A 72089-nucleotide genomic window follows, 5' to 3' on the forward strand; every position below is an offset into this window, starting at 1 on the left:
TTGAGTGCTATCTCCAGTGCAAAAACCTTGCCTCCAAGGTTTTATTAATTTTGGTTAGGGCCCCAGTCCACTTTCATTAAGAACTTGAAAATGTCCACTCCAACCTAGATGTTCTTTTCATGCCTCCAAATACTACATCTGTTATCCAATGTCTCAATCAGGGCATAATAAAAGTACAACACAAGGGAGTTTTTAGCAAAGCTTTCAACACCAACAAGGAAACCACCATGATGGACTACTGGATATCCATTGCTGTACGCACTGTTACTGTGCTGATACAGCCTGGGATAGTATCAAGCAGATTATTATCATTAACTGTTGGAAAAACGCTTAGCCAGACTGCCTGAAAATTTTCAAAGGCTTTGAAGGTGTTACAGAAAATACAAGTGTTAAATACATAATGCATATCACATGGTAAATAAGTAAAAGTCTTCAATGACATGATGGAAGATGTGGAAGAAATTTTGGCAGAGAAGGCAGTAGATCTGGAATAGATGGCAAAACAAGGCACTGACCTTCCTATGGTTTTCTTGGGGCAAGCCAAGGTCAAGAGGTTTATTTACACTGTGCACTGCTCCATCACACATCCTGCAGGTCTATCAAAATTAAGAATTTAGTTAATGTTAATCTATTTATTTTTTTCTAGGATTTTCTTTGCCTAATTATACTGCACAGCATAGTCTATTGCACAGTGTTTACTGTATATGAGTACTGTGTATGTGTTTCTATGTGTGCATGACTGAGTTAAATCAGTACAATAACAATAGAATAACATGGAGTTCCAATTGTGGTTCAGGGGTTAAGAACCTGACTAGTATCCATGAGGATGCAGTCGATCCCTGGCCTTGCTCAGGGGGTTAAGGACCTGATGTTGCCACAAGCTGCTGTGTAGGTCATGGATGCAGCTCAGATCTGGTGTTGCTGTGGCTGTGGTATAGGCAGGCAGCTGCAGTTCTGATTCAACCCCTAGCTCTGGGAACTTCCATATGCTGCAGGTGTGGCCTTAAAAAGAAAAAGAAAAACAAAAAAAAAACAATGGAATAACACACAAAATTGTGTCAAAATATTTTTATTATTCATTTTATTACAATGAAATACTGCATGTAACTTATAAGAAGTGTTTATTAAATAAGGTATCTTTAAACAGAAAAAAAAATTCCATAAAAGATTATGTATTGATTGGCTGATGAAAATGTGAACAGAGGCTCACAGGAACTTTAACCTACACTGTCACTAGGAGCAATGGTTCACTATTCACTACTTCAGTGTTCGTGGTGAATTTATAGAATATAACCACATGAGTAACAAAAATTGACTGCATGTGTATGTGTATGTATTTCACGACTCAGGCCTTGTGCTCAGGGGTAGACATGGCAATGTTTTATAATAAAGACCTTTTAATGTTAGCAGAGCTACCCCAATGGTCCAACTCTCTTTGATTACGGATATATAAAAAATGCATGAGGACTTTTAATCTTTCATTTTCTCTTCATCCCCATGTGTGCACGTGCATGTATGTGCACACATACATGACAAATTGTCATAAGCTTGGCAAGGAACTGGGGAAGCAACCACAGATGCATTTCTCTTTCCTTCTACATCTCTTTGTTCTTTTAAAATACTCTTGAGATGGATTTGTAGTACAAATTCAGGAAGAATTGTTGCTGACATTTCCCCTAAATGCATGATAATCACTGAGTCTCTCTGATGGATGATTCTCAGGTATACTGTAGAGCTGTGGGTTGGCTCAATTTCTAGTAAAACCCTTGCGATGACATGCCACAAAAAACTTTCACAGAGATGACAATTAGGATGTCTCTCTTCAGATACTAAGATATTTCTCTGGCCTAAAAACTTCCCTGATGAGTCATGTTCAAAAGGAAAGGAATTTCACCAGTATGAACTCATTATTATGAATTCACTAAAATTGACTGAAGTGAACACACTTGCAAAAGGCCTTCCTATATCTTTTAAACTCTAGTATGAATCTTGTGATGGTGAGTGAAAGATGAACTATGGCTGAAGGCTTTCCCACATTCACCACATTCAAAGGGTTTCTCTCCAGTGTGAGTTCTCATGTGTTGAGTTAAAGCAAAGTTGTCACAAAAGGCCTTCTCACATTCTTTGCACTCATAGGGCTTTTCCCCAGTGTGGATCCTATTGTGCCGAACAAAATTTGCAGGCTGGGTAAAGGCCTTTCCACATTCTCTGCATACGAAAGGCTTTTCTCCAGTGTGAATCCTCATGTGTCGAGTAAAGGAAGAGCTATAGTAAAAGGCTTTTGCACATTCTTTACATTCCAAGGGTTTTTCTCCACTGTGGGTCCTATTATGTCGGATAAAAACCGAATGGTGTGTAAAAGCCTTTCCACATTCCCTGCACTCGTAGGGCCTCTCACCAGTGTGAATCCTCATATGTTGAATTAAGGAAGAGCTGTCACTAAACGCTTTCCCACATTCTTTGCACTTAAAAGGTTTCTCTCCAGTATGGGTCCTCTTATGACGGATGAAAGTGGAACGGTGAGTAAAGGCCTTTCCACATTCACTGCACTCATAGGGTTTCTCGCCAGTGTGAATCCTCATATGTTGGGTGAAGGATGAGTTGAGGCAAAAAGCTTTTCCACATTCTTTGCACAGAAAGGGTTTTTCTCCTGTATGGGTCATATTATGCTGGATAAAAGTGGAGCGGTGAGTAAAGGCCTTTCCACATTCACTGCACTCATAGAGTTTCTTTCCAGTGTGAATCCTCATGTGTTGAGTGAAGGAAGAGCTGTAGTAAAATGCTTTCCCACATTCTTTGCACAAAAATGGCTTTTCTCTAGTGTGAGTCATATTATGCTGGATAAAAGAGGAACGGTGGGTGAAAGCCTTACCACATTCTTTGCACTCATAGGGCTTATCTCCAGTGTGAACACGCTGGTGCTCTGTGAGGTGAGACCTGCGTTTGAAGGCTTTCCCACACTCAATACACTTGTATGGTTTTTCTCCAGTATGAAACCTCATATGTCGAATGAAGTCTGCCATATAACGACAGGCTTTCCCACATTCACTGCACTTATAAGGCTTCACTCCAGCATGAATCTGCTGATGCCGAACAAGGGCCCAATTCTTGCTAAAACCTTTCCCACATTCCTTGCATTTGTAGAGGTTATTCTTTGTCTCAATAACAGGGTCTTTTCCTGGTTCTTGTGAATCACATTCATGCGGAGCATCTCGTGTAGTGACTCGCTCCTGTAAAATCCTTAAACACAGACTGTCATCTGTCTGCAAATCATCATGTTTACGGCTCAACTTCCTAGAGCATGAATTCTTGTAGGGGTCTGTTCCTGGCCTCAAGTTTCCTTCCTGTATTTCTGGCAGTTTTCCCTGATCCCTCGCTTGCCCCAACCTAGAATGCCTTGAGGGTCCATGTGTCACTCGTTCCTCAAAAGGGGCTTCCTCAGTGAGAGCTGGCTGAGAAGCAGTAAGCTCTGTGGTCTTAGGTTTTGCTTTGTCACCTGAAGGAAATTCAATATAAGAAAGGTTGTCTATTAGTGATGTCAACAAAGAACAAAATAAACTACCTCTTTAGTGGAGGTATGAAGTTGAAAATAAAGCCTCTCTACTGCATAAGGCATTTTCACATCTCTTACTAGGTTCACAATTTCTTTCTCTACCATTCCTTAGACTCTTGACATCTTTAAAAGGTAAAATCAGGGACAGGAGATAAAGAATCTGGAGTGGAGACTCCTCCTCACATTTCAGAATGAGGGAGGGAGGGAAGAGTGGTGGTAATGACTGTTCTCCAAGATCTCATAGGGCTATGACAGCCGAGGGAAGGGGCACCTAACCTGGCTCAGATGGGAGACGAAAGGTCAGTGGAGTTGACCTGGACAACGTGCTATGTGAGCTTATTTCTAACAGGTGAGCAGAAATTCCCTGACAGGAATTAGGAGAAAAATTGTAGCTGGTGACTGAAAGTACAGTATTTTAGGGTCTTGAGAGAATGTTGAATGCTGAGCAAAGAGAAGAGGATGACAAGATGGTGGAGAGGGAGGCGAGGACAGAGGAGAAACAAACTCTCAGGATTCTGGACTATGTAAAAGTGGGGTGGGTGGGTGAGAAACATCTGGGTGGACATACTGAGTCTACAAGATCTGAGTAAAGACAAGGTGAAGAGATCCAAAATAGATAACACCTAGATGAAGTAAACTTGAAAATGTTTCACATTAATAAAATTTATATGAGATTAATAATGCAAAGTTGCCAATGCTCCTCAAATTCATCTATAAATTTAATACAACTTCAGATAAATCCCAATGGGGTTTTTCATGGATATTGACAAGCTGACTGTAGAATTTATATAAAAGAAAAGAGACCAGAATATTTCTGAAGAAAAATAAAGCAAAAGGACTTGCCCTTTGAGGAATTGGGATTATGATGAATTATATACATCAAGGCAGTGTGATATAACATAGATCTAAGATAAGCTGTCAAACTGTCAAAAGAAAAAACAGAATTTGGAGCTCAGAGGTGTGTATGTGGAACTTTGATAATATATGATAAAAGCAGAAGAGAGGCGAGTGGGAAAAGGACTATTCAATAAATAGATGTAAAAAATCATTTGCCACATGGGAGAAAACAATATTGTATTTCTACCTCACACAACAACAAAAAAAATTAATTCCATCCTGATTATGACTTAACTATCAGAAACTAAAAATGAAAAACTTCTAATAGTGAAAATGACTACATTTTAGATCTTGGGAAAAAGGAAGATTTCATAAACAAGATCCAGAAGTATTTATTATACAAGACTAACCTGACTAACCTACCTACAATTTTTTGAAAGGCAAACAAAGATGGCTATATTAATATCAGATAACATAAAGCAAAGAAAATAAGACAAAGAGGGATAAAAAGATCAATTTACAACGAGGATATGGCAATATTAAAAGCTTTATGTACCAAATATCAGAGCCTCAAAATATAGAAACCAAAAACTGAGTTAAAAGGAGAAATAGACAAAATTACAACTGGCAATGTCAACACTCCACACCCAAAATGAAAACAGCATATTGTGAACTGACATTTCACAGAAAATATGTATGGGGCCAATCAACATAGCAAGAGGTGCTCAAATTTCTTGGATGCAGGAAGGGCAAAATTAAGACCACAGTGAGAGACCGTTTTCTATTCACTTTATTGAAAAAAATTTAAGAACCTGACTATATATATATATTGTCTTTTTAGGGCCACATCCACAGCACATGGAGGTTCCCAGGCTAGGGGTCGAATTGGAGCTATAGCTACTGGCCGACACCACAGCCACAGCAACGCCAGATCCAAGCCATGCCTGTGACCTACACCACAGCTCACAGCAGCGCTGGATCCTTAACCCACTGAGCGAGCCCGGGGATCGAACCTGCGTCCTTGTGATTCCTAGTCAAGATTCGTTTCTGCTGAGCCACTGTGGGAACTCCAAGAACCTGACAATATTAAGTGTTGGAGAAGGTATGGATCCATGGAACTGTTTACACAAGGCAGGTGAAGTGTAAATGGGCATAAATAACCATTTTAGTAGGTCATCATCTATTAAAATCCTCCTTTTGCTTACCTAATAATCCAAAAAACTCCAGTCCTAGAAATATTACTGAGAAATTTTCACACACGTGAGAAGATGTGTATGTGAATTTTCATAGCAGTACTGTTTGTGGGTACAAAAAACTGGAGACAATAAAATCTCCATGAAAATGGATGAATACATTGTGTTACATTCACATAAATGACTGCAGAAGAAAAAAATGAGTGAACTACAGCTATATGAACCATGAATCTTAGTAATGTACTGTTGCATAAAAAGTACAAATCCTGGAGTTCCTGTCATGGCTCAGTGGTTAACGAATCCGACTAGGAACCATGAGGTTGCGGGTTCGGTCCCTGCCCTTGCTCAGTGGGTTAACGATCCAGCGTTGCCGTGAGCTGTGGTGTAGGTTGCAGACGCGGCTCGGATCCCGCGTTGCTGTGGCTCTGGCGTAGGCCAGTGGCTACAGCTCTGATTCAACCCCTAGCCTGGGAACCTCCATATGCCGCAGGAGCGGCCCAAGAAATAGCAAAAAAAAGACCAAAAAAAAAAAAAAAAAAAAAAGTACAAATCCTATAAGACAATATAAAATGGATATTTTTCATTATGTTCAAATAAAAAAAGCAAAAAATACACACATAATCACAATGAAACAATCTTTTATTTTTTGGGAATGTCAAGGTTTTTCTGAAGTTCAAAATACTATCTTTATTGCTGATTAAATGTAGAAGTTGGAGTTCCCGTCGTGGCTCAGCGGTTAGTGAACCTGACTAGTATCCATGAGGACACAAGTTCGATCCCTGGTCTTGCTCAGTGGGTTAAGGATCCACCGTTGCTGTGAGCTGTGGTGTAGGTCGCAGATGTGGCTCGGATCCTGTGTTGCTGTGGCTGTGGCTCAGGACAGCAGCTACAGCTCTGACTGGACCCCTAGCCTGGGAGCCTACATATGCCACAGATGTGGCCCTAAAAAGACAAAAGACAAAAAGAAAAAAAAGTAGAAGTTGTAGTTTAAAATTAAGTAAAATGCTACATGAATCTCCCACCCAACAAAGGACATACTGTAACCACAGAGAATACCTCAAAACTGTGAGCAAAGAAAATAGCTGTTTTCAGTTATTACGTTTAAGGTTAATGTATTACACAGCAATAATCAATAAGCATAACTCCTAACAAATGACAAAGGACTCAAGACTGATATAAAGACAGGGGAATGGCAGAAATAAAACAAACTGAATAGAAAAGGAGGAGGAAAAAGATTATTTATCTGTTGTTTTTGGTTTATAAAAACTCAATTCCATAGATTTGAATTCATTTCATATCTGGTTCTAACCTATTTCTTGGATAAATACATTTTTCAAGTCATACACATTATATGAAAACCACTCTTTTTTTTTTTTTTTTTTTTGTCTTTTTGCCATTTTCTTGGGCTGCTCTCACGGCATATGGAGTTCCCAAGCTAGGGGTCCAATCGGAGCTGTAGCCACCGGCCTACACCAGAGCCACAGCAACGTGGGATCCAAGCCACGTCTGCAACCTACACCACAGCTCACGGCAACCCACTGGATTGTTATCCCGCTGGATCGTTAACCCACTGAGCAAGGGCAGGGATCGAACCCGCAACCTAATGGTTCCTAGTCGGATTCGTTAACCACTAAGCCACAACGGGAACTCCTGAAAACCATTCTTGATGGGATAAAGACCAAGAGACTCACTACAAAATCTTCTTGTTATTTTCATATTTTTAAAAATTCCTGTTATTACAAAAACTAAGACTAGGCAGAGATGATTAATAGGGCAAGTACACCATCTAGCTCATTTGTGCAAAGGAGAATCTCAGATGTTCAACTCTTAAATGTTTCCTATATGATTAATTTCCATTACAGTGAAAAACAGTAAAAAGGAATTTCCTTTGTAAACCAATTAAACTTAGAAATTTTTTTTTCACACACACATTCTAAAAAATAACAACATAACCTGTTTTTCTCTCTTCTTCCTATCTATCTATTTATCTAGGCCCATCTTGATGGCCTACCTAGCGAAAGATGTCATCCCTTCTAATTCCATATCACATCAAAGGGAAAGGGCATTTTATATCCTTCCTTTCCCAGCACTCAGATAATAAAAAAAAAAAAATCTTAATTACTTCTTAAATACGTACTGAATTCATTCTCTATCCTTGCTATTATGGTCTTTCTCTAGGCCCTCATTATCTCTCCATGGCTACATCTACTTGCCTCCTCAAAGCTTCCGGTTCTCAACCTAGGCATGGCCATTCTCTGCTACCAATAGAGGGCTCTTCTTTTTTATTTTATTTTTTTATTGCATATAGTTGATTTACAATATTGTGTTAGTTTCAGGTGTATAGCAAAGTGATTTATATATATCTACTCTTTTTCATATTCTTTTCCCTTACAGGTTATTACAAAATATTGAGTACAGTTCCCTGTGGTATATAGTATATGCTTGCTGGTTATCTATTTTATACATAGTAGTGTGTATATGTCAATCTCAAACACCTAGCTTATCCCTCCTACCACCCTTTCCCCTTTGGTAATCATAAATTTGTTTTTTTTTTTTCTTTTTTCTTTTTTGGGTGCACTCATAGCATGCAGAAATTCCCAGGCCAGGGACTGAACCCCCGCCATAGCAGTGACGCATGCAGCTGCAGTGACAACACCAGATCCTTAATATACTGCACCACAAGAGAACTCAACATCCATTATGATAAAAATGTTCCAGAAAGTGGGCACAGAGGGAACATACCTCAACATAATAAAGGCTATATATGACAAACCAACAGCTAACATCATACTAAATGACGAAAAGCTGAAAGCATTTCCTCTAAGATTAGGAAGAAAACAAGGATGTCTACTCTCACCAGTTTCATTTAATAGAGTTTTGGAAATCCCAGCCATAGCAATCAGAGAAGAAAAAGAAATAAAAGGAATCCAAATTGGAAAAGAAGAAGTAAAACTGCCATTGTCTGCAAACATGATACTATACAAAGAAAATCCTAAAGATGCTACCAGAAAACTACTAGAGCTCATGAATGAATTCAGTAATGTTGTAAGATATAAAATTAATACACAGAAGTATGTTGCATTTCTGTACATCAACAACAAAAGATCTAAGGAGAAATTAAGGAGACAATCACATTTACCATTGAATCAAAAAGAATAAAATACCTACCCCAAAGACAAAAGACCTATACTTCAAAAACTATAAGATGCTGATGAAAGGAACTGAAAATGACACAAACAAATGGAAAATTATACCATGTCCTTGGATTGGAGGAATCAATACTGTCAAGATGACTCTATTACCCAAGGCAATCTACTGAATAGACACAATTCCTATCAAATTAGGACACTTTTCAAAGAACTAGAACAAAAAATTTTAAACTTTGTATGGAAATACAGAAGACCTTGAATATCCAAAGCAATATTGAGAAAGAAAAACAGAAGTGGAGGAATCAGGTCACTCTGTCTTCAGGCTACACTACAAAGCTACAGTAATCAAAAACAGTATAGCACTGGCACAAAAACAGACGTACAGATCAATGGAACAGGATAGAAAACCCAGAAATAAACCCATGCACCTATGGTCAATTATTTACCACAAAGTACCCAAGAATATACAGTGAAGAAAAGATCATCTCTTCAGTAAGTGGTACTGGGAAAACTGGACAGTTACATGTGAAAGAATGATAGATCACTCTGTAATACCATACATGAAAATAAACTCGAAATGGATTAGAGACTTAAATATAAAACTGGATACTATAAAGCTCCTAAAGGAAAAACACTGTTTGATATAAATGACTGCAGTATTTTTTTGGATCCAACTCCTAGAATAAGGGAAATAAAAATAAATAAATGGGACCTAATTAAACTTGAAAGCTTTTGCACAGCTAAGAAAACCATAAACAAAATGAAAAGACAACCTACAGAATGGCAGAAAATATCTGCAAATGATGCAACCGATAAGTGATTAATTTCTAAAATATACGAACAGTTCATACAGTTCAACATCAAAAAAACAGACAACCCAATCAAAACATGAACAGGAGATCTAAACAGATATTTCTCCAACAGGCACAAGACAAGATGCTCACATCAATAATTATTAGACAAATGCAAATACAATCTACCATGAGGTATCACCTCAAACTGGTCAGAATGGCCATGATCACAAAATCTACAATTAATAAATGCTGGAGAGGGTATAAGGAAGAAGGAACCTTTTTACATTGTTGGTGGGAATGTAAATTGGTACAGCCATTATAAAGAACAGTATGGAGGTCCCTTAAAAAGGTCAAAATAGAGCTACCATATGATCCTACAATCTCATTCCTGGGCATCTATCTGGGAAAAAACCATAATTTGAAAAGATACATGCACCCCAATGTTCACTACAGCACTATTTACAACAGTCAAGACACAGAAGCAACCTACAAGTCAATCAACAAAGGAATGGATACAGACAATGTGGCATATATACAACGAAAAATTATTCAGCCATAAAAAAGAATGAAATAATGTCATTTGCGGCAACATGGATGGACCTAGAGATTATCATACCAAGAGAATGTCAGTTTCTAATGATATTATAAAAACACTGTGGACACATTTTAAATTTATTTTTTTAGCCTTTTATCGTGGTAAAATATATGTAACAAAATTTACCATTTTGAGATGAAATAGTCTTAAAAAGTAATTGATAGAATAATTAGATGAAGTGGATAAATTCCTTAAAAGACTCACATTACCAAAATTGATACAAGAAAAAAGAATATCTGAATAGCCCTGTATTTATTCAAAAGACAAATCTTGTTATGGACTGAATCTGCTCCCTGAAAATTCATTTGCTGAAGCCCTAACCTTCAATGTGTATTTGGAGATAGGGCCTTCACAGAAGTAATTAAGGTAAGTGAGGTCAGAAGGGTAAGGATCTGTATTTGAGAGGATTAGAGTCCTTAGAAGAGACACCCAAAGAGCTCTCCCCCTTCTGCCCCGACCAAGCACCACATGCCACACCTAAGAAAGGCCACGGTCTGTCTTCTCATAAAAACACTAATTCCACCATGGGGGCTCCATCCTCAAGACCTCATCTAAACCCAATTACCTCCCGAAGGCCCCACATCCTAGTATCATCACACTGGGATTCATTCAGTTCATTTACATTCACACATTCAGTTCATGACAACCTTATATAAACGGAAGCATGTAAATCCATCAGCACGGTGCATGGCGAATGTTCTGTAATTGTAGACCACTACCTCTTATCATTATCACAGTTGTAGCATTTGTCAATGAGAAAGTCAACAGTAAGACGAGTGAGAATATTTTTAGTACTGTGTGCTGAGAAATACCTCAACGGGGCTTCAAAGAGTAAAGGGAAGACACCACCTGCTCACTAGGATGTGAAGCATTGAGGACTCCTACACATGGCTGGTGGGAATGCGAAACAGTGCAGTCACTTTGAAGCTGATTGGTGGTTTCTATTAAAGCTGGTCATAGAACTACACCATGATCCAGTCAGTTCACTCATACGTTTATTTTCAACAGAAATGTGTGCTTATAGCCAACAAAAAAATATGATCAAAAATGTTCATAACAGCATTCTTCATAATATCCTGAAAATGGAGACTAAGCCAAATGTCTATCAACAGGAAAACAAGTATATGTCAGAATTCCTGTTGTGGCTCAGTGGGTTACGAACCCGACCAGTATCCATGAGGATGTGGGTTTGATCCCTGGCCTCATTCAGTGGGTTAAGGATCCCACGTTGCTGTGAGCTGCAGTGTAGGTAGCAGATGCAGCTTGGATCCCATGTTGCTGTGGCTGTGGCTGTAGCATGGGGCAGCACCTGCAGCTCCAACTTGACCCTTAGCCTGGGAATTTCCATATGCCAAAGGTGCGGCCTTAAACAGCAAAATACACACACACAAACAAAAAACGAAAACAGGTATGTTTATTTATTTATTTATTTTTTGACTGCACCAGTGGCATGTGGAAGTTCCTGGACCAGGGACTGAACCCACGCCACAGCAATGATCCCAGTTGTTGCATTGACAATACCAGCTCCTTAACCTGCTGAACCACAAGAGAACTCCTGGTATATGTAATCATTAATTCATTGAGATATTGCAGTGAGAAATTACTCCAAATAGATGCAACCACACGGATGAATTCCAGAGTCATAATGAATCAAGAAGACAGGTATGACAGTATTGTATGCTGTCTGGCGCCATTTATAAGCTTTCACAACTATTCTATAAAGACAGAGTCTAAACCCTGGTTACTTCTGTAAAAGGGGATATTAATAAGAAGGGAACATAAAAAGGTTGGGAGGTGCTGGTAATCCTGTATTTCTTGACCTGTGTGGTGAATCCTCTGATTTATATACATGTAAGATTTCATGATAAACCTCTAACATCTGCGCATTTTATGTGTAAATTACACCTCAGTCAGTACAAAAGAATTAAGTTTGGCTGTTGAAACCTCTTGAAATAGAGTCAATAACATTTAGATATTGTTGGAAAGCCAAGAACATTTGTGTTTGTTTTCCTCAAATGTCAGAAACTTCACCATGTTTTTTATCTTAAGTAGAGAGAAGGTGGAGATATACAAGAGAAATAAACGAAGAAGCATGTTCCCTGATGCAGTGGACACACTCATGTATAGCTTCTCATTAATCCCTGTCTCACGATGTGCATCAAGTTTTATGACTCCCTCTGCCTGAATCCTGGCAGGTGCTTGATTTCCTTCTAAAGAACAGAATACAGCAAAGGTGCTACAACGTAAGAGGCAACAGAGAAAGTATTTATGTAGCATCCTTCCTGCTGGGGTCTCTCACGCCATCACCTGAAGTATGCTGACATGATGTAAGCTGCCTATGACTGCAGCTTTGCAGAGGACCCAGCTAAGTTGTGCCTGGATTTTTGATCCACAGATGAGAGATAATAAACGAGTGATATTTTAATATTAATGATGAGTAATTTTAAACATTGCTATATAGCAATGGATAACTTATTCACCTGGGAACGTAGCTGAAGGTGTGATCTAGACTCTGCTGGGGGAATTAGCCATGGCTGGGGATGAGAACTCTTCCATAGAGGTGAGGAGAAAGCTGCAGGGATAAGTCAGTAAGGATTCAAGAACAGGAAGAACACGTGAATAGCCTTTCTCTTCAAAATGAACTAGGTCACATGCTGAGATCTCAGTGGCTAGGGAGGTGGTGATATTTGGAACAAGGTGTGAGTGGATAGGGAGGTGAGTGTGAGACACAAAGCTGATCAGAGGTACAGAGCAGATGTGGGGGACCAGTGAGGAATCTGTTAGCAACATGCAGGCAAAAGATGATTATAGCTTGGACTAGGGTGATTAGGCTGGAACAGGTGAAGGTGATGGATGCAGGGGAAAGGTACGATGAAATATGATCAAGATTCAGGGATGGCTGGATATTGGGTTATGATGAAGATGGAGCTGTGGAGGGGTTGTCCAAGTTTGGTTTTGGCTTTCTCTGAATGGCAAGGCCATTCATTGAAATGCAGTGATGAGATGAGAGGGCAAAATCATGAGGTCCTTTTCAGGCCTGATGGGTGTGAAGTGCCTTTGAAACATTCAGGTGAAGATGCAGAACCGCAGAAAGGGGTGGAGGTTTGAGACAGACTCTCTGGGGCTGAGAAGAGGCTGGTCAGAGATACTCCCTGGCTGGCTGAGGGGAGAGACCACGAATCTGCACTGGTGCTATGCACACGCCCCATGGGGGCTGACAAGGGCTAACGCCCCCTCAGGTTTTCCAAGGCAGGAGCGCAAGAAGATGACAAGGCTAGGGAAAACTTCCAAATATCTGTTTTACAAATGGAAGGATGGATGCATGCAGGGATGTGTAGAGAAATCAATGACTGGATGAGATGGAAATGGGTGGAGTGCAAAGTATAGCTGGAAGTAGCGCTCTGTAGCTAAAGAAAGGACTGTTTTTTCTGAATCTGAAGGAAGTTTGAGATAGCACTATTTATTATTCAATAGGACTAATAATACAGGAATATCACTAGTCATAACTTTTGGGGTCAGTTAGTGTGCTAATAAGCAGTTTCACGTTATCTAACGACATTCTAATGATGCAGAAACTATTATTTTTTTCTGGTGGAGGATAAGTTTAGCAGACTGACTGTATGTTCATCACAAACTTGGCCTTTCCTCCTTGGGCATAAAGCTAAACCGCATTTCCCAATTTGATACAACGTACAGCCTAATGCCTAGTTCTTGTCACTGGAATGTGAACAGAAGTCACGTATGTGAGCAAGTGGATATGACTACTCCCCTTCTCACCTATTCCTCTTGGCTGCAAAGCAACCTCACAGCCACACACTGACAACAGAAGATACCTGGGTCCCTGAATAGATATGTGGTACAGAGCTCCCTTGCTGACCTGCATTAAACCATAGCACAAATGAGGAAAAAAGTCTTAATCTGTTGACCCATCAAGATTCTGGAGTTTCTCAGAGTTCCCACTGTAGCTCAGTGGTTAACGAATCTGACTAGGGACCATGAGGTTGTGGGTTCCATCCCTGGCTTTGCTCAGTGGGTTAAGGATCCGGCGTTGCCGTGAGCTGTGGTGTAGGTCGCAGATGCGGCTTGGATCCCGCGTTGCTGTGGCTCTGGCGTAGGCTGGCAGCTACAGCTCCGATTAGACCCCTAGCCTGGGAATCTCCATATGCCGCAGGTGCGGCCCTAGAAAAGGCAAAAAAAAAGATTCTGGAATTTCTCATTTATAGCAGGTAGCATTAATTCAGCCTAACTTGTGTATCAAAGGCACCTCGAGATCATGCAACTTGCCCATGGTTATGAGGCTAGGAGTGGCCAAGCCTCTAGAGCCTGTCTCTAGCCCAGTACACCACACTTCAACCCGAGTAAAGGCAAAGAGTGTGATGGGAGTGGGAAGATGGGGGAAACACAGCTCAAAGTGTTCTAGGACTGCCCGAGACCCCAGAAGTCCACAAAAAGAAACCGCCCCTGGAGTTTCAGACACAGAGACTCCCTGGCAGTCTGCCAGCTGCCATGCACCCACCTGCACAGGTGCTTTTGGAGTGGCCTCTTTTCACTGTCCACAGTTCTTGCCCATGTTCCAGCAGGTGAATCAGCTCTGGTTTGGGAACAGGATGCCCTGTGCATGGGGAAATAAATAGAACATGGGTATATAGGTAAAAACAAAATGAGGAATCTCAACTCGACTGAGAGTCAGCTGTCTGAGGTAGGCCATGACCTAAAACTGCTACCCATTCTGAAGAAGAAGCCTTCAACCCAGAATGGGAAGATAGGGCTGAATGTGGGGCCCTGCTGCCCTACTTGCTGCTGCATTGTCCTGTGGTCCCTTCAAGGCTGCTGGCCTGATGGCCTGGACCAAGGACAGAAAGCAGATAGACAGACAGACCTGGGTTGGGAGCTACCAAATCAGGAGCCAGCACCAAACTCAGAGCTTCTCATGAGGTGAAATAATAAACTTTTTTCAGGGGACAACCAACAGGGGGTGATGTTCTGGTACCTGCAAAGGCTCAAGGACAGGAGGACTCTGGAGAGAAGTCAATGACTTAGGCACCAGGACCCACAAGAATCTGACTAGGAAATCCTGTACTGCAAGCCAGAAGGCACCCAGGGTCACTGAGCAAATGTTCGGTGATGTCTGCCATATGCCTGGCACCGAGCTGAGGGATGGGGCAGTGGAAAAGGTGAACCAGATCTTCCTTCCTCTCTGTTAAGGACCTGAGCTCCCTGTCCTCCTCAAGGATTTGGCTTGTGTTGGTCCCTCCACCTGGAATACTGCTGTCCAGGAGTCCCCGTCGTGGTGCAGTGGTTAATGAATCCGACTAGGAACCATGAGGTTGCCGGTTCGATCCCTGGCCTTGCTCAGTGGGTTAAGGATCCGGCGTTGCCGTGAGCGTGGTGTAGGTCGCAGACGCAGCTCAGATCCCATGTTGCTGTGGCTGTGGTGTAGGTCGGCAGCTGTATCTCCGATTCGACTCCTAGCCTGGGAACCTCCATATGCTGCAGGAGCGGCCCAAGAAATGGCAAAAAGAAAAAAAAAAAAAAAAAAAAAAAAAAACCAACAACAAAAAAAAACTGTTGTCCAAATATCTCCTTTAAACAACTGATCACAACTGTCATAAAAGAACACTCTATTTACTTCACTGATGACTGACTTCCTGGGGGAGACTCTGTGGGCACAAGGCTGGGAGAGCCTGTCAGAGGTAACCATTTCTGGGTAAACTGGTCCTTTAAGGTTTAGGTGGGGGACTGCCTGTTATGGTGCAACAAAAACGAATCTGACTAGTATCCATGAGAATGTGGGTTCAGTCCCTGGCCTCACTCAATAGGTTAAGGATCTGGCATTGCTGTCAGCTGTGGTGCAGGTCGCAGATGTGGCTCGGATCCTGTGTTGCTGTGGCTCTGGTGTAGGCCAATAGCTGTAGCTCTGACTCATCCCCTAGCCTGGGAACTTCCATATGCCATGGGTGCGGCCCTAAAAAGCTAAAAAAAAAAAAAAAGTAAAAAAAAAAGGTTTAGGTGGAAGAACATTTGTAATTTTATTTCTTATACATAACAAATACATGGGTGGCACTTACTGTTTTCCCAGTTCTATTCTAAGTTCTTTAAAGATATTAGTTCATTTGGTCTAAGTAAAAGGATAGTATAAAAATATGACAGGAGTTCCCGAGTGGTTCAGTAGGTTAAGGATCTGGCACTGTCACTGCATTGGCTCAGGTCGCTGCTGTGGCGCAGGTTCGATTGCTGGCCCCAGAACTCTAGCATGCTGCAGGCATGGTCAAAAAAGAAACGATAAAATAAAAATAATCACGGTCTGAGCAAGATTATGCTGCCTGCTCAAGTCTGAGAGTCGCGAGGCTGTTCTTTCTGCTGCAGGGGAAATTACCCAACAATCATACGAGCACTGAGGACCCAGCACTAAACCCAGACTCTCTTGACAACAATCAAGAGGCAGCAAAGAGAAGGGAAAAAAAGAAACTGCTTTCTCAGATGCCCATCAATGTCATTTGAAAATGTGTCTGTGTGCTCTCTAAAACTAACTCCCAGTTCTCATTGTGGCTCAGCAGTAATGAACTTGAACCTTAAGGATGTGGGTTTGATCCCTGGCCTGCTCGGTAAGTTAAGTATCCGGCGTTGCCATGAGCTGTGGTGGAGGTTGCAGATGCAGCTCGGATCTGGTGTGGCTGTGGCTGTGGCGTAGGCCGGCAGCTGCAGTTCCAATTTGACCCCCAGCCTGGGAACTTCCATATGTTGCACATATGGCCCTAAAAAGCAAAAAATAAAAATAAAAATAAAATAAAATAAAATGCCACAGCAGCAGAGAAGCAAGGAGATGCCTTAGGAATAAGGGACAACGGTGCAGATACCAGGGGTCAAAGAAGCCTTTAGCTGAGATTGCGTTGCTTAGAAAGATACTGGTGGCACTGAGGACAAATAGTTTCCTGTCCATCTGATTCGCCCCCTTCTTGGAGACTCTCCCATTAACCACAGGTTAATGTTAACTCGGCTGTGAGGACATGTGACCCAACCAAGCTGAATTCCAGATTATGGGTATCAGGAATAAGGATGTCAGACTGAGGTCAGCTTGTGTTGAACACTTGGGCAACAGTGTTGAGAAGAACTATTTGTTAGACAACAATCCTTGATGGAGACACAGAGAAACCAAGTGAGAGGAGGTTAGACCAGAACATGCTGAGGCTGCAAGGAGACAAAAAGGCAGGTTCCTGAGGTCTTCTCAAGCAGCCATGCTTAGGTAGAGAGGGTGGGATGAAAGCGGCTGTGGGTACCAGATGGGAGAGAGATGAGGCCTTACCCAGGGAGACCAGGAGGCCACAAGTCTCTAGCATCACCTCCTGGTATAAGGTCCTCTGGGCCAGGTCCAGATGTCTCCATTCCTCCCCAGTGAAGGTGATGGCCACGTCTTCAAATGATACCAATGCCTGGAAGTCAAACAGAAGTGGTATGGTGGCTGTATGGCTATTACATGAAATTAGAGCCTACTACTTGGTTGTGGCAAGAGTCCAGAGACCCAAGGCCTGAATCACTGAGTATCTCCTGAGAACTTCACTCTGTTTTGGAGGAAGGCAGATGGTGCCTTTGCCACAACACAATCGTGTGGGAGAGAAAAGCCGCCTATATGGGAATCCACTGAGTGACACAAAACAATGATAATCCCATGTGGACTTTGAGGAGCAGAGAAAAAAATAATAATTCAAGTAATGACACTAGCAGCAGTAGTTGAGCCTCACTGGTTTGCACTGTATGTCTGCATCTATAAGGCTTTAGATGCTGTGTTAAAGCAACTAAGTCTCTAGGTCTATAGCTAGGCTTCCTGAGGTTTAAATCCAGCCTTTTGAATCAACACATAATTTCTTTGAGCCTCAATTTCCACACCAATACACTCACAGTTCCAACTTCACCAGGCTGTTGTGGGAATTAAGGTGAGAAAGTTCATAAAGCAAACAGTGCAGCGCCCTGGCTCATGTCAGTGCTCATGACATGTATGCTTATAAATTTCATGAACCCTTACATATCCCGTGAGGTAAACACCATCAGTTTCCCTTTCACAATCAGCAAATGGGGATTCAAAGTCAAGTTGCCCAGAGTCATACTTCTATTGAGAAGGGGCAAGATTTGAACCCAGGACCCTCTGGTCCAACCACGGTGGGGGAAGATGGTTAAATTTAAACTAAGTATGATGGGAACCCTAGAGATAGAATCTTTCATTCATAAACCAATTACTGAACACCTGATATAGGTCCAGCACCGTTCTAAGTCTGGGGATAGAGGAGAAAACAGGAGCTCACATTCCAGAGTTAGGGAGAGATCCTTGACAAGAAACTAAATAAATGAGCAAGATAAAGTCATACGTCCCTAAGTGCTTGGAAAAAAACCCAAAAGACAGTGAGATGCCTACAAAGACTAGGGGAAGGGCAACCAGGCAGCCCTCTCTGAGCAGACACTGGAATAAGGCTGGAATAAAGTTAGGGAGCAAGGCAGGTGAGGAAATGTGGATAAATAAGAGAAGTCCTGAAGGTGATCAGAGCTATGATGAAAGCAAACAGGGTGCCATGCTGAAGAGCAGCTTTGGGCCTCTCCATGTGTTTACATCCCACAAGACACACATTCCCGTGCAGTCATCAATAAATATTGCAGTGGACTGTAACAAATTCACTTTTCAAAGATAAGTAAATGTGTTAGGATAATGGATTCACTGCTGTGGCAAGTCAACTTTACCTGTGCTGCCCAAATGGCAGTGGCAAAGAGAAATCCAGTGACTGCCCTGTCTTCAGGCCTCTCCAGGGAACTTCTATTCTTATTAAAAGAGCAGCAATTTAAAAAACGCTGCTCCCGCCTCACCTCTGCTAGAGGCTCTCTCATCCTTTCTCCCAGCTTTGAGCTGGGTTGAGGCCTGAGGGTCAGACTCTGCCTGGGGTGAGCCTAACATAATAGCAGGACTAGGAGAGTCCCTGTCTGGAAACCACATACAGAATAAGGCTCTCTGGGTCATGCTCAACACTGAAGGGCACATATGTGTCCTCTGCAGTTCCCTCAACCGAGAGAAAAAAATTGTTAATATTCCGATTTTGGCCCCGAGGGAAGAGAAGCCAAAGGCAGTGAATCGACAAGCTCAAGGTTAGAGCCAGAAATGGATGCCCCCCTTATCCCTGGCCTGGATTCAGAACGCTGGGTTGGACGTGATTTGCACAGCCGTGTCCACACCCCGTTCTCACAGGACCTCTAGATTCAAGAATATGAAGAGGGAAAAGCGAAGAATCCCGGGATTCTCTATATCATGGAGAGTGGAATTGTACATAGGCGACCCCTGCGCACGTGAGCCTGCGAGACCTTCCACTCACCAGCGCTGGCGCCGCCATGGGGCCCAGTGGGCAAAGCGGAACGGCGAGAGGCAGCGACAAAAGCCGGTCCACGACCTCTCAGACCAGCCCTGGTCGCGGCGGGGGGGGGGGGGGGACCGGCACCCGAGTCTCCGCGATGTAGAATGCGCGCAAGCCCCAGGGGGCCGCCTCCCAGAGCTGCAGAGACCGAGGGGTGGGGCGAGGCTCGGAGTGCGCACGGCGGACAACCCCGTTCCAGGCGGAGTCACGGCTCATACAAAAGCGTGGTGGTGGGTCTTACTCTCCTCACTGTCCTTTGCTCAGTCTCGGAGACCTTTTTCTGAGAAGCGGCCACTGCCCTGTGCTTCAGCCAGAAACGCCGGTAACAACAGACCTGCCACTTCCAAAAGACGCCCTGAGGCCGGAGACTAGAAGTTCAGCCCAAGCTGCCGCAGGCAACGCCCCCCTCCGTTTGCCGTCATTGGCTCAGCGCCCGCAGCCGACCTTGGAGGCGCTTCTGGGTAATGTAGTTTCAGATTGCATCCTGGTGAGCGGAGGCGCTCACTTCCTGAATTCTGAGAAATGGAGCCCAAAGGTTCTAAAGAGTGGACGTGGCTTCGCTACCTCTTAAAAGGAAGGCGCACAGATTTCCGTGGCCCTTCGGACAATGCTCTTTACTTAAGGGTCCCTAAGACGTGATCCATGCTTTGTCCACTCCCTCCGCCCCGCAAAAAAACCCCCTAAGCTCAAAAGGGAAAAAAATGGTAAATGAGCCTTTATCAATTTTAAAGAAAGTTGTTCTCTGAAAGTGTTTTGAACTGAATGGAAATGAAAACACAATATATCAAAATTTGTGGGAGGCAACTAAAATAGAATTTAAAGGGAAATGTATAACATTAAACAGATATTAAAAAAGGGAAGGTCTCAAATCGTGGATCTCTGTTTCCATATTAAAAAATCAGAAAAAGAAGACAAACAGAGAAATCAGGAAAAGGATTTAATAAAGATCAAAATGGAAACCAGTGTGTGTGTGGGGGAACCTAGAAAAAATCATTAAAACCAAAAGCCTTAAGATCAATAAAATTGAGAAGTTCTTGCGGTGGCTCAGCGGTAAGGAGCCCGAGTAGTATCCATGAGGATGCAGGTTGATCCCTTGTCTCACTGGGTTAAAGATCCGGTACTGCTTGTGAGCTGTAGTGTGGTCATGGACGTGTCTCGGATCCCCCCGTTGCTATGGCTGTGGGGTAGGTCGGCAGCTACAGCTCTGATTCGAGCCCTGCCCTGGGAACTTACAGATGCTGCAGGTATAGCCCTAAAACAAAACAACAAAATCAATAAAATTGATAAACCTCTAGACAAATTTTATCAAGAGAGAATACACAAATTATGAAATCAAGAATCAGGACTAGACGCAACCACAGATTTTATGGATATTAAAGTTAATAAGGGAATATCATGAGCTTTGTTATGGCACTAATTGAAAAACTAAAGTGAAATGAAACAATTTCCTTAAAGATGCAAACAATGAAAGCTCAGTTAAGAAAAAAAGTAGATAATATATTTAGTCCTGTATTTTAGAAATTAAATTTCTATTTAGAAACATTCTCACAAAGCAAATTGCAGGCTTAAATGGTTTCACTGTGAGTTCTACCAAACACTTAAGGAAGAAGTAATAGCAATTCTACACAAACTTTTCCAAAAGGTGGAAGAGTAGGTAGTATTTACCCAATATATTCTGTGGACTTAGCTTTATGTTGATATCTCAACCAGACTAAAGCATTACAAGAAAAATTCAGTCCAACATTCCTTATGAATATACATGCAGGAATTCCAATAATATTTTAGCAAATCAAATACAGGAATATATAAAAGGATCATGCATCATGACAAAGATGGGTTTATTTCAGAAATATAAGGTTTGCTTGATATTTGAAAACCAATTGTCAGGTTCTTAACCCGCTGAGCAGCAAAAGGAACTCTGAACCTAGTCTTGATGTCATGCGGTGCTTCAACTCCTGTTTAGTGATGGTAGACGCCCCCATCCGAGGAGGGAGTGGCCAAGCCAGATGGGATCCATTGGGCTGACTTCAAGACTAAGGACTCTTGGTCCCCTATATGCAGGGCTTCAGGGTGGCAGTTGTCAGGGCTGGTAGAGGAGTGCATTACTTGGAGTAGTGTATACAGCTCAGCCCTAGAACCCATATGCTGGGAAAGTGGGGATGGACTCTGCTCCAGCTGTGGGAATAACAGCTACCTCTGGGGAGAAGGGGATAGGCAGGAATCAGCTCAGGTCCCCAGGGTCCATGAGAAGCCTCCCGCCCAGTGAAGCTCTAAGTACAGTGTTGTCCAGTATCATTTCACAGTTCAGGATTCTCTCGGCCTCATCAAACAGTCCTCAGTTCCCCAGGGAAAATTAAACAGTGATAGCCTCAAAGGTCACACAGTGTGAGGGCAGCTGATTCCATGATCATCAGGGTCCAGTCCATCCTCCCATATGTCCATCCCAAGCTCAACCTCTTCCCCAACTACCCAAGTCAGAGGCAATACAGATACTGGTGCCACTTGTGCTCTCTCAGCTCTTACCTATTGATCACTGTGTTAACCCACAGTGACGACAGACAGGCCTAGGATAGATAGATACCCTTGGTATGCAGGGTATTTTAAGGTATACCCGGGATTTATTTAAATAGGTAAGGTAAGATGACAGACATGGAGAAAACTCTCTATGAAAGAAGAGTTTATTACTTACAATTCCTAAGAAGGAGCGTGGCAAGCCATGCAGGGCCACGTGGGGAGGAAACAGGGTTGGTCAGGAGGCAGGAGGTGTGAGGAGGAAGCAGGGCCAGAGACTATTGTGGTTTTTGTCAGAAAGGAATTGACAAACCAGGGTAGACAAGCTCAGCAGGTTTAGGATTAGAGAGTTTGAATAATTTTGTAAGCTCTGGGCAGTTGACCTGGTCCTGGGATGATTTAGCACAAGGGGATAGTGTTCCAGGCTGCACAACCCTGATAAAATGACATGGTTGGTGGAAAGGACCCTGTTTGGTTGGTTTGCGTATCAAAGAATTGCTCACAGGTACCTTGTTTCCTGCCTCTAGGAATTAGCTTAGCTCTGAGAGGGGCAGTCTCTCTAGGATTAGCAACCCCCCCTAAATGTCAACACATCATAAATATAGAAAATAAAAAGACATGATTAATACACAGGGTCCAACCCCATCTCCTGTTGTCACCAAGATCATAGCTCCCAGATACAAACAGATGTGGGCTCAGCTTTCTTTAAGCCCTAATACCAGGACCCTGGAGCCAACAGTTAACACCTCCTCCCCACATGCACATTACTCTTTAGACTGCACTTTCCTCACAATTCTAGACCCCACCCATGAACCCTCATCACCACTGCTACCCAACCCTGGCCCATACCATAGCTTTCTCCATGGATTCCCCACAAGTCACTCTGCAGATGGCATTCGGAGAGTGTTTTGCAAGTGTAACCAGGATCCCATCCTGCCCAAGGCCTTCTGTATTAGTTTCCTCATTGTGCTGTAACAAAGTACCACACATTGAATAATAGAAATTAATTATCTCACAGTTCTGGAGGCTAGAAGTCTGAAATCAAGGTGTCAGCAGGCCCATGCTCTCTGGTTCTGAGCCAGGCCCTTAACTGGCTTCTGGTGTTTTCTGGCAGTCCTGGGTGTTCCTTGGCTTGTACATGCCTCACTCCAGCCACCTGGTCATCTTCTGTGTCTTCACATCATCTTCCTGCTGTGAATATGTCTCTGTGTCCATTTCCCCCTTTTTCTAAGGATACCAGTCATTGTGGGTTAAGGCCCATTCTAATGACCTCATTTTGGCTTGATTAGCTCTATAACGACTATTTCCAAGTGAGGTCACATCTGGAGGTCCTATGTGGTAGCACTTCAACATGTCTCTTAGGGGAGATGTAACTGAACGCACTGGCAAGGGCAGCACCCAATCCTGCTTTGAAGGCCTCCCTCTAGGCTGGGCCCTGTTTCTGGCTTCAATCTCAGTCATAACTACACCCTCAAGAGTTTTCTCATCTGTATTGTACATTCTGTCCCTTCATCACCAGTAGTACCAGGTCAAAAGCCAGATATGCCCACAGAAGGGTGAATAAGCACCAGTCCAGGCTTTATTGTAATTGTACTTCCATTTCTGCTGAACTTCAGCATACATCTCAAATCCACTCCCCCCAGAATACCTGGCCACCTGCCAGACCCCGATCTTCCCTATATGCACCCCTATGGCCACTATTTCCCTCTCCTGTCCTTGTGAGGCCCACCATTCTCACCTACTTGCCCACACAATATAACCAGTCCTCAGGGCCCACCCTATCCTTTCCTTCCTTGCACTTTAACTGACACCATGACCAAGAGGTTCCTCCTCCTAAATCTAACCCACAATTCCATACTCATCCATACATCAGATGCTACGTTTTGGACTCTTATAACCTGAAAGTCTCCCCAGCACCATAATTGTGTGTCTAGTCCTGCCTATTCATAACCTTCATTCAAGGGTCTCTGGAACATTAGACTCAACGTGGCCAAAACCCAATTTGTATTATTTGGTGCATTTTAAATTTTTTATTCTTAAAAATAGGTCATAAAGAAGAGTTTCATAACTATAGGTAGGTCTACTGCCTAACAGACAAATCCTTACAGGTCATATGATCCAACACTTGAGACATCATGTCTAACTGTCCTCAAGCCAAAGTGGAAGTAATGTCAGTTCTTCCCCTTGTCAACTTCAAGAATTTCCACTTGTCAATTTTAAGAATGTGACAGCAGTTGACAAGCACCAAATGTGTAAGTATAAGGGAAGCTGGGTGTCCAAGAAGAGCAAAAGGGACCACAGAGCACCTAGCCAGTTTCTGGCACAATCTAATTTGGCCACCAGATACCTGCCATATTACTTCTCCCTACACTCAACACTCTCATCCTTTTAATGTGACAATCCTAAAGCCCACTCAGTCATTGCCTCCGCTGATGTTGGGATTTCTCTTCCTAACCTAACCTCAGACCTGGAGGATATGATAACACAGTTGTGGTTCAGGGACACAGTGGAAGGGACCTATACAGACTGCGGAAGAAATGTGTTAATCTAACTTTCTAAACGCATCTATAGTGTCCTTGAAGAAAGAGTATGAAATAAAACTATTTCAAGTCATAAATGAGAAAATTTAATGTAAAATGAACCTGCATAAAACAAAATTCCTATTTAAGGATTTTCTATTCAAAGAGGATGAAAAGTGATCCCAGATGAAAGATCTGCGATGTTGGAAGAAACGAGGATCCAAGAGAGAGATGCATCTGTGGATTTAAAAGATGCTCATTATCTGTGTAAGACATGGATAACATTCTATTACGAAGTTAGAACAATAGCATTGTCACTTACTGTCTCAATAGCACACATACACACACAAATGGGACAAAATGATTAATGTTCTAAGTCCCAATATTGTACAAGAGGAAAGTAAAGTATTTGAAACCTCCCTCTTCTTTCTTTTTCTGGGGGGAGGTGCCGTACCTACGTCATATGGAAGTTCCCAGGCTAGAGGTTGAATCAGAGCTGCAGCTGCTGGCCTATGCCACAGCCATGCCAGATCCAAGCTACGTCTGTGACCTACGATGCAGCCTGCAGTAACGCCGGATCCTTAACCCACTGATTGAGACCAGGGATTGATCCTGCATCCTCATGGATTCTAGTCGGGTTCATAACCTGCTGAGCCACAATGGGAACTCCTGAAACCTTTTGTTCTATCGTGTTAAATAAGTGTAATTTTTAGCTTAAACCATACTAAGAGTCAGTGCATACACTTTCGAACTAGAAGAAAGAAAATCTTGATTGTAAATAAGTAATCGATAGAAACAAAAAAATTACTACCTAGGAAACAGTGAGGCAAAGATGTCTTCAAAATAAAAGGATATTTAAGGCTAAATATATCAACTATTACATTAAGTGCATATGAGAGAAATATGTTCAAATTAGCAGCCAGTGATTTTTATTGGCCCCAAACGCCCTTTATGAGGGATTTAATTTTCATCAGTGAACTTAAATTTTCATTTAAAGCACAATTAATTCCATGTTATCCCCAGCTGCCACCTGTGGAAAAAGACCCAGGGGATGGGCAGGGATGTCCTGGGTTTGGCTGGTGGGATGTCAAGATCTTATGCTGGAGATCATCAGGGTCATGACCAAGGTACTTAAGGCCTAAAGCCAGCTGAAATGTCGTTAGAAAACTGTGGTACATATGGTTTTATCCAGAAAATCCTTAAGTCAGAAGCATTCTCTGGTGAGGGAGATGGGATGTGGGGAAAGGTTAGTACAAAGGAGGAAAACCATATGGGATAATAACTACAAAAGTATCTCCTGTTTATTAAGCATATTCATATATCAAGCATATATACATGTACAGACAATGCCCTTTAATCTACATAGCAGCCTGGAGGGAGGCCGGTTTACAGAGAAGGAAATCAAGCTGCCCAGGATAATGTCTGATAAGTAGCTGGGCGTAGTGCCCCACAGAGCTGCAGTTCTGGCCACCATGCACATGGTCTCCTGACCAGCAGCATCTAACCTGGGCAGGGCCAAGACCCTTCTGAGTCAGAGAAACAAGACCACGGAAAAATGAACCATGCACATAATGCTTACGGAGACGGGGAAGAATCGCACCTTTTCTGTGCTCCAGAAGCCTTTGGCTTCACCCAGTCACTCAACGTGTTCCTGGGTGCTGACTCAGAAATCTAAACATGAGAATAGGACATGCCCTGCAGTCCCGTGCATGTAGTAGGCGTTTAACGACAGAGATGTGAAAACCATTCCCTGGAGTTCACTGCCTTATCCCAACCATCTGTACATCCACACATGCTGTTAGCGCTGCTTTCTAACACGTCCCCAGCCATACTCTTCCCCACAGCTCAACACTGAAGTCCTGGGCCAGTCCACCAGCAACACACTCCTGGATTATACAGCCTGGCCATGTCCCTGGCATCAGTTCTTGGCTCTGCTGAGTACATTCCCCACGCAGTAGTTAGAGGGAGATTTAACACGTCAGATCATGTCTCTAATCTAGTGAAACCCTCCTACAGCCTCCCAGAGCAATTAGGAGAAAATCTAAATTTCTCACAGAGGCCGATAAAAACCTGCACATCTCTGCATCCCCCTCCATATTTCACTGCCTGCCACTCCCCTCAGCTACAATGGCCCAGCTCTTGCCAGCCTCAGAATCTTTGCCCACGCTGTTTTCTTTCGCAGGAATACTATTCCCTACCCTTGAGCAGGGCTTCAGTGCCTACCAAGGAGTCTGCACAAAACCTATTCTTTAGTGTCTGCTCTCCTTACTGCACTCTACAATAAGATTTAATGACCATCTTCCCATTTCTACAGACAAGAATGCTAAAGCCCAGGGAGAAGAGACACATCCAAGTCTGGTGGTGGGAATAGCTCAAAAGTGCTGGAATCCCAGTCTATACTCAGAATCCAATTTCTTAACAACCAGCAACTAGACTACTCTCCCCCTGTGTTGCGAGACATGTTTTTATAATATTTTCTTAGCCTCTTTGCTGAAAACTCCATCTTGTCCTTCCTTACTTTGTCCCATCTTCCTGCTTGAGAAACAGTCTCGGCGAAGGTACAGTGAGCCACTGACTATGCGTCAGGCACTAGCATATGCAGTTTATATTGGTCAGATCCTCAAACAACTCAATGAGATAAAATGAGATAGTATTATTATTATTACCATTTTCTAACTGTAAGCTGAGTATAGCAGACCAAATAGAGGTTTACCAAATCCATTTGCTTTTCTCCTGGAGCACGCAGCTAACCCATTTCCTAGCCCTGGGAATCCATGTGTGGCCAAATGCCCAGGTTTCATCAGTGGGATATCAATGCAGTGGCAATGGCAATGCTATGTGCACAAGAGAGTATGACTTCTTTCATGCCTCTCACTTGCCCTCTGCTCAACAGCCAGTGCCAGGAAAGCCTAAATTAAGTCATTTGTTGACAATAAAAGGTACCTCGTTTCCTAAATAACTGTGGTACAGAGCTTCCCACTGACCTATGCAGATCTTGGCATGGATGAGGAAAAGAAACAAAAACAGAAACAAAACTCCCAGTGCTGAGCTGCTGCTGAGATTACACTTTCTCTATTAGAGTAGCTAGCATTAACTTAGCCTATTTCTAACATTAATGAGACCATTCAACAGCACCACGGTCACAAAACTAAAGAGAGACAAAGCAGAGTTCCCATTGTGGCTCAGTGGTTAATGAACCTGACTGGTATCCATGAGGTTCAATCCCTGGCCTCACTCAGTGGGTTAGGGATCTGGCGATGCCGTGAGCTGTGGTGTAGTTTGAAGTCACAGCTCGGATCCCTCATTGCTATGCCTGTGGTGTATGCTGGTAGCCACAGCTCTGATTCGACCCCCTAGCCTGGAAACTTTCATATGCCGCAGGTGCAGCCCTAAAAAGACAAAAAAAAAAAAAAAAAAAAAAAAAAAAAAAAAAAAAGGACAAAGCCAGGTGTTAAACCCAAAAATATGCAGTATATAGCCTGACATTTACCTAATACAACCTACTCTTCCCTAAGTAACTAGGAAGGGTGAGAGGACAGGTCAAAGGGTTCCATGGCAGCCCAGGCCCCCAGAGAGGTCACAGTAAGAGGCTTCCCAGTGGTCCTCTACTGGTCTTCAGGGTGCAGTAGCACCCCCCCTCCCTCCACTGGTTATTCGTCACCCACCTGGACAGGAACTTTAGGAAAGACCTCTCTTCACCATGCATAAATCTTGCTCATTCTCCAGCAGGTGGATCAGTTCTGGTTTGGGAACAGGATACCCTGACCGTGGAAAAATAGGACAGCAGTGTTTGAGTAAAGGCACAAATGAACCTCTCTATTCCATATGACATTCAAAGATGAGATCTTGGAATGGGACTGCTCTTACTCATGCAAAGAAAATGCTGGCGTAGAATCTGGAAACCAAGAACACAAACGTCATCCTTGGACCAAGAGGCTGGATGTAGCTGTCTACCTAACATGCATTACCCTTGATTTCCATTCCACAGAATCAAATTCAGGGGCACCCTTCCCTTTACACATGGCTATAGGACCCCAAGAAGGTGACATCCTCTTCCCAGAAGCTATTTTCTCATTAACCTAAGTCAGTATCTCAACCTCCCTGGGCATCAGAACAACATGAGGATGCCTGGTTTTGACCGTGAGCCAAAAGGAGTCAAATCTCTGGGGGAGAAGAAGCCTGGACACAGCTGCTTTAAAAGCTCTGCAAAATATAAAATAAAATAAAGTAAAATAAAATAAAATAAAATAAGATAAAATAAAATAAAATAAAAATTCTGCAAGTGATTCAGGTGCCCAGGGAGGACTGAAAAGCACTGTTCTAAATCAGCTGATACCTGACTTAACCTCTTTTTAATTATGGGAAATGTTGGATATTCTGCTGTTTTGGAACTATGATTTATGATGGTGCAAAGTGAGGCAAAGGGAATTTGTATAAACCAGGGGATGTCTGCGTAAACAATCTCAGGACAGAAATTAATCCTTGTGCTGGGAATCTCACAAACAGGATGCTGAGTAGAAGACCCTGGACACAAAGCAGTGCGCACCGTGTGATTCCATTTGTATAATGTTCAAGAACAGGCCAACCCAAAAATCTGGGGGTGGAGGTCAGTAGAGTGGTGCCTTTGGGGGAAAACGGACTGGGAGACAGTGGGGAAACCTGCTCTGGGGAGAAGAATGTTCCACAGCGTGATCCAGGTGGAAGTCACATGGGTGGGTATCCGGAGAAATGCAGCTTGAGCTGGCTACTGAATATTGCACATTTTACTGAATATAAGTTATACCTCAAATAAACAAGCATATTCAAATAATAACTCATGCTAAAAACTGTCATAGTTGTCTTTGGGCAGCAGCTTCCTTGAGGGGAGAGAACTGGGTTCAGAGTGAGCAAAAGATGTTGTGAGAATTAAATTAGTGGAGTAGCAATATGGGCCTGATATTGGGTGTAAGTGCTCAGAGGACATGAGCTGGGGTCACTATTAGAAATTGCTTTTTTTTTTAAGTTGACCCACATTTTGCTTATTTAAATTGATTTCTTCAGAAAGAGAATCTTGTATCACTTGTAAATGGTAAAATTAGTTTCAGTTTTCACAACCAGGCTACCATCAAAACACACCAATGAAAACAGAATGCTGTAAGTTCCAGCAAGCTTATGTGGCCTGCCCTACATTATGAGTCAGGAAATGTTCCTTCTGTTGAAAAGGAAAATTAGCCAAAGTTAGGGGAAGCATCAAAGATTTTTCACGAAACTAAGACTCTCCTGACAATAATCAGAAGGCAGGAAAGAGAAGGGGAAAAAGAATGACTTTCTCAGGTGTATCCATCAATGTCAGCTGATTTGCCTGCATATCCTCCGACACCAGTTCCTGTGCCAGTAGAGGATGGTGGCCTAGGCCTTAGGAAGCAAGGGATAATGATGTAGGCATCAGGGAAAAAAAGAAGCCTTCAAGCTGAGATTGTGTAGTTTCAGTGTTGCTGGGTGGCCTGCCTGACTTGCAGACATTTTGGAGAATGACTCCTCATCTGCAGCCCCTGCTCACTGGGTTATAGGGAGACCTAACCCAGCTAAGCTTGACTGTGCAGTTTCGTGCTGGTGAGAATCTGGAATAAGGGCCTAGGCTGAAGACAGTTTGTGCTACAGAATGTGGGCTTGGTTTAGTTTTGGATTTTAATTACTGTTTTTTAGTGCTTCATGGTGCCTGGATGGACACAGGGAGACCAGGAAAGAGGAAGTGGGACAGGGACATAGCAGGAGTTATGGGTGGGAGGGAGGGTGGGCTCCAGAGGCCTTCTTTACCAGTCAGGCTTGGAATGAGAGGGAAAATGAAGAAGGAGGCTGTGGGTTCCCCACATAGAAGGGAGGTGAGCCTTACCCAGTGAGACCAGAAGCCCGCATGTCTCCAGCATTACCTCCCGATACAGGGTCTTCTGTGCCTGATCCAACTCCCCCCACTCCTCCCAAGTGAAGGTCATGGCCAAGTACTTGAAGGTCATTGACACCTGGAAAGTCAAACAGAGACAGCCACATTGACCTCGGCACTGCTGGATGAGATTAGAACCTGTTGCTTGGTCACCGCTAAAGATGCAGAGACCCACGGCCTTAATCACCAAAGACATCTAGTGAGTCAAGCTCTACGCTACGTTCATTGTGGAGGCAGATATTGCCTTTGGACATAATGCAGTTATTCCTGAGAGAAAAGCCATCAATAGGGAAAGCCACTTGAGAATGACACAAAGTTAGGACAAGTCCACAGGAGTATAAAGTGCAGAGAGAAAAACTCTGTTGTGTCAGATAATATGAAAATATGATGAAAGTCCCAACAATAATGGCGGCAGCAGCTGAGCCTCACTGGTCCTCACTGTATGTCAGCACCATGCTGAGGGCTGCATGTGCTGTGCTTGTGTCTAAAGTCCCAGGTCTGGACCTAGATTTCCAGGTTTCAGTCTAGCCTCTATGAAGAAAACCTTGCCAGGTATATGACCTTGGGGAAAGCACTTCATTTCTTTGAGCCTCAACTTCCCCATATATATAGTAGTAGTTTCCACTTCTCAGGTGGCCCTGAGAATTAAAGGGAAAATGCTGCAAAAGCAAACACTGGAATGAATGGCTTATATGATGACTCAATGTGTGTGGTAAGTGTGAGTGTATGTGTGTTTAAGAGTTTGGAGTTTTCCTTTTTTGGAATTAGTAGACTAATTTTTTAGAATGATAGTAGATTTACAGAAAAAAGACAGAAGATAATAGAGTTCCAATATTTACCACCTCCCTCCCCTGTTTCCCCTATTATTAACATTTTATGTTAGTATGGTACATTGGTTATAAGTAATGAACCAATATTGATATGTTATTCCTAACTAGTCCACAGTTCATTCTTATTACCTTAGTATTTTATATGATTTTTATTTTTTCCATTATAGTTGATGTACAGTGTTCTGTCAATTTCTACTGTACAACAAAGCGACCCAGTCATTCATATATATTCTTTTTCTCACATTATCCTCTATCACGTTCCATCACAAGTGACTAGATATAGTTCAGGATCTCACTGCTTATCCATTCCAAAGACAATAGTTTCATCTATTAACCCCAAACTACCAGTCCACCCCCCTCCCTCCCCCTCCCCCTTAGCAACCAAAAGTCTGTTCTCCAAGTCCATGAGCTGCTTTTCTGTGGAAAGGTTCATTTGTGCCATATATTAGATACCAGATATAAGTGATATCATATGGTATTTGTCTTTCTCTTTCTGACTTACTTCACTTAGTATGAGAGTCTCTAGTTTACCTCAATATTTACCTAATGATTTTTTTTCCTGCCCTAGATCCCCATCCAGGATACCACACTGCATTAGTTATGCTTCCTCAGGCTCCTCTTGGCTGTGATGGTTTCTCAGACTTTGCTTGTTTTTGATGATTTTGATAGTTTTGAAGAGTATTGGTCCCGTAAATTGTAGGATGCTCTCCTACTGGAACTTGCTTATTCTCATGATTATGGGTTTTTCGTATGAGGTTATGGGTTTGGTGGAGGAAGGCCACAGAAACAGAATTCCATTTTTATCACATCATAGGAAGGGTACATACCATCAACATGATTTATGACTGCCTGTTCATGTGGACTTTGATTACTTGGCTGAAGCTGTGTTGATCAGGGTTCTCCACGGTAGTTACTGTTTTCCCCACTATCCACACTGCACTTTTAGAAAGTAAGTCACTATGCACAGCCCACACTTAAGGGTGGGGAGTTATGCTCCCTCTCCTTTAGAGTGGAGCATCTATGAATTTATTTGGAATTCTTCAGCCAGGAGGCTGGTCTTTTATTCTCCATTTATTAACTTTTTCAATAAGCTATTGATATCAATATATATTCATATACTTTTGTATTTTGAATTATGATTTTATATATAATATCTGTTCTTGCTCAAACTGTTCCACCTTTGGCTAGTGGGAACTCCTTCAGTTGGTTCCCTGGGTCTCTCTGACATGTTCCCATTACTATGTGGGGTTTTCTTGGAGAACTTACTAACTTTATAGTATTACAAGATGCTCCATGCATCCTGCTTCAGTCCTAGACTCAGCCATTTCTCCAAGAAGCCTTGATTCATTTTATCAGAGAATTGTATTAGAATCAAGATCTGGGCCTTAGGTGTGCTCACTGCTACTGGGGTGTCATTGCTTTTAGGCCCTCTCAACTAACAAAACAAAGAAATATATGTATACAAACTAATTTATACCTCTATATGCCATCTGAATCTACATTAAATTAAACATGAATTCTTACTGATGTCTCCGCTCTAATCCACTGCCTCATGGATCTTTCTAGTCCCCTTCCTTTCTTATTGGTAAATTCTTCCTCCAACAGTGAGACACCTGCTCCTACCATTGGCCATCCATTTACTTAATAGTTCAATCCAGTATACATGTAAAGCAGTATCAGAATTCCTATCCTGTACTTCTGTGGGGACAACTTTATCAACTAGTGTAAAGTGCACATTTGCGGTTCATTTTGCCTTTAGTCTTATAGATCCCATTCATCTCCAAAGTTACTTAGGTCAACCCCCTTTCCCCATTCCCTCTGTGAGGTATTTTCACACATTTATAATACAGTTAGAGTCTCTTGTCACAGCCTGCATTATTTCCTGGGATCTCTCAATGTTTAAAATTATTTTAATTTGCACACAGCAAGGTTTACTCTTTGTGTTGCACATTTCTATGGGTTTTAACAAATATGTAACAGCATCACAGAGAACAGTTTCACAGCCATAACAGTCCTCTGTGCTTCACATATCCACCCTTCCCACCTTCCCCTGAGCCTCAGAAACTACTGATTTTATTGTATTTAGAGTTTTGTCTTTTACTGAATGTTACCTAATTTGAACAATACAGTTGCCTTTTCAGACTAGCTTCTTTTACTTAACAATTTGCCTATAAAGCGTGAAATTATGTACACATAAAGAGAGGAATTTAATGAGTTCCCAAGTACACATCACTCAGTTTCAACATTTATCCTCATTTTTGCTACTCTTGTTTCATCTGTCCCCTCCTTTTTTACCCCTGGTTGGAGTAGTTTAAGGAAAGTCCTAAAATTACCTCAGTATGAATCTCCCACAGATAAGAACATGTTAAAAATATAACTACAATGCTACTATCATATGTAAAATAATTTTTAAAGATTCCTTAACCGCAAAAAAGAGAAAATTACAAGCTAACATCACTGATGAACATAGATGCAAAAATCCTCAACAAAATTTTAGTAAACAGAATACAAATATATATTAAAAGGATCATACACCATGATCAAGTGGGATGTATCCCAGGGATGCAAGGATTCTTCAATATCTGCAAATCAAACAGTGTGATACACCACATCAACAAACTGAAAAACAGGAGTTCCCATTGTGGTGCAGTGGAAACGAATTCCGACTAAGAACCATGAGGTTGAGGGTTCGATCCCTGGCCTCGATCTGGCATTACCATGAGCTGTGGTGTAGAACACAGACACCGCTTGGACCTGGGGTTGCTGTGGCTCTGGTGTAGGCCGGCAGCAATAGCTGTGATTAGACAGACCCCTAGTCTGGGAACCTCCATGTGCCACATGTGTGGCCCTAAAAAAGACGAAAAAAAAAAAAAAAAGAAAGAAAAGAAAAAAAAACTGAAAAATAAAACCCACATGATCTTCTCAATAGATGCAGAAAAATCTTTTGACAAAATTCAACACCCTTTTCTGATAAAAACTGTCCAGAGAGTGGGCACAGAAGGAACCTACCTCAACATAATAAAAACCATATATGAAAAACCCACAGCTACCATCATTCTCAATGGTGAAAAAGCGAAAACATTTCCACTAAGATCAGGAACAAGACAAGGATGTCTACTTTCACCACTACCATTCAACAGAGTTCTGGAAGCCCTAGCCACAGCAATCAGAGAAGAAAAAGAAATAAAAGGAATCCAAATTGGAAAAGAAGAAAAACTATCACTGTTTGCCGATAACCTGATACTATACCTAGAAAACCCTGAAGACACTACCAGAAAACTGTTTAGAACTCATCAGTGATTTTGGCACAGTCACAGGATACAAAGTTAATACACAGAAATTGACTGAATTTGTATATACTAACAAAGAAAGATCAGAAAGAGAAATCATAGAAACCATCCCATTTACCATCACATCAAAAAGAATAAAATACCTAGGAATAAACCTACCTAAAGAGACAAAAAAAAAACTATACTCTGAAAACTATAAGATGGTGATGAAAGAAATCAAAGATGACAAACAGATGGAAAGAGATACCATGTTCTTGGACTGGAAGGATCAAGTTGTCAAAATGACTATACTAAACCAACACAATCTATAGATCAATGCAATCTCTATCAAATTACCAAGGACATTCTTCACAGAATTAGAATAGAATATTTTAAAATTTGTATGGAAAGACAAAAGACTCCGAATAGCCAAAGCAATATTGAAAAAGAAAACAGAAATAAAGGAATCAGGCTTCCTGACTTCAGACAATACTACAAAGGTAGAGTTATCAAAACAATATGGTACTGGCACAAAAGCAGAAACATACATCAATGGAACAGGACAGAAAGCTGAGAAATAAACCCAAGCACCTATGGTTAACTAATCTATGACAAAGGAGGCAAGAACATACAGTGGGAGAAAGATAGTCTCTTCAAAAAGTGGTGCTGGGAAAACTAGAAAGCTACACATAAAAGAATGAAATGAGAACATTCTCAATACCATACACAAAAATAAACTCAAAATGGATTAAAGACCTACACATAAGGCCAGAAACTATAAAATTCCCAGGGGAAAACATAGGCAGAATGCTCTTTGACATAAGTCAGCAACATCTTTTTTGATCCACCTCCTAGAATAACGACAATAAAGACAAAAACAAACCAATGGGACCTAATTAAACTCAAAAGCTTTTGACGGCAAAAGATACCATTAAAAACAAGAAAAGATAACCCATGAAATGGGAGAAAATCTTTGCAAACAAATGATGCGACAGACAAAGGCCTAATCTCCAAAATATACAAATGACTCATACAACTCAACCACAAAAAAACAAACAACCCAATTGAAAAATGGGCAGAAGCCCTAAATAGACATTTCTCCAAAGAAGACAAATGGATGGCCAACAAGCACATGAAAAAATGCTCAAAATCACTAATTATTAGAGAAACGTAAATCAAAACTACGATGAGGTACACTATACACAATAGCCAAGACATGGAAACAACCTAAATGTCCATCGACAGAGGAGTAGATAAAGAAGATGTGGTACATATACACAATGGAATATTACTCAGCCATTAAAAGGAAAGAAATAACATCATTTGCAACAACATGGATAGACCTAGAAATTATCATGCTAAGTGAAGTGAGTCAGACAGTGAGATACCAACATCATATGCTATCACTTACATGTGGAATCTAAAGAAAGGCTACAGTGAACTTCTTTGCAGAAACAGATACTAACTCACCATCTATGAAAAGCTTATGGTTTCCAAATGAGACAGTTAGGGGTGGGAGGATGCGCAGGGGGTTTGAGATGGAAATGATATAAAACTGGGTTGTTGTTGTACAACTATGAACGTAAAAAAAAAAAAAAAAAAACCCAGGGGAAAAAGAAACTACAGTGAGGTACTACCTCATACCAGTTACAGTGGTCATCATTAACAAGTCAACAAACAGGAGTTCCTGTTGTGGCACAGCGGAAATGAATCCAACTGGTATCCATGAGGCTGCAGTTTCCATCCCTGGCCTCACTCAGTGGATCAGGGATCTGGCATTGCCATGAGCTGTGGTATAGGTCACAGACATGGCTCGAATCCTGTGTTGCTGTGGCTGTGGCTGTGGCTGGGCTGACAGCTGTAACTTTGATTCGACCCCTAGCCTGGGAACTTCTATATGCCATGAGTACAGCCCTAAAAAGCAAAAAAAAAAAAAAAAAAAAAGCATATATATGTAGCTATATATAGTATATAACTATAATGGAATACTACTCAGCCATAAAAAAGGACTAACTAGTTTGCAGCAATATGGATGGAACTAGAGATTCTCATACTAAGTGAATAAGCCAGAAAGAAAAAAGACAAATACCATATGATATCACTTATTTGTGGAATCTGAAATATGGTACAGATGATCCTATTTATTAAACAGAAATAGATCACAGCTAAGGATAACAGACTTGTGGTTCCCAGTGAGGAGGGGGAAGGGAGTGGTGTTGACAGGAAGTTTGGGGATTGTAAACTGTTACATTTGGAATGGATTGGCAATGGGGCCCTACTGTACAGCACAGGGAACTGTGTGTAATTGGGTCATTTTACTGTAAACAGAAATTGAAGAAACATTGTAAATCAATTATACTTTAATAAAAAAAGATTAGGAACGTTTTTGGTTTTTTGGGTTTTCTTTTTTTTTTTTTTTTGCTTTTTAGGGCCGCACCCATGACATATGGAGATTCCCAGGCTAGGGGTCCAATTGGAGCTACAGCTGCCAGCCACAGCCATAGCCACAGCAACACCAGATCCAAGCCACATCTGCAAGCTACACCACAGCTCAGGGCAACACTGATCCTTAACCCACTGAGCGAGGCCAGGGATCGAACCTGCAACCTCATGGTTCCTAGTTGGATTTGTTTCTTCTGCGTCATGACGGGAACGCCAAGATTAGGAAGATTTTTTAAAAAGATCCCTTAATAAAATAGTCCACACTTAAAAATTTCTAATTATATCAAACTTGGCTTTTAATTATTGGTTTGCTCAGCTCATCATCCAACAAGTCCAAACATTACATTCAGTTATTATACCTCTTAAATCTCTCTCTCTTTCTCTCTCTCAGAGAAAGAAGACAAATGTTCTGTCACCATAAATGAAATGCTGGGCAATAAAATAAAGTCTTGCATCAAGCTCATTTTGGTATTGGTTACAAATACAAACATCAAAAGATTTTTTCAGAGAGCTCAAGAGAGAGAGTAGATGTTAATTAGAATGAAATTGTAGCAAAGCAAGCTGAATTTTGTTTTGTTTTGTCCTGGTATTGCATTATTAGTTCACCATACCTGCTTAGCACTACAGCCTGTGCAGAAAATAATCTATGCAAATAGCTTGGTCTATAGAAATCATAATTAAAGTGTGGTCCTTGGCCAAAAGCATCAGCACTACACAGAAATAGAAACTTGTTATAAATGCAACTTCCTTTTTTTTTTCTTCTCTTTTTTTCTTTAGGGCCTTACCAGTTCCCAGGCTAGGGGTCAAATCAAAGTCACAGCTGCTGGCCTATGCAACAGCCACAGCAACGCGGGATCCAAGCCTCACCTGTGACCTACATCACAGCTCAGGGCAACACCAGCTCCCCAACCCGCTGAGCGAAGCCAGGGATCAAACCCGCATTCATGGATTCTAGTAGGGTTTGTTAACCGCTGAGCCACAAAGGGAACTCCCTAGATGCAATTTCTTGGATCCCCCTCAAAGCTTATAGAATCTGAGACTCTGGCAATGGGGCCTACCAATCTCTTCATTAACAAGCCCTCTAGGTGATTCTTCAAAAAAAAAAAAAAAGTTTCAGGTGTAGAGTATTATAAGTCAGTATTGGTACAAAGCGCAAAATGATCACAAGTCTAGTTACCATCCAGCACCATACGGTCAACCCTTTCCACTCATTTCGCCCAGTCCCCAACCCCCTTCCCCTCTAATAACCACTGATCTGATGTCTGCATCTATGAGTTTGTTTTTGTTTTATTTTCTTTGTTTGCTTTTGTTTTAGAGTCCATATATGAGTGGAATCATACAGCATATATGATAAGGGGTTAATATCCAAAACATGTAAGAACTCATACAACTCAACAACAAAAAAACCAAACAATCCAATTTAAAAATGGGCAGAGGATCTGAATAGACATTCTTCCAAAAAAGACATAGTTGGCCAACAAGCACACGAAAAGATGTTCAGTATCATAAATTAGTAGGAAAATGCAAATCAAAACCACAATGAGATACCACCTTACACCTGTAAGAATGGCTATTATCAAAAAGATAAGAAGTAACAACTGTTGGAGAAAACTGAACCTTCGTACACTGTTGATGGGACTTTAAAGTGGTATAGCAGCCATGGAAAACTGTATAGGGATTCCTCTTAAAAATTGAGCTACCCTATGACCCACCTATTCCACTTCTGTTAATTGCAGCATTATGGAATAATAGCCAAGATATGGAAACAACCTAAATGTCCATCAGTGGATGAATGGATAAAGAGTACATACACAGGAGTTCCCGTCGTGGCGCAGTGGTTAACAAATCCGACTAGGAACCATGAGGCTGCGGGTTCGGTCCCTGCCCTTGCTCAGTGGGTTAACGATCCGGCGTTGCTGTGAGCTGTGGTGTAGGTTGCAGACACGGCTCAGATCCCACGTTGCTGTGGCTCTGGCGTAGGCTGGCAGCTACAGCTCCGATTGGACCCCTAGCCTGGGAACCTCCATATGCCGCGGGAGTGGCCCAAGAAATAGCAAAAAAAAGACCAAAAAAAAAAAAAAAAAAAAAGAGTACATATACAATGGAATACTACTCAGTCATAAAAAAGAATGAAATCCTGCCATTTGTGATATGAACGGTATTATTATGCTAAATGAAAAAAACAGAGTACAAATACCTCCATGCCTTTTGTGCCTCAATAGCTCATTTTTAAATCACTGAATTCCACTGTATGTCCGTACCACAGTGTTTTTTGTTTTTGTTTTTTTTTCTTTTTTAGGGCTGCACCTGCAGCATATGGAAGTTTCTGGGCTATGGGTTGAATCAGAGCTGCAGTTGCCTGCCTATGCCACAGCCACAGCCACAATGAATCCGAACAGCATCTGCAACCTATACCACAGTTTGTGGCAAAGCCGGATCCTTAACCCAAAGATCAAGACCAGGGATTGAACTCGAATCCTCATGAATGCTATGTCAGGTTTTTAACCCACTGAGCCACAACAGGAACTCCTGTTTTGTTTGTTTGGTTTTGTGTGTGCATGTGTGTTATTGTTGTAGTTGTTTTAGCCCATTCACATACAGAATGACATCTTATTTGCTTTTGGTTTGGGGCAATTATGAATAAAGCTGCAATAAACATTCATGTTCAAGTTTTGTGTGGACAGAAGTTTCAACTCAATTAGAGTAAATACATAGCAAGACTGTTGAACTTTTAAAGAAAGTGCCGAACTGTCTTGCAAAGTGGCTGCATTAGTTTGCTTGTATTACCATAAAAAATATCACATGCTAGGTGGCTTAACAACAAAAACTAATTTTCTCAAAGCCCTGGAGGTTAGAAATACAAGATCAAGGTGTCAGAAATTTCAGTTCCTGTAAGAGCTCTCTTCCTGGCTTGCAGATGACTGCCTTCTTACTCTGTACTCACACGCTTTCCTCTGTGCACAGAGACGGGGGAGAGAGAGAGACCGAGAGCGAGCGAACACGCTGTTGTCTCTTCCTCTTCTAATATGGACACCAGTCCTATGGGATTAGTGCCTTACTTTCCGGTCTCATTTACCTTGAATTAGCTCCTTAAAGACCCTATCTCCAAAGAGTCATACTGGGGGTCAGGACTTCAATATATGATTTTGGGGATGCCCATAACAATGGCTATGTAATTTTGCATTCACAGTAGCAGTGAATGAAAGTTTTTGGTGCGCTATGTACTTGCCAGAATTTGGAATTATCAAGGCTTTAAAAAATTTATTGTCTAATAGATGTTGTATCTCATTAATGTCTCAACTTGTAATTTCCTAATGACATATAATGCACATCTTTATATAAGCTAGTCTGCCCTATCTGTATTTTCTTTGGTGTTTGTTCAGATCTTTGCCAATTTTTCAACTGGGTTGTTTATTTTTGTATTTTTGTCTTTTCTAGGTCCGCACCCACGGCATATGGAGGTTCCCAGGCTAGGGGTCCAATCGGAGCTGTAGCCACCGGCCTACACCACAGCCACAGCAACAAGGGATCCGAGCCGTATCTGCGACCTACACCACAGTTCATGGCAACGCTGGATCCTTAACCCACTGAGCGAGGCCAGGGATCGAACCTGAAACCTCATGGTTCCTAGTTGGATTCATTAACCACGGAGCCACGACGGGAACTCCAGTTGTTTATTTTCTAATTGTTGAGTTGAAGCGTTCTTTACCTCACATATTTTGAAGCTCTGTTGTTAGGAACATTCACTTTAAGGACAGTTATAGGTTCTTAGAGAATCAATTCCTTAATTATTATGTAGTATCTCTCTTTGTCCCCCCAAATTCCCTTGCTCTGAAGTCTGATATTAATATAACTGGTACTGCTTTTTTTGGGATTAGTGATAGCATGGTATATCTTTCTCTATACCTTTTAATCTATAAATGTCTTTATGTTTAAAGTAAGCTTCCTATAGATAATATATAGTTGGATCTTATTTTTTAATCCATTCTGAAGGTTCTGTCTCTATAGTAAGCATATTTAGGTCATTCACATTTAATGTAATTATTGATATAGTTGGACTAATAGCATACTTATAACTGATTTCCACTTGTTAAAACATTTCCTGCCTTCTCTGATTTTAATTGAACATTTTACATCATTCCATTTTATTTACTCTCTTAGTATGTTGACTATACTTCTTAAAAACACTTTTTAGTGGTTCCTTCAGAGTTTGCAATATAGGTTTATCAATACCCAATGCATTTGTATTATTACTTTGAACAGTTATTTATTAGATCAATTAAAAATAAAATATTTTATTTTACATTTATTCCTTCTCTGACAGTTTTCCTTTCTTTTAGATGGACACCTGAGTTTTCAATCTACACAATTTTCCTTTTCTCTAGAGAATGCCTTTTAATATTTCTTGAAAGGCAGGTTCCCTCAGATTTTATTTATCTGAGAAAGACTTTATTTATTCTTCACTTTTAAAGGATAATTTTTTTTTTTTTTGGCTTTTTAGCACCACACCTGTGGTATATGGAAGTTCCCAGGCTAAGGGTTGAAACAGAGCTGCAGCTGCTGGCCACAGCCACAGCCACAGCCACAGCAGATCTGAGCTGCGTCTGAGACCTACACCACAGCTCACGGCAACAACGAATCCTTAACTTGCTGTGTGAGGCCAGGGATCAAACCCGAAACCTCGTGGTTCCTAGTCGGATTAGTTTCCGCTGTGCCACGACAGGAACTCCATGAACCTGCATCTTCATGGATACTAGTTGGGTTTGTAACTCGCTGAGCTACAATGGGAACTCCCTTGAAGGATAATTTTATTGGATACAGAATTCTAGGTTAGTGGTTTCTTTTCCTTCTTAAATATCTCACTCTACTCACTTCTCATTTGAATAGTTTCTGATATAATTATTATCCTTATTCTTCTATAAACTGTTATTCTTTTTTTGGGGGGGGGGCTGCACCCACTGCATATGGAGCGTCCCAGGCTAGGGGTCGAATCTGAGCTGTGGCTGCTGGCCTATACCACAGCCACAGCAACACCAGATCCGAGCTGTCTCTGTGACCTACACTACAGCTCATGGCAACACCAGATCCTTAACCCACTGAGCGAGGCCAGGGATTGAACCTGTGTCCTCATGGATGCTAGTCAGATTCGTTTCTGCTGAGCCACGATGGGAACTCCTAAATTGTTATTCTTACCTCTCCTCTGGTTTCTTTCAAGACTCTTTTATTTATTTATTTTTTTCTGTATTTTATGCAGTTTGAATATGACATGCCCAGGTGTAGATTTTTTTTAGTATTTATCCTGCTAGAGATTTTCTGAGCTTCCAGGATCTATGGTTTAGTGTATGTCAAGAAAAAGAGGGAAATATTTTAAAAGAACAGGTAGAAAAGTTATAAGTATGCTAAATTAAAATTAGTTTTAATTTTGGAAAATTCTTAGCCATTTTTACTTTAAATATTTCTTCTGCTCCTCTTTCTTCTCCTGGTAGTCCTATTATGTGTCCTTTACCTTTGGTAATTGTCCCACAGTTTTTGGATATTCTGTGTTTTTGTCTTTATTCTCTTTGCATTCCCATTTGGGAAGTTTCTATTGACATATCTTCAATCTCATTGATTATTTCTTCAGCCATGTCCAGACTACTGATGAGTCCATCAAAGTCATTCCTCATTTGTGTTAACAACTTTTTTTTTTTTTTCCATTTCCTTTTTTATTTTTTGCTTTTTAGGGCCACAGGTGCAGCATATGGAGGTTTTTAGGCTGGGGTCAAATCGGAACTGCAGCTGCCAGCCACCGCAAAGCAGGATCTCGGCCTTGTCTGCAACCTACACCACAGCTTGTGGCAATGCTAGATATTTAACCCACTGAGTAAGGCCAGGGATTGAACCTGAATCTTCAAGGATACTAGTCGGGTTTGTTACTTCTGAGTCACAACAGGAACTCTGGCATTTCCTTTTGATTCTTAGCATTTCCATCTGTGCTTAGATTAGCCATCTGTTTTTATATATATATATTTTGATATAGGGCCTTTAATCAGTTGTTTTCATGAGTTTTTGCTACTTTTATCAATCCTCCATAGCTATGGGGTAAGAACCATCATCTTTTCCAAATCAGTCAGTGACCTTAGCAAGCTGTCCACAGTAGCCTTAGTCTAATGAGCAGAGGGAATACTTGAACCCAGGTTTCTCTGGTCCATGGTCTTCATGTGTAAACCCCATGACTCCTCCAAAGATTCAGTAATAAGAATGTGAAGCATTTCCTTTATCTGTTGTTCTTATATTTATTTCAGTTACCCTTGAATGTATTCCTGTGGACATGAGCAGAGCTGTCATCATACCCTTCACAGAAAAGGCACCTAAGGGGGGCTGACATCTGCCCTGGCACTGGGGGACACACAGCACACTCATGACCTCTTTGGTCTCCTCAACCCAGGGGAGGAGTTGTTAATATTTCCATTTATACCTGAGGAAATGGGAGGCCAAGTAAATAGAGGAGGGCTTTTCAAGATCACAACCCAGGAAGGGGGCATAGGCAGAAACTAGACTGAATTTTCCAGACTTCATGGCTTACGCTCTTTTCTGTGGCTTATTCCCTGCAGACTGTGTGTGGTCAAAGGATTCTGAGAAGCCCCTTTTCTCTCACTGGTAACCTATGGATGAGAGGATCTAGCAAAGTGAGGGGGCTGAGGTGGCACAGAGGACAGGGTACTCGGGGAAACATGAGGAACAGAAGGGGCCAGGGGCATAGAGCAAATGCAGCTATGATGCAGAAATGGACCTAATCTCAGCAATTAGATGAGGCTGCCCCTTACCTAGGATGTCTCAGGTGTCTGCTGGCCATGCAGCCAACTGCACAAGGGGCTGGGGTTCAACTTGGGTTAGAATAGAGGGAAGAGCACGGGTGGAGAGGGACTGGGAAACCTGCAGCCCCAGGAGGGCCCCTGAGCTGTAAATACTTTTACCTCTCTTCCCTAGGACCTCTTCACGCCCCCATCTAGGCTGGGACTCTTAGCCCTGGTCAGATTGTTATTTCCAGGTCTTCTCAGCTGGCATTTCAAAGTAAAGGCTTCTGCCACACAGTTCAAGCTATTCTCTTCCCACTATGTATCTACTGTGCTCATATTCAATCATCAAACATGGGTGAGTCTCTAGGTTGTGCCAAGATGTGCACCATGGCTCCCTGTTCTGCCCCAATCAGTGCATCACCAAATCTGTAGGGACAGAGGAAGCTTTGTTCTCTCCAAATCGGGGTGGGGGTGGGGTTCCTGTTTCATCACCCTTAATCCAGGGAACCATGTGATGGTAGCCTGTGGCCTACAGGTCAGGGATTGGGGCAACCCTATCACGTGCTTGTCTCACAAGTCTCCACAGAGTATGTGTGTCACCACACTTGCTGTGGTATGTCAGTACCTCCCCCCATATGTCAGCTGAATGTGTCTCATGTCTGTCACACATTTTCTCTATGGATGTGGTGTATGCGTCTGGGTCCCGGCTGTGCTGAAGAGTGTTAAAATCCCAACACCTTTCACACACACTATCCCAAGAGTGTTTGTGGGACGATTCCAAGGTTGTACTTAGGTATATCACAAACTTGACACACGTGGTCCCAGGGATATATGTGAATGACTCTAAGTTGTGCTGCAGTTATCACTACACACCTGGCACAATTTAGTACCTGAAATATGTGTATGTTTCTGTGCTTCAGCGTACTAGCAAAACATTGTCATACCACGTTCCTAGGTGTGTCACCATCACACATCTGTCATATTCGTGTATCTCCAAGTGTTACCATTACACACCCGTCTGCCAGGAGCAGCTCCCAATTAATCCATAATAATAAGATGGGTGCTTTGGCTAAAGAATTCCCCATGTTCATTACACTCAGGCCTTTCTCTGATGTGAACTATCCAACATGTGATGTGACTGAAGCTTTCCTAGAAGCTCGCCCACACTCGTTGCATTCAGAAGATCTTTCTCCAGTATGAAATCTCTGGTATTCAACAAGGCTGGAGCTTTGGTTAAAGAACTTCCCATGTTCACTGCATTAATAAAGCCTTTCTCTAGTGTGAATTCACTGGTGGCAACAGGTCTGTATTTGCAGTCAAAGACTTTCCCACATTTGTGGAACACACACGTCCTTTTCCCATTGTGAACTCCCTGTGTGTGAGGTGTGTGTTTGTGGTTGAAGGCTTTCTTGCATATGTCACACTTCTGATGATTTTTCCCACAGTGAATGGCCGACTACACTTAGTGCTGCTATGTGGCTTCTTTTGTTGTCAGTGGCCCTGTGCTAGAGAAGGTCCAAACTGACCAGGAAGCACTTCCCACCTCTGTTACAGGTAAAGTCATTCCTTAGCACATGGAATTTGTAGCTCTTCACAAACAGGCCCTGCCACATCCCTTCTGAAAGGTTTTCTCCACAGTGCTGCTTCTGCTGAAGGTTTATCCTGAAAGAGGTGTTTCCCTCCCATCCCATAAGTGTACGGTTTCTGCCTGGGATGTGTGCCCCTTTCCTCAGACAAGTGCAAAATGTCTTTCAAGACAGAGGCACATGTCTCCCAGGGGTGGACTTTCTAGGGAAAGGGATCAGCTTCTGGAGTCCTGACCTGTGATATTCCTTCTATAGGAGCACTCTGCTCAGAAGGTGCCTCCTCATCTTCCACTCCATGCCAAGAACCTGGAAACAAAGAAACACAGGTGAAGTGCAGTTGACTCTGGTGGGAAGGGGCAACCCCACCACAAATGTGCACCTGAGATACTAATGAATGAGTGTACCTGAGTCCATAGGATTATTGTCAGAAGCAGGAAGTTGGAGTCAGGCTGAGGAAGCAGCTGCTGTACAATAATGGCCCTCTAAAGGTCATAGCATGGGGGAAATGAAGGACACAGAGAAGGACCAAGCTAAGGAGAAAGGATGGGGTACAGCACAAAGAGGAGAGGCAGGGCTACAACTCACTGAGTGGTTTTTAGCACTTGTCTGCTGATGACACAGGAATGCTGTGCGGAAGGGTTTGTCTGGGCTCAAGACTCAATTGCGTCAGAGTAACTCATGTTCAAAGACTACTTAAAGATGTTCACATCTCACAACACAGTGTGTGTGGGGTGAAAGTGGAGAACACTGCGAGAGGGAGCAGGGGAGAAGACTGGGTGAGATGTGAAATCCATTGTGAGACTGAGGATTCACCCTGGGCTGAGAATCAGTGCAGAAACGACAAGTTGGCAAAGTGTCAAGAATGAGGAAGGGAAGGCAAAAATGAGGTGTGGCCAATGGCACTGACACCGAAACAGTGTGGAAATAGAACAGGTTAATGGTATGATTTGAACACAGCCATGATGTCATGCCTTCTCACCCACCAGGGACCTTCTAAACCCATTTTGTGGATCTGGAGTCATGTTCCCCATGAGAAGCACCCATGGCACTCCCCTCTACCCCCAGCTGAACAGAGTGCCTGGATGATGCAAGTTCTAAGGAAAAGACTGGACAGATGGGTGGCCAGCACTGGCCCAGAGCAACTTAGATTGATAGACCATAGGAAAGAAAACAAAATATTACCAAGAATACCTCGGAGAAGGAGCTTGCAAGAATAGCCTGAGGGCCACATAAGCAGCCCACAGTAGCTCCTTGTCAGTAGCTTATCAGTGACTGTAATTCCTAGCATAGGTAGATACAAGGACACATCAACTAGAGGAAGGGAGTAAAATCTAGGGCAGGGAGGTCATCTGGCCAGAGAAACAAAGCAAGGTGGGATCTAAAAGACCAAATGCAAGACTCCTGACTCCTTCCCTGCAAGGCTTTGAGCAGCAGGTTTGGAGGCTGAGTGGGAAGAGGATAGCACAGGGCTAACGGCTCAGCCCTAGCAACCAGAGCACCTACCTGGGGAACTGAGGAAAGAAGTGCCTGTGGTCCTGATATAAGAAATACCGATCTGTTCCTGGGGAAAGGAAAAGGTCTGGGAACAGGTATGAGGGTCCTACCTAGAGAGGCGCTAAGTGCAAGAGCTGCCTCTTGGGAAAAGAGGACAGGCAGAGATGGGCTGAGGACACCTGGGTGGGTGTGGAAGCCTTACCCAGAGAGGCTATCAGTGCAAAGTTCTCCAGCATCACATCGCAGTACAGGAGTTTCTGAGCCTCATCAAGAAGAGCCCACTCCTCCCAGGAGAAGTACACAGCCACGTCCTCAAAGGTCACACTGCCCTGCCATGATGAGAAGAGAGGAAACCATGAATGGCCTCTTTCGAGGACCCTCAATCCATATCCCCACATATCTCCCTCCGCCCCGCCCCGTACTTCTCCATAGCTCCACAACTAAGTTTAGGTATCAGACCCTGGTGCCATGTGCCTGCCCCTCCTCATGGCCTCATTAATTATTTCGCCTGGCCCTCAGCAACATTAGACTGGTGGGCACATAGATGCCATTAAGATCTGGGCCTGCCAGGCAGGGCTCTACCCGTCCTGCCAGGCAATTCCCAAGAAGTTTCCCAGATGGTGCCTCCCAAACCAACCAAACTGGGACCTGCCTTAGGTATGAGGGCCTTACCTAGAGAGGTCCCCACTACCAGGATCTGAGGACATCAGTTCATACTTCTCCATGCGCACCTCGTTCTTTAGACTGTACCTCTTGTATGCCCAGACCCCACAGCCACCATCTCCCTGCTCCAAGCCATAAATCTCTCCCTTGGCCTCCCCATGTGTTACTCACCACACAGCACCAAGATTATGCAAATGAAGGCCTTCAACGGCTCCCACTGCCAGGGGAAGCTTCGAATCCCGCTACAAAAGCCTCACTCGCTGGCTCTGTTGCTTGTGTCCCCCTCAGTCATTCAGAACCATCCATATGAAGATTCCAGACCCCACAGGTTCTTTTCTACTCTGTGTTGCACTCGCTGTCCCCTTATTAGTCATATCCCTCCTCTCTCAACCTAACCCTCATTCAAAGCCCACCTCAGGGCTCCTGGCCCGAAGCCGCTCCGCTCAGTGACTCCATCACACAACCACATTTCCCCCTGAGCTAATCCACCAGCCTGACCAAAACACTCCAGGGTCACCAAAAATCCAGGTAATTCCATTGAGATGTAACAAGAACCAGCCTCAGCCTCACGATCCTCAACTACTCCTAGGCCTCTGCATCCTGCCCTTGGAAGCCTTGGCCACTGACAGACCATCCTCTTTCCAGACCTCCTTTCATGGCCAGTTCTCTTCCTCAATTGTGCTTGTGACACATACCACATGTAACCGGGTGCTCTAACAAGAGAACCAGTCCTGGGGCACCACCCTCCCTTTCCTGGTCTGCTAATAGCATTATCACCACAACCTGAAGATTCCCAAATGTGACCCACTGCTCCACCTCTTCTTGGATACACAGAGTAGCCACCACCATTTGGATGTCTCCACCCTGATCCATCCACCAGATTGGATCCATCCATTTCAGCCGTTTGGGTCCAGTTGCCAACTTGATGCCATGAAGCAGTGTTCTTGGAAACATCTTGGATTCTCAATATGGCTAAAACAAAACTCCTGACATTCCCACTGAAAATGACTGCCAACTTTCCTTTCTTCCTTCGAAAAACTTGGGGGTAATCCCTGATTCCTACATTTTCCTCTCTTACCCTCAACATTAGAAAATCCAGTCAGCCATACTTAAAAAAAAAATGATCCAGAATCCAACCACTCCTCCCACTTCTACGGCCACCACACTGTCCAGTTACCACCAATACTCACCTGGACTATTGCAGTAGCCTCATCCCTGGTCTTCCTGACTTCTCCCTCCCTCTTAAAAATCTGTTCTCCATTCTGAAGCCAAACAGAGCCTTCGAAGAACTGGGTCAAACAACTTCCTCCTTCCCATCCCATTGCTCCCATCACCTCCAGGAAAACGTCCATCTTCTCAGGTTGCCATTCCAGGCCCAACTTTTAATCTCCTGATCACCACAAAGGAAAGAGAAATGTGGTTCTCTGAACACTCCCAGATCAGCCCCATCTTCAAGCATTTGGACATGATGTTACCTGTGCCTGGGATAAACTTCCACATCTCATATATTCTTGGCTGCTGGACATAGGAACTATTTAATATAAACTCTGGCCTAGAGTTGAACATTTATCAAGAGCTAGGAGAGTGGCAGAGTCCTAGAACATCACAATTGCAGAGAACATGTGTATGTGTGTGTGTGTGTGTGTGTGTGTGTGTGTGTGTGTGTAGAGGTGGTACTGGTGAGGGCCTACTCACCTGTGTAGGGTCCTTAAGCACTTCTGTGGCCATGGAACCTATGGGGAGAAGGAGGCTGTGAGAAGCAACCAACCATGCAAGGGCTTCCTGGGCTCAGATCCCCTTATACTCCTGGAAAGCCCTGGAACCAGGCAAACTTGGGCTTACTGTTAACTTGCGAACCCTGGTTTTCAGTAATGCTTCTTATCAGGTGTGTGACTCTGGAGAAGGACTCAACTTCCCTGTGCCTCACTGTCCTCATCGCCCCTTTTCCAGTTTGGAAGAAACTTTAAAAACCCTAACTCAGACCATGCCCCTCTTCTGGTCATGAGCCTCCATCGTTCCAAGAACTTAGGTGCACCTCTTCCACCTGCCATTCCAGGCGGGACTCCCCTTCACACTCTGTTCTATACAGACACAACAGGGAGTCCAGGTCTCCCAAATGCCCCAGGACCAGGACCCCTCCCCAGCCCCAGCCTTTGCACATACTGATCCCTCCGCTTGTGATACTCCCCACACCTCATCAAACTGGCTTTCCAGAGACGGGGACATCACCTACACCCCAGCCAATGCTGAATGCTCAGGCCTCAGCTACAGTGATCACAACAGGCTCCCCATATTTGGAGTTTCACTATTCAAAAGAAGGGGGGATTCTGGTGAGGCCCTGAAGGTCTCACACCAACTCGTGCCAGGTCCTCAAGTGAGGCCTCTGCGATCTCGTAGGCGGACAGGGAGGACTCAGTCCCCACCCTTTCCGGCCTAGCCCTGATGTGGGATCACCCCGGGGCAGCCCCCACCAAGCCTCAGATTCACCTCTGTGCAGTGACGACAACACTTTTTCTCGATCGGTCAGCCTACTGTTGCCTCAGACCCGACCCAGCGACTGGGAACCAACCTCCAAGCAGCCAAAATGACTGCCACAAAACGAGACCGGAAATCCCGCCCCTATCTTTGGCGCCAAACACGAATCACCCCTCATTGGATCAGCACTGCCGCCGCTCAGCGCAGAGCACTCTGGGTAATACAGCCCCAGCTCTGCACACGGCGAAAGGCGCCCGCTCCCTCCCACCCCCAACATCTCCAACCGCGGGAAAGGTATCCTCAGGCTTTTACTGAGGAAAAGGCGCTTTGCATTCTCTCAAAAGGAAGGCGCCCAGATTTCTGAGCAATATTGTCAGCAATTGATCACCAAAGTGTTGATACATACCATTTCATACTCTATCAAGCTAAGCATGCTCCAGAGGCTAAACCTATTATTTCCGATGCTCCCAAAGGCTACAAGTCCAAGTGTAATGATCAGTCCATGGTGTCACGGGCACCTACAGTGTTTCCACTCGTAGTGGGAACTAATAAACATAACTTACTGTCTTTCAAATGCGTATAGCCTGAAGTGTTGGTCAGTTTTGTGAATTTCAGTATATTGTCGAAGATGAGAAAAAAATCTTCAGATAGGGCCAGGTCGAGGAAGACAGAACAGGGATGCTGGGCTGCCCCGAAGCAAGTGGACACAGGACGTTCTCTCCAAATGCGATTCTTTTTCATTCTCAAAAATATTGAGCATTTTCCATCCAGCTTGGAGGGGAAACTAAAGAGAACCTTTAGAGTGACGTAATGGTGAAGACGAACAGGGATCTATGGTGTCATGTTCATTTACTGCAAATGTTCAATGAGCATCTATTCCCATGGTGCATGGGAAACACCATGAACCAACTGAGACAAAAATTCCTGTTTTCACGGCGCTTATGTTATATTCAAAAAAGACAGGCAACACGAAAGAAGCGCTAAATTATATAATAAGTGGAATGTAGTATGTAGAGTGGAAAGGAGTGACTGTGCTGAGGAGTAGGGAGATAGGCTGTAATATTACACAGTGCAGCAAGGGAGGTCCCCTTAGTAAGAGGATAATTGAGTAAATACCTGAAGGAGGTGAGGAATGAGCCATGTAGGGTTTTTTGAGTTCCAGAAGAAATAAGCCACTTGGGGCTTCTGGGGGTGGAGCCTGGCCAGGGTTCGTGATCACCTGAATCCTGGGAATTCCTCACTGCGCCCCCTAGCAGTGAAGGAACTAAGACTTCCAGATGGCCATTTCTCTGCTTTACTCATTGCAGAGACCTTTAGAGATGTAGGTGAGAACTCTGGGATCTGCCCCTTGGAGTCTGCAAACCTCTAGCCCTGTAGACTGGGACCTGAGACAGCATGCAGCATTACCTTTCCTGGAACACTGCTTCTCTGAGTTTGATCTGTGAACCAGAAGCAGCAGCAGCATCACATGAGAACCCTTTAGAAGCACAAACACTCTGTTGTGAACCCAGACCTACTGAATCAGAAGCTCTGGGGTTAAGGGCCCCAAATCTCTTTTAAAGGGCCTTTCTTTAGGTGATTTTGATGCAAATTTAAGAACATTCCATTCATCTGCTGTGATTCCTATGGATGGGAATCATGCGTTTTTGGTTTTTGCTACTAACAGGAGTCCTCCTAAAGGCGCAGGAGTTTTTAACTGAGGTTGCAAGATGCATTTGTGCAGGTTATTTTTCCTAATACTTAAACAATTAACATATAAAACAACCCTACATGCATTTATAAAATATAAAGTGAAAAGTCTCTGGTAATTTTGGCTTCTGGAGCAAAACGTTTGCCAGATTCTATTATCCTTTTAGAATGGTTTCTTCACCATGTAGGCCTTGCTCTATGCGTATGTATCTGTGTTCAGATATATTCCTAAACACGTTTTTCTTAGTGAAAATTGTTCTACTTCGTAAACTGATTTGCAGTTTGCTTGTCTCAGTATACCTTGGTCAACCTAAAGCTACCTCTTTATTTTGCTCACAATGTCTCCTTACCAACACCCTGTACGCCCAAAGTGCCTTCTTTTAAAAGCTGCATCGTGACCTGGTGAGTATGCACGAGGTCTGCCCGTGTGCGATGGGCTCAGCCCTGCTTGAGGCTACAGACTACTGTTTAAAATCGCGGGGCTGCTCTGCCAAGGCCATGAAACATTCCGCAGAGGACCCCCCGGGGGGGGGTCCCGTGGTGTGATGGGGCGGTGCTCTCTGACCCCCAAGGGGTGAGAAACGCGGTTTTGTTTGAGAGCGTGGCAGAGACCTGCTGGGACGTCTTTTTGGTCTCATGACTCAGATGCTTCCCAGTGTGGCCTTTGGTTTCATGCTGAGTCGAGTTCGCCGCCTCTGCATCCTGGTTCCCGCCAATCGCGTAGCAACACGACGGCTGCACCTGCAATCCTGGCAGGTTTCCTGAGACCTTGTGCCCGCCGAAGTGAAGGAGATGCGGCGGCTCGGCCCGTGCTCGGGGGCGCCTTCTGCTGGCAGGGACCGGCCTGGGCCGTCGCACGCCACCCAGGCAGGCCTTACCGGGGCCCAGGGGACCCGACCCTATGTGTCCTGGAGACAATCTCTGGAGTGAAAGGTCAAGACTTAGTCCTTTGGATGGAAAGCCAGGACGCAGCTCCTGCGCGAGCGCTGGGGACTAGCTTCTGACTTCATCCCAGATGCCGAGAGGAGCGAGGGACTTAGAATGGCTTCCTATTCTGGGAGGCGACCCTTGAGGGGACTCAGCACCCTCTCAGCGACCTGCCAGCCCCCCTCCCCCCCAGCAGGAGACCAATTATCTACAAGAACTGACTGGCAAAGTTGAAAAGAATCTTAAAGCGAGTTCAAGAGGAAGATACCTTCTGCTGGGGATCTGCTGTGCCAGCAGCCAGTTTCTCTGAACCCTTCTACCAGCAGCCGTGGGCAGCCGCCTCCCCTCTGGAGGAGGAACATGCATGCTAGGGCACCGGGTTACTTCTAGGGTGTGGTCTCTCTGGTGTCTCCACTGAACGCCCAACGTGTTCAGGGAGGATGTCTCTCCCCTGTGGTTGGGCAGGACAGGATTCAAATGAATCTTGCACTGTAAACCTCTGCAAAACCCCCTTCAGCGCTCAGCCCCCAGTAGCTATTCTCATCAGACCTTAGGGAGTCTTGTCCAGAAGCCACCCAACTCAGTCTTCCACCAAAAAGCCAGGGGAACCCATACAGATTTCTTGGGCTGCTTTTCTACACATATCCCATTTTAATGAGAGGCCCCCACAAAGACCCCAATTGCCAGAGCAGCCTGAGGCTCTGATCTCTTTTGCCTCCACCCTGTGCTCTCTGGGCTCCACTTCCACCAATAGTTGTGGAAAATGTCTGGGGAACTGGGTGGGAAGAATATCCAATCACCCTGATTTGCTCAGATTGTCTTGGTTTCAGCAATGAAAGTCCCAGGTACTGGGAACACCCTTCCTAGGACACAAATCCCAGTGTTCAGTGATCCATACAGGAGTTGGTAGCAAAGTACAAAACCCATACAGTGGCCAAAATATATGGGATGAAAGCAAAACTATTTTTAATGTCAGATAAATATGGTATGGATGATCTCCTACCCATAGCTGACCCAATTCACACCTGAATAATTTTATGATGAGACACCATGTATACATTACATTTTAACTTGATTATATATAATGTGTATAAACAATGAAGCCACAGAAAATGAAATATTTCCTTTATCCACATTCATCCCACCCCATCTCATGGTCAGAATTACCTCATAGAGCAATGAGCACCCGTTAATTTGTTCTAAATTTTTCTGTCTCTATTCTTTCCTCTTCTTGTATGTCTGTCCCTTTATTTGTTTTCTATTGTTGCTGCAAAAAAGTTTACCACAAATTTAGCAGCTTGAAACAGCACACATTTATTGGAGTTCCTGTTGTGGCTCAGTGGTTAATGAACCTGACTAGTATCCATGACGACATAGGTTCAATCCCTGGTTTCACTCAGTGGGTTAAGAATCTGGCGTTGCCATGAGCTGTGGTGTAGGTTGCAAACGCAGCTCAGATCCTGAGTTGCTGTGGCTCTGGTGTTAGGATGGCAGCTGTAGCTCTGATTCAACCCCTAGCCTGGGAACCTCCATGTGCTGCAGGTGCGGCCCTCAAAAGACAAACAAACAAACAAACAAAAAATCCCAAAAAACCACACACTGATTAGCTCACAGTCTTTAGATTAGAAGTTTGAGGGCTCAACGGAGTCTTCTGCATAGGGTCTCCAAGGCCAAGATCAAGGTAATGGTTAGGGCAGCAGTTTTCACCTGGGGCCTTAGGCCCTGTTCCAAAGTCACTGTTTTTGTTTGTTTGCAGAATTCATTTCCTGCTCACAATTTCCACCTGGGCTCCTTGATCTTCAAACTAGCAACAGTGGGTTGAGTGTTTCTCTCAAGCTTTGAATCTCTTACTTCCTCTTTTACTACCAGCCAAAGTTATCTGCTTTTAAGGGATCATGAGATTAGAATAGGCCCCCACCCAGATAATCCAGGATAAATTCCTTATTTGATGGTCAATTGATAGTAACTTTATTTACATATGGAAAATCTCATTATCTTGTAATATATTCATGGGAGTAACACCAGGGGGCAAAGGATAATAGGTTCCAAAATTCTGCTTACCATGGTTTCCTTTTATCTATAAATTTATCTGTATCTATATATCTATGGGTTTGCAGATTTTATATTTTCTTACAGTAGGTCTGGAATTATTATTATTATTTTTGTCTTTTTAGGGTCACACCTGCAGCATATGGAAGTTCCCAGGCCAGGTGTCAAATCTGAGCTACAGCAGCCGGCCTACACCACAACCATAGCAACGTGGGATCCAAGGCACATTTGCAACCTACACCACAGCTCTCAGCAACACCAGATCCTTAACCCACTGAGCGAGGCCAGGGATTGAACCCGCATCCTCATGGATACTAGTTGGATTCATTAACCACTGAGCTATGATGGGAACTCCTGGAATTATTTTATTTATATGAATTTAATAACAGTTTATTCACACAACTCAGCTATCCTCACGTCAGTTTAGAACACAAGAAAACTGGAGTTCCCGTCATGGTGCAGAGGAAACGAATCTGACTGGGAACCCTGAGGTTGTGGGTTCGATCCCTGGCCTCACTCAGTTGGGTTAAGGATCTGGCATTACCATGAGCTGTGGTGTAGGTCGCAGACGCAGCTTGGATCCCACGTTGCTGTGGCTGTGGTGTAGGCCCGCAGCTGTATCTCTGATTAGACCCCTAGCCTGGGAACCTCCATATGCCGCAGGTGCAGCCCTAAACAGACAAAAAGACAAAAAAACAAAAACAAAAAAAAAAACCCAAAGAACAAAACACAAGAAAACTTACTACTATAGGCTCTGGGTGCCAGGCACCACTGTATAGATGACCTTGACTCAAATTGTGGTTTGTCCAGCTTTCACACAATGGTCTTAATCATAACCGTTTGTTTCCAAGTAATTCTTATTATCCTGGGTTTTGAAATCAAATGAATCATTGTGGGGAAAGTTTTCATTTCACTTAATTTTATGGAGTTATCTTTCTCTCTATTTCACCCGATATCCCCTTGGGGGCTCCCACGCTGGCTCTGTGAGGAATTAATACTGACTTCTGTTTACATCCCACTCCTGTCCTGATGACAAAGATCTCGCTTGTAAGAGATCTGGGACTTAAGCCTAATATTCAGTCTTTATTTTTTCTCCCCCCAGTACTCCATTTACATAATACTTTTTCTTCCTATTTTAACTGCAATAAATTGTTTTTTTAGCTGCATTAAAATTCACAGCTTTTGTTTATTTTCATATGGTGGTTGTACTAAATGTAAGAACTACATTTATATTTATTTACCCCAATTTTTCCTTTAAAGAAAATGTAGAATGTACATTAGTTTGCCAGCACTGTCATAATAAAGTACCACAGATTGAGTAGTTTAACCAAAAGAAATGTATTTTCTTACAGTTCTGGAGGCTCGAAGTCCAATATTAAGGTGTTGGCAGGTTTGGTTTCCTTTGAGGCCTCTCTCTTAGGCTCACTGTGTCCTCACAAAGTTGTCCCTCAGTCTGTTTGTGTCCTATCTCCTCTTCTTCTTCCCTTTTTTTTTTTTTTTAGGGCTGCACCTGTGATGTATGGAAGTTCCCGGACTAGAGGTCGAATCAGAGCTGCAGCTGCCGGCCTATGCCACAGCCACAGCAATACCAGACAGGAGCCGTATCTGTGACCTACACCACAGCTCGTGTCAACGGTGGATCCTTAACCCACTGAGTGAGGGCAGAGATCGAAACTGCATCCCCATGGATACTAGTCAGGGTCTTAACCCGCTGAGCCACTAGTGTACTCCCCTAATCTCCTCTTCTTATAAAGACACTAGTCTTATTTCATTGGGGCCTCCCCACATACCTCATTTTACCTTAATGATCTCTTTAAAAGCCCTATCTCCAAATACAGTCACATTCTGAGGTACTAGGGGTTGAGACTTCAACATATGAATTTTGGGGAAACACAGTTTTACCCACAACATTGTGAATTGTGGCATACACACTGGAAATTTTTTAAATAATTATTAGATAGCTTTTAATGACTCTTTCTAAAGTTGATACCTTTATAACTATCACTAAAGGCAAAACAAAAGAATATTAGCAGTGCCCATAGTCCTGAGTGGTCCATCTCAGTCACAATGGGATCCTCCCCTAACGGCAAGAATTGGGAAGCCCATATCCTGATTTTACAAATCAGTATTACCTGACTTTTGGATAGTTTTTCCTATGGTTTATGGGTCCCTAAAAGAGAATTTTGTTGTGGCTGATACTGATCTTTATATGAATGAAATCATATATTATGGTCTCTGTTTGGTTTTGCATCTTCTTCAAAATAAAAGCTTGTAAGATTCAGCCATTGTCATACCATAAATCTGTGTATCATCCATTTTTACTGCTATTGAGCAAGCAGTTTATCCATTCTACTGCTGATGCACCTTTGTATTGCTTTCAGTTACCAGGAATCAAAACGATGCTGATGTAAAGTTTCTATCCCTGTATTCTCATGTACATTATGGAATTCCTGTCATGGCACAGCGGTTAACGAACCCGACTAGGATCCATGAGAATGCAGATTTGATCTCTGGCCTCATTCAGTGGGTTAAGGATCTGGCATTGCTGTGAGCTGTGGTGTAGGTCGCAGATGTGGCTCAGATCCCACATTGCTGTGGCTGTGGCGTAGGCCAGTGGCTACAGCTCCAATTTGACCCCTAGCCCAGGAACCTCCATATGCCAAGGGTGTGGCCCTAAAAAGACAAAACTAAATAAATAAAAATAAAAATGTATTTTTATAGCAGAAGTTTACACACTTAAGGATTTTTCATTGGGAAGAGTATTTATAAATGAAATGCAGAACTTCAAAACATATAAGGCAAAAACTGACCAAACTAAAAGATAGTAAACAAATTATTATCGTAATTGGAGACGCTAACATTTCTTTCTCATGAATTGTTAGAACAAGTAGACAAAAACCAAATAAGAGTATAAAAAAATTATTTTGACTTAATGCTTTTTGTCAACAATATATCCAACATTATTTGGACACACATTCTTTTGCAAGTAAACACAGAATACAGGCATATACTGGGTGAAAAATAGGTCTCAGCAATTTCAAAAGATTGAACATATACAATGGAATTAAAGTAGAATCCAAAAACTAATATATCTAGAAAGTCCTTAAGTATTTATAAATAAAGCAAACCATGCTTTTACATAAACAATGGGTCAAAGAAATAACAAGAAAAATTAAAAAAAAATTTGAAGTGAATGATAATTAAAAATAGCATATCAAAATTTGTGGATAAATTTGTGACTAAAGCAGTGCTTAAGAGACTGTTGCAGCTTTATGTGTTTATATTAAAAATTAAGCAAAATCTGGGAGTTCCCATGGTGGTGCAGTGATTAACAAATCTGACTAGGAACCATAAGGTTGCGGGTTCTATCCCTGGCCTCACTCAGTGGGTTAAGGATCTGGCGCTGCTGTGAGCTCTGGCATATGTGGGTTGGAGATGTGGCTTGGACTCCAAGTTGCTGTGGCTGTGGTGTTGGCCAGCAGCTGCAGCACTGTTTCTACCCCTAGCCTGGGAACCTCCATATGCTGTGGGTACGGCCCTAGAAAAGACAAAAAGACAAAAAAAAAAAAAAATTAAGCAAAATCTAAAAACAATGATATATTTTTTCATCTTAAAAATAGAGAAATAAAAAGAAAGTTAAGTCCAAAGTAGAAATAAAGAAATAACAAATATAAGAATAGAAATAGAGGAGTTCCCATCATGGCTTAGAGAAACAAATCTGACTAGCATCCATGAGGACACAGGTTGGATCCCTGGCCTCACTCAGTGGGTTAAAGATCTGGTGTTGCCATGAGCTGTGGCATGGGTCACAAATGCAGCTTATATCTGGCATTGCTGTGGCTGTGGTGTAGACCAGCGGCCATAGCTCTAATTCGACCCCTAGCCTGGGAACCTCCATATGCTGCATGTGAGACCCTTAAAAAAAAGAAAGAAAGAAAGAAAGAAAATCTATAGAGAAAATTAACAAAGCTAAAAGTGGATTTTAAAAAGACTAATAAAATTGATAAATGTCTACTAAGATTGATAGAGAAATTCAAATTCAAATTACCAATATCAAGGAAAAAAAGGGAACATTGCTACAGATCTGGAAGACATAAAACGGATAACAAGTTATTACTTTTCCAGGAAGAAACTTGCTGGTCCAAATAATTTTCCTAGTGAATTTCATCAAATATGTAAGAAAGATATTTTACCAGTGTTACATAAACTCTCAGAAAATAGGGAAAGAGGTAGCTTTTCCTAATTCATTCTATGAGGCTAGCATTACCCTAATACTACAACATAATAATAACTATACAGATTAATATACCTCACAAACATAGATATGAAACCCTTCAACATTTTAGGAAATTAAATCTTACCAGCTATGAAAGATAATCTATTGTGGCCAAATGAAATTTGTAGCAGGAATGCAAGGTTGGTTTAATATTTAAAATCAATGTTATTTATGATATTAAGAGAATAAAGGAGAAAAGCCGTAAGAACATCTCGAAGAGTGGGTAAAGTAATCGACAAAGTTTAACATCCCTTGCCCCCCCCCAAAAAAAAATCTCTCAGTAAGGTAGGAATTGATGTGAATTTCCTTCATCCCAAGGCAAAGCAAGGCTATGGAGTTAGCACAAGAGATTATGCCTTGGGACACAAGGCTTTTAAACCCTAATGGATTTTGCACCCAATTGCTCTGCATTCCGTCCAAGCACCTGGGAGATCCCTCAGAGACAGCTGTGTGGTTTCCTGAAGAGCTCAATTAGAAGACAAAGGCTTGTAGGGCTATGCTGACAATTGTCGATCTCTGTCCTACATCTTTGGAGGAGAGCAGAGCCCAGTGTGGCCGGCGGGTGCCTTATGAGTTGAACCAATTCAGTCTCCTGCTATGCAGCATGTACTCATCAGAGGTGTGCCATGGTGCTAAGTACCCAAAGGACTATAAAAATGGTCACCTATGATGCCTACACGATGAGGAGTCACCATGGTCATGAGATTAATGCATGAGCTCTGGAATCAGACAGACTTAGTTCAAATACTGACTTCTCCACTCTCAAGTGTGTAATGAGGAAGGTTCTAAAGATGAAATGCTGTCTGTCCTTTGTAAACTATGTGAAAAGAAGTGAAGGGAATCTGCCCTTCTGGAAAGGATGCTGTGGGAGCACAGGTCAGGTTAGGTTAGGATGCTGCAGCCCCACCTCAGAAAACTCCCCAGCCCTTCTGGAGGCAATGGGGACTTGTGCCTTTCCAGAATGGCCATGGAGGTGGCATGCCTAGAGAGTTCCCTGGAGGAGGCAGTGTCTGGTAGTCCTGAGATAGCATAAGACTGGAAGCATGTATGGGTAACTGGTGTGGTTGTGGTGGCTGCCTGAAAGGAAGAGGCTAAGCTTAATCGTATCCCATTCTGCTTGGTCACTCTTTCCCCATCGTAGCACATGCCCTGCTGCAGCCATCCTGGGCCACCTGAGTGCACCAATATACACAAGAAACAGAGCCCCCCACCCCGTCCTCTCCATCCATGTCTCTCTTTATACTGACCTCAAGTAAGCCAGGCCCCCACTCTGTCAAGATCTAGGTTGCTCCAGCACTTGGCTCTGAGCAGATTCTGCCTTTCTGTGACTCCAGGACAAAGGGCCAGCAGACTCAGAGGCACTGACTGCTGCAGCTACTGCCCCAGGCCAAGTGCTGAGGAGGCTGCAGTCCCCATGCCCTGGTGGTCCCAGTTCTGCTGGCACCAAGTATGAGCAGTCCTAGGCAATGCCCACATAGCACAGGCAGACATCTGGCGCCAAACATCTGCAACCAGGTGTGGGAATCCCAGAGGGACTAAGGAAGGGCCACTGGACCCTACTGTTTGCCCTTTGGCACCTCCCCCCCCACCCTTTGCTGGCATGGCCTCACCCCTTCCAGTGCTGTGTTACAGCATCAGGCTGAAGAGTGCATGGTTTGCCTTAGAGGGTAGGGATCAAAGAGGCGTCTCTACTCCCAGGATCAGGCAGCATATACACTGCTCTTCATCAGTAACTTTTTTAGCAAGCTTCTCCCCCACCCCTAAGCAGCTCCTGTTCCAGACCAGCTGTCACCCCCGCATTTATCCAGCTGACTGTGTTCCTCCCTCACTTCCATCAGTACCTCGTTTTCCACCGGCCAGCCCACCACTGTTTCCCCATCACTCCCACCCTTGAAGTCAGCATGTCTGCATATGCAACCTCCCAGCCTGCTCTGGAGATGGGTGTAACTGACATGGGCACCGCTCTCCTTCCCCAGGCTTTTATCTCCTGGTTTCCCCCAGGATCTAGGGTCAGCTCCCTCCCCTCTGACCAGGCCCAACCCAGTGTGGAACAGGTTCCAGTTTCCACCAGTCCACCTGCATTTCTATCAGGAGCTCTACCCCAACTTTGAACCTAAATTCCTTTATCCCAGGAGCCACCTCTCAGTCACATTTGGAGTCCCTCTCTCCAGGGCCCCTGTCTTTTCTAGCCTATCCATCTCTGCTTTTGTAGTCACCTGCTTTCCAGCAGCCAAGACCTCAGCCAACCAGGCCTCCAAGCCCGCCTTTGACTGATGAAATTGATATGGCTACAATGCCCCTTTCCCAGGTTCCTCCTGATAAGCTCTCCAACTTTGACATCACTTACCCCATAGCAAGCATGGCAGTCCCAGGACAAGCTCCAGACTTAACCTCTACTGCAGCCCAGGCACCTTATGGGGGCATAAATCAGCTTTTGCATATGTGACATGCCCATGTCCCACCTTTGGCATCCTTATCAGCACCCAGCCAGTCTTTGCAGGCATCTCAGGCATTTTGCCCCATTTGCACAGCTACTACTTCTTGCCCTGGAGCCATCAGCAGGACGCCCAGCACCAAGCACAGCTCACCTTTTGTTAACACCACTCCAGACCCAAATCTATCCATGGCAGCTGCAGTTCCTTTGGGGAAAGACAGCTCTGGGGTCAGCGGGTCTGCCCCAGGTCCCAGCTGCATGTCTGAAGCACTCAGCTTTAGGACAGAGCTGAAGGGGACACCCAGCAAGCAGCACAACTCTCGTTGAGGGAGGCTTTAGGACCTGGACACTGGGGTTCTGCCAGCCTACAGCACCCCTGTTACACTTAGGGAGGCCAGCAGTACTGAGAGCAAAACCTTCCTGGGAGATACTTTCCTTCTTGCCTAAAGTCAGACCACCTGGGGCTCACCCAGCCAAAGCATACCTGCTGCTATTGAAAAAGACAGCACCATTGAGAAGGAACATGTGTCAGATTCCTCCTTACATTCAGATCACCTGGAAACCATTTGGCCAAAGCACATCAGTTGCAGTGGGTGGGGGTCAGGACCATACCTGTATTTGGAGGCCCTTCCACCTCCAGACAGAACACCTGGGTTCCACTTGTCCAGAACACGTGTGTTGCCATGCGAGCAGCCAGGGCAATAACTAGGATGAAGAGTCAGTCTTCTCTTCCTGCATCTGGTCAGAGTGCTTGGGGCCCATATGGCCAGAGCCAACCTTTTACTGTTGGAGAAGCCTGAGCCACTGAGAAGAAACACATGCCTGGAGTTGCTTCTCTTCATGCCTTCTGTCAGACACTTGCAGGCCGAAGAATATGTGCTGCTGTGGGAGAGGCTGGTGCCGTATCTGTGGTTGGAGAGACTACCGTCCATGAATACAGTCAGAGCATCCGGGGTCCACGAGTCCAGCGTACAGGTGGTGCAGTGGGAGGAGACAGCACCATACCTGTGTTTAGAGAGACATCTGCTCTCACCGTCATTCAGAGCTGCTGGGGGTGCTCATGGCCAGAGCACATCTGTTGTAGTCAGATGGGACATCATTAAACACTTTCAGGAAGACACTTCTAGTCCTGTCTGCAGTCAACACCTGGGGCCTTCCTAGCCAGGACACCCCTCTTTGACTCTGTAGGAGCTGACACTATTGAGAAAACACCTGTGCTTCAGGCACTTTTCACCTACCTTTGACCAGATCAAATGTGCCTCTTTGGTGGATCCAGCAAGCAGCAGTGTTGCCTTTAGGGCATCTTTATCACCTGTCGAGGGATTCTTTGCAGACAGGCGTATGCGGGCACCAACCCTTTCATTTTCTTCTCGTGCAAGAACTAGGATCTCAGCAACTAGGAGGCAAAAGCTTCCTTTAGAATGGCGGGTGACCGCTGTCCCCCATGAATGGACCTTGCTTTGCTAGGAACAGTCTCGGTTCTTCTAGTTGTGTCAAACAAACTTAACTTGTTTTTGTTCTCCAAGACCTAGCTGGAGGCTGAACACCTCAGGGTGTTTGTGACTGTATCTACGTTTGTGGGTCCAGATGAGGCTGGTCACAAGTCAACACACTGCCTTGGGAAGTTCCACCCTGGAGAGAAGAGAAAGATCTATATGTATGTACCAAACATGGCACACTCTGGTTTCAACGGTGAGCCTGCAAGCCTCTGAGCTCTAGGCCAGTTTCCCTTAGTCTTGGAACTGGGAGGACACCCAGTATGACCTTCAATGGCCCTTTTTCCTCTTGCCCATTGGCCTCGATGGGTCCTTACCTTTCTTTCTAAGATATAATATTATACATATATTATTCTTGTGAATTCGTTCTCAGCTCATGTGTTTTTGCTCTTGAACTCAACGAGGGAGGAAGAATTGACTTCTATGAGTGGCAGTGGAATGAGCAAAACTTAACTGTGCAAAGTTTCTATGGCTCAGGGGAATAGGATATGGAGATAGTCCTACCTAATGACAGCACGAGCTGACTTTTGATGTCTGTAGCGCAAATGTAAGGGACAGTGTCCCAGGAGGAAATGAGGTGCAGAGGAGGGAGAGTCAGGGCGACAGTCTTGCCTCTTCCTTCTGTGCTTCTCCCCCACCATCTAACCTGTGGGTCAGATCACCCCTGCTGTGTGTTAGCAAACCACGCTCTATTATCTTAGCCTTATAAAAATATTTAAATGTCTTTTTTTGGGGGGGTAATTTAGACTTATGTCAATAATCCACATACATTCACACCTCACCCAGTGAGGACTAATCTGGCATTTAAGCTTTTGGGCCTGAAGGGAAAAATAGAAGAAAGAACTCATGGCTGGCCCTGTAGTTTTTGAAAAAATTATTTCTAAGATGTAATATAGAGATTTTGTTATCATGCTGCTTTGAAAAATCAGAAATGATCTTTTTTTCAGGTAAATAACTGGAGAAGTTCTATTTGGAATAATAAGTCTGTCCCTTGTCTGAACCACTGAAATGTGAAGCTGCAAGATTTATAATCTTCACCCAGCCTTGGCTGACCTGAGAATTGCATGCCTCCACTATATTTTAGTGCTGAAAATAGAATACTTTCTGAGGCATTTTACAACTCACAAATACCGTCTGAAGATAGGGGAAAGAAAACACAAGCATTTTCTTCAGCTCCTTACCTATTATGTTATTAAATATTTATTGAATGACAACTCTACACCAGACACTGTGGCAGGCCCTAGTGACATATGCAAAGATACATATTGCTGAAAAGGAGAGATGATGAATAAACCAAATATTACAAAAAAGGGAACAGTGGTGGCAATGTGGGAGCAGAAAAGAAGGACAAAATTAAGTCTGGGAGAGATGGAACTTTGACTACATCTCAAGAAGGATGAAGTAGCCAGATGGAGACGGGCTACTCTCAGGAAATACCACGTGAAGAATCAGAGAAGAGAGAGTAACTGTGAGCTAGTGTGACACCAGGCAGGTGGTCAAATATGGTTGGAGAATGAAACTGAAGCTGGGAGAGGCTGTGCTTGGCAAGGACAGTTCCCAGACAAACTTCCGTACTGGCCATTGAAAAGTGTATTAAAGGAATGTTATGAAAAAAGTCCAGGCCACGCATTTGATAACCTAGATGAAATGGACCAGTTCCTTCAAAGACACAATCTGCCACAACTTACACAGTGAAGATAAATGAGGGGACCTATTTCTATTAAAAAAATTTAATCAATAATGTATAACCTCCCCAAACAGAAAGCACTAAGCCTGGATGATTTCACCAGTGAAGCCTACCACACATTTAAAGAAGAAATTGTACCAATTATTTACAATGTGTTTTATTTTATTTTTTTTGTCTTTTTGCCTTTTTCTAGGGCTGCTCCTTCAGCATATGGAGGTTCCCAGGCTAGGGATCCAGTCTGAGCTGTAGCCGCCAGCCTACGCCAGAGCCACAGCAACACGGGATCTGAGCCGCGTCTGTGACCTACACCACAGCTCAGGGCAACGCAGGATCCTCAACCCACTGAGCAAGGCCAGGGATCGAACTGCAACCTCATGGTTCCTAGTCGGATTCGTTAACCACTGAGCCACGACGGGAACTCCTACAATGTGTTTTAGAAAAGAGTAGCAGGTAGAATGTTTTCTAACTCATTTTATGAGGACGGCATTACCCAATGCCCAAACCAGGCAAAGACATCACAAGAAACGAAAACTACAAACCAATATCTCTCATGAATATAGATAAAAAAGTCCTCAAAAAATATTAGCCAGTTGAATCCAATGATGTACAATAAAAATTATAAATTGTGGCCAGGTGGGATTTATTCCAGATATGCAAGGCTAGTTCAATATTTAAAAATCAATGACTACAACCCACTGCATTAACAGACTAAAGGAAAAAAATCATACGATGAAGAAAAAATATTTAACAAACTCCAACACCCATTCATGATTAAAAACTCTCTGCAGACTTGGGGAACATCCTCAACTTGATAAAGAAAATCTACAGAAAGCCCTACATTGTACACAATGGTGAGAAACCAGATGATTTCCCTTAAGATAGGGAGCAAGGCGAGGATGGGACAAAAAATAAGTCTTAATAAACTCCTTGAGGTTGAAACTGTAACAAAGCACTTTCTCTGATCACAACAGAATTAAAGTAAAATCAGTAATAATAACATTTAGAAAATCCTCAAAAATTAAGAAATAAACAAAGCAAACATTTATGAGTCAAAGAAGAAACAAAGTTAGAAAATATTTAAAACTGAACAAAAATTAAAAACAGCAAATAAAAGTCTGTGAGATACAGGAGTTCCTGTTGTGGCTCAGTGGAAACAAATCTGACTAGCATCCATGAGGATACAGGTTCAATCTCTGGCCTTGTTCAGTAGGTTAAGGATCCAGCATTGCTGTAGGGTGGCAGCTGTAGCTCAGGACTCAACCCCTGCAGGTGTGGCCCTAAAAAGACCAAAAACAAACAAACAAACAAAAGTGAGATATACCTAAAGGGATGTGTGCTTAAGGGAATTTTGCAGCTTTAAGTGTTTCTATTAAAAATAATTTAAAAATTAAAAAACAGGAGTTCCCGTCATGGTGCAGCAGAAACGAATCCCATTAGGAACCACGAGGTTGTGGGTTTGATCCTTGGCCTTGCTCAGTGGGTTAAGGATCCTGCATTGCTATGGCATAGGCCAGTGGCTACAGCTCTGATTAGACCCCTAGCCGGGGAACCTGCATATGCCATGCGTGTGGCCCTCAAAAGACAAAAATAAATAAATAAATAAAAAACAAAATAAAAAACAATGGTTCAAGTTTCTATTCTGAGAATAGAGAAATTAGAGTAAATTAAGTAGAAATGAAGAAATAAGTAGAAATGAAGAAATAAATTAAGTAGAAAATGAAGAAATAGGAGTTCCTATCATGGCTAAGTGGTTAATGAATCCAACTAGGAACCATGAGGTTGCAGGTTCAATCCCTGGCTTTGCTCAGTGGGTTAAGGATCTGGCATTACTGTGAGCTGTGGTGTAGGTCGCAGACGCAGCTTGGATCTGGCGTGGCTGTGGCTCTGGCGAAGGCCGGTGGCTACAGCTCTGATTGGACCCCTAGCCTGGGAACTTCCATGTGCCACAGGAGCAGCCCTAGGAAAGGCAAAAAGACCGAAAAAAAAAAAAAAAAAGTTAAAATGAAGAAATAATGAAAATAAGAGCAGAAATAGAAATTATACAGTAAGGAAAATTAACAAAGCTAAAAGAGATTTTTAAAAAAAAGAGTGATGAAACTTTACTAAGACTGAAGGAGAAATAAAAAGAGAAAATTCAAATGACCAATATTAGGAATATAAAAAGGGGCATGACTCTCAATCTAAAAGACATTAAAGTGATAACAAGGGATCATAAACACTTTTCAAGGAAGAAATTTACAGGTTTAAATTTTTTTCTTGGGGAATGCTGTCAAACATGAAATGATACTACTTTACCAGGGTTACACAAATTCTTTCAGAAAATAGAGAAGGAGGCAACTTTTCCTAACTCATTCTGACTCATTACCCAAATACCAAAACCTACAAGAGAAGAAAATCGCAGGTTAATATTGCTCATAACATAGACATAAAAATCTTTAACAACATTCTAGGAAATCAAATTGAACCAAATACAAAAGGATAGCCTAGTGTGACTAAGTGGGGTTTTTCTCAGGAATGGAAGATTGTTTTAAATGATTAACTGATTGATGTAAATTTTATTAAGAGAATAAAAAAGAAAAGTCAACATGATCACCGCAATGGTTGTGGGAAAAGTAATTCACAAAATTTACACCTCTTTTTAGAAATTCTGAGCAAGGTAGAAATTGGAGGGAATTTCATTTATGTAAAGCACATCTACAAAAAAATCTGCAATTAATAACACACTGAATACTATATATATGTACTATGATATATCTTTTATAAATTATTTATATATGATGAAAATTGGCAAAGGCTATCCATTGTCTCCACTTCTATTTAATATTTTACTAGGTGTCATTGCAAAGGTAGACAGTAAGAAGAATTAATAAAAGACATACAGATTAAAAAGAAGTACAAGTGCCTTTATGCACAGAAAACGTGATGTGCATCTGGAAAATCCAATGGAATCTACAAAGAAACTACAAGAAGTAAGAAATGGATTTGGCACGTTTCCAATGTAAAGGTCAATATGAAAAAAAGCAATTGTTTTTTCTGTGTACTACTGAATTCTAATAATACCTATATAACGCATATGCATATGGATTATATGTACCTTATTCAAGTATATGCACACTTGTGGGCTGAGAAAGTTACTATTGGTGAGCTGTCAGCTTCAGTCAGGGCCCTGAAAGAGGGTCTATGGAATTGTAAGTGATGTTGATGCCCCTGGGTAAGGCGTTTAAGCTGGGGTAGATCCTGCAGGTACCTGATGTGTGTCTCCTGTCCTGGTGCCTGGGAGAAGACTGCTCACCGACGATGCCTGACGGTGCTATGCTGACAGGTGTTGGTCTCTGCAAATGTAAAGGTAAGAAAGAGAAATAAAAGCCATAGAGATTAAAAGAGGAATGAAACTAGCTTTATTCATAGAAACCATTACTGGAGTAGACAAAGAAACTACTAGAAGTGAGGTGATTTGGTAGGTCCCAGTATATAAAATCATACACACACACACAGACACACACACAGAATTTTCTGTATAGTACCAATGAACTATTGAAAACTGAAATTCACGAACCCCACAGAATATGTGGAATACATTAACAAAAGCTATGGAAGATCTATAGACAGAAAACTATAAAACAGCGGTTGCAAATTTTCTCTTAAAAGGCCAGATAGTAAATATCATAGGCTTTGTGGGTCACATGGTCTCGGTCACATACCCATGTGTGTGTTAAAACCCTTTAAAATTGTTAGCATGAGTCTTAGTTCACTGGTCTTAAAACAAAACAAAACAGGCTATGGGTTGAATTTGGCTCAAAGGCCTTGGTGTTGGCCCCTAGTATAAAATATTTCTGAGAGAAAAGAAAAAAAGGCCTAAATATACGGAAATATATGCCATCCTTGTGACCTGGAGAAGTTAATATTGGTAAGTTGTCAGTTTCGACAAGGATTCTGAAACCTGGTTTGTGGAATTATTATATAAAATATTGGTGGAGTTCCTGTCATGGCTCAGCAGAAATGAATCTGACTAGTATCCGTGAGGATGCAGGTTTGATCCCTGGCCTTGCTCAGTGGGTTAAGAAGCTGGTGCTGCCTTGAGCTGTGGTGTAGGTCGCAGACTCAGCTCAGATCCTGTGTTGCTGTGGCTGTGGTGTAGACCAGCAGCTACAGCTCCGACTGACCCCTAGCCTGGGAACCTCTATATGCTATGGGTGTAGCCCTAAAAAGCAAAAACAATCAAAAAGAAATACTGGTGTCCTAGGGGCATAAGAGTTTTTAAGCCAGATGGATCCTGTACCCACCTAACGTGCATGCCCTAGCTCGGTTCCTGGGAGGAGATAACTCACAGACAGCTGTGTGGTTTCCTGCAAGACTCAGTTAGAAAAGAAATTCATTGCGGGCACGTGCTGACAACTAACTGGTAGTCCCTGACTACGTCATGTGAGGAGACTGAGACCCTAGGTGTAGCCAATGGTCCACTTCCAAGTTGAGCCCAATTACACTTCCCGGTAGTCACTGCATGTACTCACTACAGCTGAGCCATAGTGTTAAGTATGCTGAGGACTATTTAAAAAGTAACACATGAGGAGTTCCCATAGTGGATTAAGTTGCTCCAGCTTTGGCCCAGGGATTTGATCCCTGGCCTGGGAATTTCCATATGCTGTGGGTGCGGCCAAAAAAAAGAAAAAAGTAACATGATGTAGACGTGATGAGGAGGCACCATTGTCTGATGATTAATATCATGATCTATAAGAACCCAAAAACAAACAAGAAAGCAAAAATCTAGGAGTTCTCCTGGTGGCCTAGCGGTTAAGGATTCCACATTGTCACTGTTGTGGCTCCAGTTCTCTCAGGCCCAGGAACTCCTGTAAGTACATAAATATATATTTACATATACAATGATCTGTAGAAATAGCCTGAGTCGAATCCTGGCAGAGTCACTACCACCTGTGCGGGCTGAGAAAAGTTCTAGGATTTAAATATTGTTTTACCAAATTTGTAAAAATAAGAGAAAGAAAAAGTGAAGAGAATCTGTCTACCAGGAAGGGCCAATCTGGGGTACAATATTCAGGCAGGTCTGAGCACCTCGTTGCTACTTCAGGGGCCAGTCCAGCCCAGCTGGTGACTCTCTCAGCTCACGGTGGCCACATAGGTGCTGGGCTCCAGCATATGCAGGGGCTGCATAGAGGCTCCTAGAGGTTGGTGTCCTGAGCCCTGAGCTAGCTGCATGGGGGTGGAGGGTGTGCCTGTGGGCCCGCGGTGCGGGGCATTGGCATAAACTGGTGTTCTCTCTGGAGGTTGGCTGGGGTGTTCCACACCCGGTGCTGCTCTGTCCAGGGTCATCTCAACGCCTTAACCTTTTTTTGCCCTGCTGCAACCTCCCTGGTTACGTCAGTCCCCCGGGAGACAGCACCGCTCTTCCATCCTGTCTCCCACACCTAGCCCTCCCAGTGAGCCTGGTCCCCACTCCAGCAGGGTCCGGGTGGCTTCTGTACTCTGACTCTGAGCAGACTCGCCTGCTGGCAACCCCCAGGGAGAGAGCCGCAGGACCCAGAGGCACCGACGGCTGCAGCTTAGGCACCTTCTCCAGGCGCTGAGGAGTCTGCAGACCCCGCGCTCGCGCTCAGGGGGTGGGGTGGGTGGGTGGGCGGTCCGGGTTCTGCTAAGGCCGAGCACCCCCAGTCCTGGACAGTCCCCATATAGCGTGGGGGTGCAGTGAGGGGGACATCTGGTGCCAAAGGCCTGCAACCAGGTACAGGACGTCTCAGAGGCGATAGAGAGTCCAGCTGCGGCCGTTGGGCCTCGCTCTTTGCCCTTTGTCACCTTTTCTGCGAGCAAGTCGCTCGTGTGCACTTCGCTCGCGCTCTTTACTCACGCTTCCTTTCTCTGTCTTAAGCATCGGACTGAATCATGCGGACTTCGCCGCGGGGGGACTCTGAAGCTAGGAAGCCTCTCTGAGTTTTCTGTTCAACTCCAAGGATTTGCCAGCACACATGCTGTTCTTCATGGCAACTTCTCGGCCAGCTTTGCCCCTGCTATGCCACTGCTCAGCGGTGTTCCCGCATCTGGCCTGGTTCACCCTGCTGTCCCTGCCACTCACCCTGGCTCTGTGTGCAGACGCTTCTACTGCAATGGTGGGGCTTCATCCTTCCCTTTGGTATCTGTTGGTATCTGATCCCGCAGCCTCGGTGCTCCTCTCCGGGTCCTTCTCTCCCCTGTCCAGGGGGACTCTGGAAAGATGCCATTGCTGTCTGCTTGCACCACCACAGTGTTCAGCCAATCAGGAAGGATAAAGATCGTTCTGGAAAGGTTTAAGTACTCTCTTGTTTGCCACCTGAGCAGGCAGTCAGCTCTATGAGGTCTCTGCAGTCCAGTCACCCTCCCAGACCTTGTTCAAAGGAGACTGACCTGAGAGCCCCGGGATAGGGGAGGAAAGGTGTGGATAAGGAGGAGGGGAAAAACGAGTGCAGGCTGATGAGAGAAGCCCAGTCCCCCAAAGCAGGAGGAGCACCATTAGCATCTCAGTCCTTGGAGAGGTCTTCTCTCTGGTGGAATCCTGGGCCTCTGAAGGGAAACCTCCATTCTCAGCGTCCAGAAGAAAGTTTGAATAAGAAAGTGAAAACATCTTCTCTGAGCCTGTCATCCAAGGCCATGCCATCTCCAGCTCTTATAGCCCTATTAGAAGATTTCCCTCTCTTTGGAAGACTGATCTGGGTGCAGCAGGGTTGTGGGGCCCACTCTCACCCTGCCCCTGCTGCCAAAGAGGTCCTTTAAAAAAGGTTTGGGAAAAGGCCACCCAGCTCTCCAACCTCGCTGAAATTAGAGAAGACACAGGGAGAAAAGCTTCCAGATGCTCTGTCCAGAAGGAATGCTCCACCCACATCTGCTGGTTGTAGGCTCCATAAACAAAAATTCCCATGCCCCTGCTTTGCCACGGCCACAGTTTTTTTGTTGGCGGGGAGCTGCCTGCTTCTCCTCCCTTCCTTGAATAGTCATTGCTGAAGACCTGGGAGAGAAAGCAGAGTGCCGATGGACCCGCAAGTGTTGAGGGCTAAAACTGAGGCCACTTGAGACAGCAGTGCCACCCAGCCTTCCCCTTCTTTCTCCCTGCCAGCTGAGGGCATTTCAGACGCTGTGACTGTAGTCGCTTACACCATGCAGATCCCAGACACTGCCACCTTATCGGTCACTGACTGCTGAGCAGTCTACCTGAAATAAGACTTTTAACTAAGGAACAACTCCCCCCCACACACACCCCGGCTAAAAAGGCAGCTGCAAGCCTTTTCAGCCATGTTGGTCATCCTTCTAGTAATAATGTAGCAACTATATACCCTATGCCCAAACCAGCAGCTCTGCTAATCGTGTTCCCAGCATTGCTTATCAGTTCTGCTTCTGTAACCTTGCTTGCCCAGTTTCTTAGGGAGGAGCACTGTCTGCTCGGGGAAGGAGGGGGGGTGGTCCGGGATGCTTACACGGGAAAATCAAGCCCTTGTAATGTGTAAAAGTTGCTGAGAACAAAGACCTTGTGCTCAGACTCTGGAGATGACTCCT

General features: G+C 43.4%; 2 protein-coding genes across 4 annotated transcripts; both read right to left on the minus strand.

Annotated features, from left to right (window-relative positions):
- On the minus strand, positions 1030-19927 carry ZNF599 (zinc finger protein 599). 3 transcript variants are annotated; one of them, XM_021097155.1, is made up of 4 exons: positions 19845-19927; positions 17425-17551; positions 14638-14733; positions 1030-3496 (listed from the first exon to the last, which is right to left on the minus strand). In XM_021097155.1, the coding sequence occupies exons 2-4, from the start codon at positions 17456-17458 to the stop codon at positions 1971-1973; spliced, it is 1656 nt and encodes a 551-aa protein (XP_020952814.1). In that variant the 5' UTR covers positions 17459-17551; positions 19845-19927; the 3' UTR covers positions 1030-1970. The 3 variants fall into 3 exon arrangements, with proteins under 3 accessions (XP_020952814.1, XP_020952812.1, XP_020952811.1); XM_021097153.1 differs by having other exon boundaries at positions 19752-19922; XM_021097152.1 differs by having other exon boundaries at positions 19472-19922.
- Positions 24625-50127, minus strand: LOC110261279 (zinc finger protein 550-like). Its single transcript, XM_021097226.1, has 7 exons — positions 50011-50127; positions 49219-49256; positions 47063-47189; positions 45602-45672; positions 30413-30539; positions 28206-28301; positions 24625-24777 (listed from the first exon to the last, which is right to left on the minus strand). Exons 2-6 carry the CDS (start codon positions 49249-49251, stop codon positions 28219-28221), a joined length of 441 nt encoding a protein of 146 aa, XP_020952885.1. The 5' UTR covers positions 49252-49256; positions 50011-50127; the 3' UTR covers positions 24625-24777; positions 28206-28218.

This window comes from Sus scrofa, chromosome 6 (genome assembly GCF_000003025.6).
Source record: "Sus scrofa isolate TJ Tabasco breed Duroc chromosome 6, Sscrofa11.1, whole genome shotgun sequence".
NCBI lineage: Eukaryota > Metazoa > Chordata > Mammalia > Artiodactyla > Suidae > Sus > Sus scrofa.

Coding starts and splice junctions, on each gene's coding strand:
- ZNF599 (XM_021097152.1), bottom strand. Junction 14,734..17,424: donor TGGCCTCCTGGTCTCCCTGG/GTAAGGCCTCAT, acceptor CCCCATGCACAG/GGCATCCTGTTCCCAAACCA. Junction 3,497..14,637: donor CTCCAAAAGCACCTGTGCAG/GTGGGTGCATGG, acceptor AATTTCCTTCAG/GTGACAAAGCAAAACCTAAG.
- LOC110261279 (XM_021097226.1), bottom strand. CDS start 49,251: ATGGCCACAGAAGTGCTTAAGGACCCTACACAG. Junction 30,540..45,601: donor CTATAGAAGGAATATCACAG/GTCAGGACTCCA, acceptor TTGACTTTCCAG/GTGTCAATGACCTTCAAGTA. Junction 28,302..30,412: donor CGGGCTTCTGGTCTCACTGG/GTAAGGCTCACC, acceptor TTCCACGGTCAG/GGTATCCTGTTCCCAAACCA.